Consider the following 72089-nt stretch of genomic DNA (forward strand, 5'->3'; position numbering starts at 1 on the left):
AGAAGACATCCTCCCACATATGTAGTTTCATGATTCTTATATTTGCCAAGCACTACAAGAAAAAGTACCTACTATGATAGTCCCATGTGTGATGGTTTTTGGTCTAGAAACATGATAGATTTATTTTCTGTCATGACTTTATGACATATTTGTGATAGAAATATCATTTTCAAGAAATTATGACAGATTGATGATAGAATATCGTCTATCAAGAAACTATGGTAGAATGGTGATAAATTATTTAGTTGTCAAGAATACATGTATGTTTTTTTATGTTGATTTTAATTTTATACATTTGACTTTATTTTTAAAAATATTTTATTACTCCGAAAAAGTGAAATTATGTCATATCTGTCACAACAATTAATTTAAATTATAATTAAAAATTTTATAAAAAATATTTTGTAAAGAGGGGAAACATTTTGTGAGGAGGGAGCCGAAAATTTGTCTAAGTCTTGAGAAATCTCAAAACACAATACACTAGTAGCAAACCCTCGAAGCTTGGCCATAGGAAACTAATGACACCCAAACACTCGCCGTTCAGCGCGATTCTCATTGATTGACATTATCATTGCTATTTTCGACACTATTTGTGTCTACCATTATCACTCAAATCATCTCTCTTTGTTGCGGCGAAATAAGTCTCAATCGAAACCCAAATTAGAATGAGAACAACAACCACAACATTTTCGTTGACTGAAAGAAACCCAATCTCTTGCCCTGAAAGAAGACCCAAATCATTGTTGACGAAGTTGAAACTATAGCCTTCAATGTCAATTAAAACTTCACACCCTATGGTGAGTCATTGTTGTATTTACATGTATTTAATTTTGACTATTTATTCTACTTTTATGTAAAGTAGTAAATAATTTCTAAGAAATTGAACATTTTTGCATGTATTAGATATATTTTGGTAATTAATTTACTAAATAATTTCCAAGGAAGATACTTTGTAAAAATAGTTTGAGTTCTATTTTGAGTTGTAATCATGCATTACATAATGTTATTATCGTATATGGTAATGGAATTACGTGATAAGAATTTACATAAACAATTTTGAGTGAACCATGTAGCATATTGTAGCCTTGTAGTTATAGCCGATACAAAATATATGTTCATGTGTCTCTATTTGATTTTTTTTGTTCTAGGTAATTTTGATATTAAAGGTTCAATAAGTTGAGTGAGTGTTCGTGCATGAATTTAGACGATAATCTGCAAGTTATATATCTTTGTGTTCTGATAACTGATTGTTTAAATATTAGCTTGAATTAACTATGACAAAGGCTAATGAGGGATTCTTAGCAAATGATTATGTTATATAAAATTGAAGGATCCTTACCTCTCATAGTCGTGTACCTATGCATGTAGTGCTGTTATTTTAACTATTGTTGTCTTCAGTCATAACAATAGCTTGTCAACTATAAATAGCTGTGATTGCTGCATAAATTTGACAGTTCAGTGTTCTTGAATTGTAGAAGGCTTTGTATTAAGGTACTTGAAACTTTTCTTTGTGTTTGCTTTCATTTTTGTTTAACTGATGTATATTATTTGAAGTTGTAGTTTATCTAGGTGTTGTAGGTTTTCTAATGCTATTGATGTCAATGTGTAAGTGTACGTAACAAGTAATATAATGATAAATATTCAAAATAGTCTCCATAGGGATTGTTGATATGACAATTGCTACAACAATTTTATCTGTGCAATTTTTATTCTAAATTAGAATTAAAACAAATTATTAAACTAATGAAACAATTAAAATAAAAACGCAATAAGAAAAATGCAATAAAGTAAAATATCATTGCAAATATAAGAATGTAACCAAGGGGAATGTAGTAGTTGAGTGATTAAACTCACTTAATGGTTTTTAACTAGTTTTCTAGTTTTTGGATCTGTTGCTACAACATCTGCTACAGAACTGGGCAGAATCCTCATGTATCTTCAATTGTCGCATGTTGGATGTCTTATATCTAAATGCAACTTAACAGTGACTAATTATTATGTTAACATCAGATTATAGCATAACACGTTTTAGATTCTAATTACCCTACAAGATGAATCCATATATCTAGTTCATCACTAATATTAGATTAAGTATGACCCTTTTCGAATCAAGTTAAACCTAACTCAGGAAACTCAATCTAAAATCAAGTATTGCTCTAATATGTTCCACTAAGACAAGCATTTTTTAGGCTCTTTCTTAGCTAGTATCAGTAAATGGGTGGTCAGTCGAGATAGTAAATTGAAATAAGTATTATGAAAATAATGTGCTATACCAAACATGCAGCAACACATAATATCAATAAATTTAACCATCGAGTTTGTTTATCACTCAACCATAAGTAAATTTAGTTCATAATTTGCGATAAAACAAAAAACGAAATAGTTTTAGCCATCAAACAATTCATCATAATGAGATAAAAACAAGAGAACAAGAAATAAGAGTGAGATCCACTTGATGTCCTTCTAGAATCTTTTGTTGTTGTCCTCAATTTTCTCTCTTGATCTTTGTTTTCTCTTGTTTTGTTTCTCTATTCTTTTTCTCTAATGTCGGCCTCCTCTTTCTTTGTGTTTGTGCTCCTTTTATAGCTTAGAATTAGGGCAACCAGAAGTCTAGGGTGCACATCTTCCATTTTAGAAAACTCTAGATCGCAAACTTCAAAGTATCTCGTGCGAAATCTTCTCTGTCAATGCTCGAGGATTGCTACAGCAACAACTTCAGCATCTGAACTGTTCCAGACTTGTTACAATTCTTCTCTAACCAAATTCTTTTTTTATCTTTACAACCCTATTGCAGTTGTATTCCTTTCTTCAAATTTAAGCTTCTGGTCACCTACGATTATGAATATGATCTAAGCACATAATTTATTCTAAATCAAATAAAACTTATTAAAAGTAAACTAAAATGAATGTTTATTCAAAACATTACTAAAATGCAATAAAAACATGTCATTTGCTCTTTAAGTAATCATAATTTAGTTTAAAAGTGCGATGATAACTCTTATTTCATAGAGTTATCACCAAGTTTAGTATTTTATCAACTGATCATTCAAAATATATTTCAGTAATAAATACTATTGCTGGATTTGCACTTGGAATGGATACAACATTAGATTATTGTGTTCAATTAGTAAGTTCCATTTTTTATCTTTTATTATTTGACTTTTTGTTTTTGAAGTTATTATAACTTGCTTAAAATTTACATATCTTAAAATTTATAATTACGATTATGTATAATCAATTTGTTGTGGGCCACGACATATTTGTTATATTTATATTATAATAGGAGGATGAACTTTTGAAAAGTATGAATTTTCGTTTATTAGTTTTCTTGGTTGCTGTATTTGTAATTTTGAAATTTATTTCTGAACCATGACCATACTTTTCTATTATGTTGTTTCTTTATTATAAAATAAAAACTATATGGGCCAAACTGTGTTTAACTTGTATGCCATCATGTAGGTTCAACATTGTTTATTTCATATTGGTGCTTTGACATTAGACAATCACTCTAAATATGTTTTGTTCTTTGTTTCTTTCATGAATATGTTAGGAACATTAATTATTAAGCCAAAAATGGATAGGTCTTGGATTCACAGTAATCAATTGTCACCAGAATATGAAAATGGTATCGGATAATTTATAAATTTTGCTACAAAAAATGCTGGAGGCAATAGTGTCATTAAGTGTAATGCCTTATTTGTGGAAATTTATCGTTTGAAACACTTACAATTGTAAAAGATCATTTATATATACATGGTTTTGATGTGAAATATGACAGTTGGTTTTGGCATAGGGAGGAGATTCGTAAAGTCCTTCTCCCCAAAAAGAAAAATATTTTGAGCCATAAAATATATAGTTTGACAATGGTAATGAGTTAGAAATTGGTTAATGATGCTTATAAGGGTTGTAGTAGGGACCCTAAGGCACTTAAAGAGCTATTAGAACAAGCTGAGAAATCTTTATACCTAGGATGCACAAGATTTACTAAGTTAGGTTTTTTAGTGAACTTGTTTAATGTGAAAGGTAAATTTGGATGGTTTGACAGTAGCTTTATTGCATTGTTGGGTGTTTTAGCCAATTGCTTGCCTAAAAATAATGAAATTCTAATCTCTATGTATGAGGCCAAAAAAAATAATGTCAACTTTGGGCTTGGAATATGTTAAAATTCATGTTTGCCTAAATGATCGCATACTCTAAAGAAAAGAGTGTGAATGACTTTATGAATGTCCTATATGTGGGTTATGTAGATGGAAGAAAAAGGATGGTATTGTAGACCACTATACGAAAAGGGTTCTTGCAAAGGTTTTATGGTATTTTGCGCCTAGGTTTAGGTGCATGTTTCAGTCATTAGAATCTACCAGGGATTTCACTTGGCATGCACATAAAAGGGTGGTTGATGATAAACTCTGACATCTGACTGACTCACCATCTTGGAAGTTAGTAAATGAGAAATGGCCAACCTTTGCGTCCAATCCTATAAACATTCATTTAACTCTATCAGCTGAGGGAATCAATCTGTAGATATGGCTACTGGCTAATAATTCCTATAACTTATAATCTTCCACCATGGTTGTGCATGAAAAGAAAATTCATGATGTTATCCCTCTTGATTTCTAGTCCTCAACAACTGGGTAATGACATTTATGTGTATTTGCAACCTCTTATTGAAGATTTGCAAACTTTATGTGATGTTGGGGTGGAGGCATATGATGCCTACAGAAATGAGTACTTTAATTTGTGGGATATTTTACTATGGATAATAAATTACTTTCTGGCATATGGAAATTTAATAGGATGCACCATTAAAAGGTATTATGACAGTCCATATTGTGGTGTAGAAATACCAAAATGTGGACTTAAACACAGTGGTAAAAATGCATACTTATGGCATCGACTTTAGCTTTTTCGTGGTCATGAATTTAAGTTCTAAGAAAAAGCCTTAAACAATAGTGTTTATAGTGATCCCCCCCTGAAATTGTTAAGCAGAGATGAAATTTTTCAGTTGAATGAGTGTATTAATAATAAATGGGGGGAAAAGTAATATCCAAAAGCGAAAAAGTGAAAAAAAAAATGATGATATCATATGGTGGAAGAAGAAATTCATATTTTATAATTTAGAGTATTGGAAGCACTTACTTGTGCGACATCAATTAACTATTATACACATTAAAAAGAATGTGTGTGAGAGCATGTATAATACACTGCTGCATATTCCTGAAAAGTCTAAAGATAGACTGAAGCGAGGATGGATCTCATGGAAATGAAAATTAGGGGCAAATAAGCACCACAATTTAAGAGAAATTACAATCTTACATGGCTTCCTCCTGCTTGTTACACCTTAACTAAGGAGGAAAAATAAATGTTTTGTACAGCTTTGAAAAGTATCAAGGTTGCTATTTGATACTCTTCAAATATCATGAATCTTGTGTTAAAAAAAGACTTTAAACTCCAGGGTCTTAAATCCCACGATTGTCTTGTTCTTATGCAGCAACTTTTGTCAATTGCCATAGGGTGTGTGTTGCCAATACTTGTCAAAGAAGCTACCATCAGGTTATGTTTCTTTTTAATTCATTGTTTGTAACTGTGGTTGATGTGACAATGCTAGACGAATTGGAGAAGAACCTTGTAGAGACTTTATGTTTACTTGACAAATGTTTCCCCCCCCCCCCCCTCTTTTTTTTGGCATAATGGTCTATCTCACTATTCACTTAGTGAGTAAAGTTTGAAGATGTCGCCTTGTGTATCTTCGATGGTTGTATCTTTTGGACGCGATACATGAAAACTTTAAAAGGTTGTGTTTGAAATCATCATTGTATAGAGGGTTGCATAGCAAAAAGTTATATTGCGGAAGAAACATAAGAATTTTGTGTAGAATGCATGGAAAACATGCCCACAATTGGGATTCCACCTGGACATGTGCAAAATTTAGAAATTAACAAGCCTATGAGTGGTGGACAAATAGTAGAAGTTGATCGAACTTCATTAGATCAAGCACACTTGTATGTTTTGCATAACACTAAAGAGGTTTAGCCTTACATAAGGTGGTCTTATCTAACTTGTGTTATTTAACTTTATCGATATCAAGTTTTGGCAGTCTAGGAACTTGAAAAATATTTATTTGTAACTAATTTTTAGTGAGCATATGGGTTGGTTGCAACTTTTCCATCCATGAAAAAATGAGAAGTGGTTGCAAGATGAACACAATCGAACATTTACGGATTGGCTAACAGATAAGTTTTTTAAGGAACTGAAGTATAATTAATTTAATTTTTCCTTTCAATTTTAGTTTGTGCTTGTTAACATTGTATTCATGTCTATTAATAATAGGCAACCATGTTGATAGAGAATAATCATGATGTTAAATAATTTTAGGAATAGAAGTAGTTGCAAGATGGTCCTTTAGTAATTTTTTACTCGTATTAATTTTCTTTCTTATCTTAATTTATTGAAATTACTACCTTAATATTCTTTCTTTTTTTATAGCTACCATTGGGTATTGGTTATCTTTGATGTGTGAAAAATGAAGTTTATTATCTCAATTCTTATGGGGCAGATCCTGATGATTATTTAAAGAACTCATTAAATTGTATGTTTGTTTTCTTTGATTACCATTGTCAATGTAAAATTACTATTACATAGTTCACATATACTTTTTTACAGTTTTTTTTCAGCTCTATGTCAATGTTTATAGCACAAGAACGTAAGGAGAAATGGAATTATAATAAGATGGTTAGATCTGTAAAAGTATGACCTATTACCTCAACTATAATTATATAATAGTATGCTTAATTGTTATTATAATGAACAATGCAATTGCTGATTGTGAATACGTACCATAGCTAGTAAGTTCAGTCGTGTGTGGATTTTATATCATGAGATTCATAAAAGACATGAATAATGACTTTCCTTTAGTAATGAACAATGTAAGTTCCTTGATTATAATTTAATCTATCAAAAAAATAAGTCTTATGTCAAAGTATCACTAGATAATTTTAATTTTTTATAAACACCTCAATGGGAAGACAACATATTCTAATGCTAAATTAGATAAAGTCCATATTGGATGAGCAAATCATGTTTCTGGAGTACTTGCTATTATGTGAGGTAAGCCTTACCTATTAATTTACCAAACTTTGTTCATTGAATACAAATATTGCTAGCTATTATTTTATTGCCTAATATTCTAATCTATATGAGTTGTCGCGAACTTTGAATTTGATGAAGTTATATTTTACTTGTGAAGTTGGCTACCTTCTTACACTTGCGATGTTGGAATATGATAAAGATGGTGGTAATTTTGGAGTTGGCTACCTTTTTTCTTTGATGTAAAAACAAGTCTTGGATATTGATGCAACTTTGCACATTTACCTTCTTCTTAGATTGGTATTTGTTGTATGATTCGCCAAAACAGTTAGAATGGATTTTCTTAGTCTGATCAATGTTGTTGGCTTCCTCTTGTGTTGTTGGAAATGAACTATGTCGTTAGCTTTCTTTGTGTTGCAAGAAATGACTATTGTTGGCTTCCTTGTGCTATTGGAAATAAACTGATCATGGTTACGTTTTAAAGTATAAATAAGCTCTAGTGATCAATAAAATTCATTGAGAAAAATTATCAAAAAAAAAAAAAAAAAAACACTTGTCTTGTAGTTTGTTCTCGCCCAAAGGAGAGCATCTAAGTTTATCTTTTGCAATTGTTATGAAGCTTTTGACTGGGACCTTATCAATCAACATCCGAGCAAAAACTATATAGATAAAGTTTTAAAGAAAGAATATACAGGAAAGGGCAGAAGTAGCCATAATCATCATAACAGAAGCTTAAAATAATTCAGACTCAATTAAACATGAACAAGTTCTCCAAGAAAAAGAAGTAATAGAAAGTAACCAAATTATTGCTCTTTCTTCTATTTTGCATGCACGTAACTATAACCTGGGAACCGGGCGAGGGAGAGAAGCATCCCATTCAGTGACGATGTGATCACGAGTAATCTCTTTGAGTGAGCGGCAACCACTTAGTGCCATTGCTAGCTCAAATTCTTCACGCAGCATCTCGAGTACTCTTCTAACGCCTTTCTCTCCCTCAGCTGCCAATGAGTACACCACTGGTCGTCCAATCTGAAATCAAGACCATAATTATAAAAGCCTTCAGTCTCCATTTGTTTGAACAGAAATGATATTTTTTATTTTATTTTATTTACTTATTTATTTATTTTTTCTGTTAAGGGACATTGGCAGGGCATGATACTTACAAATATACCAGAGGCTCCAAGTGCCAATGCTTTGAAGACATCAGTTCCTCGCCTAACACCACCATCCAAGAACACAGGAATACGCCCCTGAGTAGCTTTCACAACCTGAATTTGTGAAGACGAAGATAAAGTATGAAAACATTTTGAGAAAGGGATAATCTACATTCAACCTCAGTAGAAGTTTCGAGCTAATGAAAAAATAAAAAATAAAAATCAGCTGTAAATCGCTTTGACTTACCTCTTCCAGGGCCATGATAGTGGCAGGGACATAGTCAAGTTGACGAGCTCCATGATTGGATACAATAATCCCAGCTGCTCCAGCTTGAACTGCAATCCGCGCTGCATACCACATGCAACAGAGTTGTATGAGCACTCAATAGACTTTCTGGAGGGCTAGAAATTAAAAGTAGCGGTAATAATAAAAGCCTGGAGAGTTATTTTGCTTACCATCCTCTGCTGTGAGTACACCCTTCACCAGAATTGGCAATTTGGTGATTGTTTGAAGCCACTTCACGTCCTATACATATAACATCACATCGCATTCAAATGAAAAGTCTTGATACAGACACAGAATGTTCTGCATCACAATATTTTACTGTGCATTTATTCATTGAAAATTCATAACATTGTTACGTGGTATCTATTGTATTTCTCAATTACGACCTAATTTTAAAGATAGTGGCTAAAGACCTGTTGCAGATAAAATTCAATGTAAGTCTTAGCCATTGGGTATCATTTGATATACCTTCCAGCTCAGAGAACGATCAATTTGACCAGCAACATAGGCAGCAAGCCCAGAGTCATTTGCCTGCTCGACATCATAAAATAAAATAAGAATTATGGAGAATGAAACTCATTGTTCAAACGTAATAGTTCCCAAATTGCTGTAATTCCCGTTTACCTCGTCCATCTTGCCAAGGTCCAAACCCTGAAAATTCTTTAATGTCAAAAATGGTGGTAGAGTGAATCTGTGAAACAAAAACATGTCAGCAGCAGTTCAGAAATGTAAATTGATTTAGGCAGGTCAAAAGGCATATCAACTGAATCATTTGGATTCAAGTTTTAGAAGTGTAACCTGTTCTTGATGTCAGCTTCTCTGCGACCCAGCCTCGGGGTATCAACTGTTAGAGCAATGGCCTTGAATCCGGCTCTTTCAGCCCTTCTCACAAGCTGAGCAACCACATTCCTGTCCTTGTACACCTGAATAATTTAAATATCAAAATGATCAATCAGAAAAAGCATAGCAGTTATTCTCAGATGAAAAAATATGCTAACTGTTTGATTGAGTAAACCTAATGAATCAAACATGGTAATTGACTTACATAGAGCTGGAAAAAGCGGATGCCAGGTCCTGTTGAAGCAACCTCTTCAACGCTAGAAGTAGACCACGAAGACAATGTCTGAAAATTGAAGCAAAGAGTGGAAGCTTTTACATTAAACCATCCAAAAAATCATTATTACAGCTATAAATTTCGTGCCCCCGGGGGAGGGGGGGGGGGGGGCGGCGGTGGTGGAGAAGGACCTAAAGTTTCATCCCAAATCAGAAACTATGTGTGATAAGCCCTAGTAAGGTAAAACTTGAAACTGGGAAGTGTTATATATGGTGACTACAGAAAACATTTGTGCATGAAGCAGTCATACTGAAAATCCTAAATATGGTATCCAAATGATGCAATTGCAGGCAAGAGAGTGCTAGACACCCAAAACCTCTGCTTTAGTAATTCTGTAGCTTCGTGGATCTCTGGCATCAACTACGATTCTAGTTCATACATTTCCCTCATTACTTAATGCTATCGATATCTATCTACTCAAGCCTGGCTGCTAAGTCTCTTTCAAAAGCTAACAGGAAAGCTTAATCCATGATTAGGAGCATCACAAGAAACTAAATCAGCATTGAAGCAATCTATGCAATTGCTATAAGGTATCCAACTTGAAGACAAGGCATCTGATCGCGCATGATCTAACTAAAATTGGTGATAATTACCCCCCAAAAGGAAAACGAAAATTGTACGAACAAAGCCTGTAGTGTCGTTTTAAGGGTATATATTTTAATTTAAACTTCAAAAAAGGAGGGAAGCCAAACCATAATCGTTCCAGCAGCCGATGCAGCTCTAGCTGTAGCATACTCCCCTGCACGAGTCAAAAGCATATGGTGTTTGTCAGGATGACAATCACTGCCAATATAGCTACCACTTATGCACTTGTAGACTCGTATTATTACTCTACTGCTCTACCTTCTACTGACCCACAAAAATGTATAACGAAACATAACTTTCAATTACTCAATCAATTATTTGAAGCGACTCATCACAAAAGTCTCGATACAAAGCGGATAAGATTACAGAGAAACAATGATTACCTTCAGGATGAGCCATCTTCTGCATGGCTGTTGGGGCAATCATGATTGGCATCGATATCTTGAAGCCCAAGACAGTGGTATTCATGTCTATTTTGCTTACATCAATCAGAATGCGAGGTCGAAACCTATCAATAATAACAGACCTTAGTCATAAAAATACCACGGCCAATCTATATATCCAAAGAACTTGAACACTTTAAAGATTATATATATATATATATGATGAGGTAACAGAGAGCTCACAGGATTCTTGAGAAAGCATTCCTGTTCTCTTGCAAAGTCCACTGGTCCTCTGCACCTGAAGCATAGTAATCAAACACCATCTTTGGCAACTTTTCCTTGGCAATGGCCTCATACTCCATCACATTTGTGATCTCTCCCATCTTGTCAGTTGACTGTTTTCTACTTAAATTAATCTGTGCAGGTCAAATTCAATTAAATTAAAGAAAACAAGAAAAAAAATTAATTATTATGTTAATCCAATGAAATAAGCTCATACATAATAAAGAAGAAGTAAAGTGAAGCATATGTACACACATACCTAAGGTTTACAAAGACAGTGCAGCAAAGTGCATTCAGAGAAACCAGTAGAGAGAAGACGATGATGAACAAAGACTGAGTTATAGAGGGAGATTTAAGAAATAGAAAGCAAAGAGAAAATAAAATAGATATAAGTTTTCATGGAGACAAAACAAGGGGGCTGATTGAATTATAAGACAAGAAAAAAAAAATTAAACAAGAAAATGCAAGTTGGGTGGATGAGCATTTGGAGGTGAGAAATTGAGAACAAATCTTATCAGGGAAAATGGGTGGCTATCATCTGCATATGGTGTGTGTGTTTCATAATTTTTCTTCTTCATTATCATTATCTCTCTTGTTATCAAATTTAAAAATAAATAAATAAATAAAATGGAATTTTAAGACTTGTGTTGTATTTAAATCTGGATAAATCATGCCAAAGAAACAGACAAGACAAGGGCCGTTGCTTTCCCTCTACCCGCCAGTTAAATTGTATGAAGTTGAATTTCGCGACAAATTTGCGAGTCGGGTACTCGGGTTGGCCCGTCCATAACTCCATTTGTTAGCCAATTATGAAGGCTTATCCGTTTATGTAGTTTGTTTTGTCTTTTCACTTTACTTTTTCCTTTCTCAGGTATATCCGAACGGCAAGAGCGGGTTCAAATCTAATAACTCTTGTTGATATAATATATTTTTGTCATATTAAACTTAGGACTTTTATTAAAATTTTAAAAATACCACATACATAGTAGGTCTTGTCGATGGAATGAGTGAAAATAAATATTTTTCTTTTAGCATTTAGGATCCATTTAGTATATAATAAATGTTAGGGATCTCAATAATTAAATACTAATAACATGTGTTACTCATCTATTAGATAATATATTTTATAACTTATAAAATTATTTAACTACTGCATAATGTATGAATGTAATATTGAGGGGCTTGTATCATCACAAACAGAGACTAGGCCATCTCCAATGTGACACCAAAACTAACACCAAACCACTTTTTACACTATTTTTGGTGTAAAATGCTTCTCCAATGCAACACCAAAACCAACATAAAAATGGTGTTATGAATAGTATTGCACCAAATATGGTGCAACACTATTCATTTGGTGTTAGAAAAAAAAGTCTCAAATATCCTTATTACTTTTTTTTTATTTACATATATGTTCTATTTTATATAATATTTTAAGTTATTATTATTATTTTTGTTATTATTTTTATTTCATTTTTAATTTTTAAATATTATACTAATATTTTAAATAAAAAATATTCAACACAAAAATTAATAATAAAAATGAAATGCCAATAACATTAATTACTAGATTACATATTACAAAATTAAAAATACAAAATTAAATTAACACAAATTAAAAAAGCTACTACTATTAGTATAAATTAGAACAATTATTTAATAATCTGGGAGATCATTATTAGATCCTCCAATATCATCAAAATATTGGCCAATATTATAGCAAGTATTTTGAGATACTTGGTCTTGCTGAGATATTCTCTGTAAAATCTTAATTTGTTCATTTTGAAAATATTGACGTAAGCTCGGATCACTTATTGAATTTAAATCTTTAAGTAAAATTTTGTTTTCTTCACAATATCTGACCATCTCCAATTTTTTTTTTCTCATTTTGGGCTCGTATCATTTGAATTTGATAATTTTGTTGCCTATCTTCACTGCTTTTTTTAAGAATTCCATAAAGTCGTCGATTGTCTTCTTTAATAGTATCAATAACTAGTGAATTTTGATCTTCAACTTTCCTTTTTCCTTTTGCCTTCTTTACTCCAATGGGTCGTTGAGTAGAACAATCGTCAACATGCTCATCATTTATATTTAGTGAAAATGATGATAGACCAGGAGATGCTGATGTTGGAGACTCCGGAGCGGAAGAATCTGATTGTAATGACACAAATTTGCTACTTTGCCTTCGAAAGTATGGTGTTGCAATGCTATGATCATCTCCAAATTTTTCAATATCTTTAAGGATAGGCCATACATGATCAAATTTGAACCCTTTTATTGTATTTCTTATCTTGTGCCAGTAACACCTTCGCTCGATTTAGCTACAAAATAATGTAATTAGAATGCTATATATAAAATAAGTGTAAGATAAAAATAATAAAGACGTAATATAAACTTACAATATCTTGTTCGAAAGCACCGCTTGGATTTTGATTTTCAATTTGTCGAACGCATCCCCTCAGTTTGCCAATTGCAACTAGAATACTTTGCATTCGTTTTTGCAAAGATCTTCTTGGTCGAACTTGAGTGGTGAACTCCAATTTAATTATTGTATTCAATTTCAACTCGAGACAAAAATGCATCTCAAGATTGATTTATACCAACAATGGGGTTTTGGGAAATATCAAGATATATATGACATAAGTGTATATCTTCTTCATGGGTGTATGAAGTACTTCTTGGAGTTGGAGTCATTTTATAGAATAAATGGTTGAAGAGATATGTTTGAGTGAAGTGAAGTTTACAATTGTATTTATAGATGAAAAAGAAACATATCTAATGGATGAAAATAAGTGAAATCCATCCAACGGTTAGTATTGAATATGAGCGAATCCTTATCTTTAAATTTTGAATTATTCGTAGATATAATAAGATTGGGTAAAAGTAAATCTATTATAAAAATGATATACTTATGTGTACTAAAGCTCATTCAATTTACATATCTTTGAAAATGAATTCCAATATTGGAAGTTCATCTCAGCACTTATCATATTCTTCATCTTCTTCAAATTCTGATGGTGAAAATGATGATGATGTAAACCTAATAAATGATATTGAGGCGATCAATTCACATGAAAAAGTGATAATTAGCATGACTGCGAACAACAATATTTGCATGGTTCACTATCTCAATCAACTAAACAACAAAGTGATCCATGGTGGCTCAGTTACTGGTCATATAACAATCAACCGCGATCTTGAAATGACTGATCGTAATCTGTTCAACGACTACTTCTCAAAGAACCCAGGTTTCAATGATTCAATGTTTCGCCGTCGATTAAGAATGTCTCGAAGTTTATTCAGTCATATTACTAATGTCGTGCAAGGTCATGACAACTACTTTATGCAGCGAAGGGATGGCGTCGGCAAACTTGGGTTATCTGGTCTTCAAAAAATCACTGTCGTATTTCGGATGTTGGCATATGGCATGCCAGCAGATGCTACTGATGAGTATATTAAATTGGAGAGTCTACAATAATTGAAAGTTTGAAGAGATTCTGTCGTGCAATTGTGGAAGTTTTTGCAGAGCAATATCTTAGATCACCCAACGCTAATGACGTCGCCAGACTACTCCATGTTGGTAAAGAGCATGGTTTTCCAAGAATGTTAGGTAGAATAGATTGCATGCACTGGAAGTGGAAAAATTGTCCAACAGTTTGGGCCAGACAATATGATGGTCCTAGTGGAACCCCAACTATTATTCTAGAGGCTATAGCTGATTATGATCTTTGAATATGGCATGCACATTTTGGTTTGCCTGGTTCAAATAATGACATTAATGTGTTGGAGGCATCCTATCTTTTTTTTCCAACCTCGCTTTAGGTATTACTCCTCCTGCTCATTATGTCATTAAATGGAACAAATATAATATAGGTTATTATTTAGCTGATGGTATCTACCCAAAATGGTCTACTCTTATACAAACTATCCATGATCCACGTGGTCCTAAAAAGAAATTATTTGCCATGAAACAAGAAGCATATCAGAAAGATGTAGAACGTGCAATTGGAGTCCTTAAAACACGTTTTGTAATTGTTGCTGCACCATCACGTTTTTTGAACAAACATGTGTTACATGATATAATGGTTGCTTGCATTATTATGCACAATATGATAATCGAAGATGAGTGATGTTAATGCAACAATTAATGATTGGATGCAAGCGCCAATACCAACCGTTGATATAAGGGTAGATGACAATACTAGATTTCAAGAATTTCTTGCTCAATACAAACAAATTCAGGATAAAGAGGCTCAAATTGCACTCTGAAGTGCACTAATTGATCATTAATGGAATGAATTTAGTAATTCGAATAACTAGAGTATTATTATTGTTATTGTATTTTTCTATATTAATGTAATGTTTAATTTTCATAATGTACTAATTTAGTTAATTAAATGCAAATTTAATAATTTTCTATTTTTTTTGTTAATTGATATTACTTATTACTTAATATCTATATTAATAGTAATATTTATTGTGTTAATTGAATTAATTCTTGAGAATTAAAAGAATAAAAAGAAGAATATTTTTTTGTGTAAAATTTAGTGTAAATGGATTGGAGATGAAATAGTAATTTGATATGAAAAAGGTACATTTTTAGTGTTAGTATTACACCAAAATGGTGTTAAGCATTAGAGATGCCCTAAAGTGAGTGTTGGATTCAAGGCTAGTGTTAAAGATTATAGATTGACTTATTATACTCTTGACTATGTAACCAAAAATATTGATATCTTGGCATAATTATTCAAAGTAACTTCTTAGTCCAGAGTTCCACCCAAGCAAGTGGGGTTGCAGTAGCTATGGAATTTTCTACTAGTGCTTGAACAACTGTTTAAACCAATTGGCTTACCAACCTTGATTGTTACAAAAGGCAATGTTACAACATTGAGCTCGTTGCTGGAGAAGAGAATCCGTATGTATGTTATGTAGCTTACCCATTAGACCTTTTTGAGGAAGGTGCTGGATAGAAAGGATTTTAGTTATAGTTTTCCTTGTGACGATATGGAATAAGCGTTAGATTGTGATATTTCGGCTTGGGACGCATTTTATTTGGCAGTTTTCTGGATGTTAAATACCATTGGGTGGGTTACTTTTTATTGGCATTGGAAACACATCACGTTATGGCAGGGTAACGTTTCACAGTTTAATGAATCTTCCACTTATTTGATGGGATGGTTAAGAGATTATTTTTTACTTAAATTGAGATTAAATATTGGAATGCTTAGCATTACTCGTATGTATAACTTTTTAAATAGATCTTGTACTATAAAGTTTTTATAAGCACAAATTTTGGCTAAAGCGTTTTCACTGTAATTTTTCTCTTTTGTCATATACGAGTTGTTCAAGGTAATGTTAGGAAACAAAAAATGAAATAGAATTAGTAGTAATAAGTACAGATGTATGCTCTTAAATGATATTATATCCCCCACCCAAGGTGCATTTGTTCCCAATCGACTCATTACTGAAAATATTATCATAGGGTATGAGTGCTTGAATAAGATTAGACAAAGTAGGAGCAAAAGAAAAGGTTTAGTAGCTCTGAAATTAGATATCAGTAAAGCATATGACATAGTAAAGTGGAGTTTTGTTATATGTACCATGCAAAAACTGGGCTTTTCTGAAAAATGGGTGAATCTAGTGATGAATTACATTTCGACAGCAAGCTTTTTTGTGTTAATTAATGGAGTGGCAAAAGGTCTCATCCACCCCCAAAGAGGATTGAGACAAGGATGCCCTCTTTCCCCTTACATTTTTATAATGTGTGCAGAAGTATTTTCAAATTTGTTGAAGCATGCAGAAAGTCAGAGCTTGATACACGACCTGAGATTCAGCAGAAATTTGTCAATCACTCACCTCCTTTTTGCTGACGACAGTCTGGTTTTTTCAAAGGCTTCCCCTACTGAGTGCAGAAAGTTTAAGGGAATTTTTGATGGTTATGCAGCCGTCTCTGGACAAGTGTTTAATTATGACAAGTCATCTATGCTTTTCAGCTCCAACACAAACCAAAGTCAAGTGGAGGAAATCAAGAACATATTTGGGCTGAATATTGTCTCTAAGCATGAGAAGTACTTGGGTTTACCATCCATGGTGGGAAGAAAGAAAATCAACTTCTTTAATGAAATTAAGCTGAGAGTGTTAAATAAGCTGTCAAGTTGGCAAACCAGGAGATTTTCTAGTGGAGGGAAGGAAGTCCTTATCAAAGCTGTGGCGCAAGCGGTTCCATCATTTGCAATGAGTGTGTTCAAAATTCCTCAAGGCCTCTGTGATGATATTGAAAGGGCTGTAGCGAGATTTTGGTGGGGATCCTCGGAAACTCAGAGGAGTATACACTGGGCAAGGTGGGAAAAGCTGTGTAGTGCAAAAACAAGAGGTGGGTTGGGTTTTAGAGAATTTTCGAGCTTCAACCAAGCTTTGATTGCGAAACAAGGGTGGAGGGTTCTGCACAATCCAGACTCTTTAATGGCTAAAATTCTCAAAGAAAAATATTTCAAGCACATTGATTTTATGAAGGCTAAACTGGGGTCAAATCCCTCTTTTGTTTGGAGAAGTATTTTATGGGGTAGACAATTGCTTCATGAGGGTTTAAGGTGGAGAGTAGGTAATGGGCATAAAATTTTAGTGTTCAGCAGGAACTGGATGAAGAAAGGTGAGTTTCATAACCCGACATCTATAGCAAGGTTATCTAATGATGCTGTTGTGGCTGATTTCATTGATGAGAAAAACCAATGGAAGCAAGAGATGGTTGCTCAACATTTCCCTAAGGAGATCACAGAGAGAATTATGAAGATTCCCCTTCCAAAAACCCCCCAGGAAGATGTTATGATTGTTGAGTGTTAGAAAATGCATATTTATAAAGGAGAAAACCGTCATTTTACATTTTAAGTCTTACTAACAACCCTTACTTTTATATATTTAACCTTCTTGTGATTTAATTACATGTGTTTTATTTTAATTAAGTATTTTATGTATTTTAGGGGCATTATAGTCATTTCACAATAAAGGAGAGATCAGACGGCAAAACGGACATCACTTTTGAACTCAGGACGGTCGAAAACCTTAGGAGGAGCATAAAAGGAAAAATGGCACTATTCACATGTACGGTACTATTCACGTGTACGGTACTGTATACGTTACTGTTCACGACACTGTTCACATAGACGGATGATGACGTGGCATTGACCGATGATGTGGCATTGACTGATGAGGTGTCACGATCCTGTTGGACTAAAATTCTTATGTACTGTTGATGGTGACGTGGCAGCATATCAGTGGACGAAAAATCTCGCGTACGGTGCATGCATCACACGGGATTATTTTCAACCAAACCGCGTTACTGTTCAAAGTCGGGTCAAACTGTGTTACTGTTCATCCGCGTGGTCAAACCGTGGACTGTTGACTGATGACGTGGCGCAATCCTGAGCGTCCAAACTATTTTTAATCCGATGGCCATGATTTACTCCATGTATCTATAAAAAGGGGGCCTCCCCCCCCTAATTTGATATCTCTGAATCCATTTTTGGGATCCATTTTCTGTAATTCCTTCTCTATCTTGTATTTTCTTCGTATTTTAATAAATTTCTATTTTGCCCCTAGTTCAATTATGAGTGGCTAATTTTCTTTCAAGCTTGGGTTGAAGGTGAAGTCTCAACATGTGTCATGGGCTTAATTTGGTAAATTTATTTTCTCTTCCCCTCTAATTTTTGTGGATGTTTTGACTTCTCGTCGACAAATAATAATAGTCTTGTCTAGATACCGCCTTGGTTACACCGGCTCTCTAGTATAAGGTTATTATTATTTGGCACGATAAGCCCTTAGCACCATATTGATTAGAGCGTGGTTCATGAGGTGTGGATTCCCCCCTCATGATTTAATTGGCATTAATACGAATTATTTAGCCCATGATGCATGTTGATACGGATCCAGATACCCAAGTACGTTATTTCAATAGAATTCTCTTCAATTTCTTCTCACCATTTCAATACCAATTTTAGAATTTATTCTCGCCATTTTAATTTAAGTTGTAGCATATTCCAAATCATTTCCACCACAAATCCAATCACCCATTCACAAAATTAATTCTACACAATTAAAATCCACCTCCTCGTGGGATCGACACTCGTCACCATTGATCTATACTATAATAGATTCGTGCGCTTGCGAGTACATTAAAATTTGCACAACAATGATCTGGAGTTATGATAAGCATGGTGCTTATTCAGTGAAAAGTGGTTATCAGTTAGCAGTCAAGCTCAAATATCCAAACACCCCAGGCTGTTCAGATGCCACCAAATCAAAGTGGGAAGTTATTTGGGCTAATGAGATCCCTGAAAAAATTAAGTTTTTTATGTGGCGAGCTGCCCATAACTTGTTGCCAACCATAGATAACCTCTGGAAGAAAAAAGTGGTGATGGATTCTGTTTGTCGGAGATGCCATAGTAACAGGGAAGATGTCTTTCATGCATTGGTGGGATGCAGAGCTGCTAGGAAGGTGTGGAAGTTGACAGAATTTTATGAGGATATAAAGATATTGGCTCATCAGGATATGTTGTGTGTTCTTCAAGAATTAGCCGAGAAGAGGAAAAAAGATGATTGGGGGCTGATAATTGCAACTTGTTGGGCTATCTGGTATGCAAGAAATAGAGTGGTAAATGAAGGTAAGCAAGAAGATCCCCAAATAACAGCAGCCCGGGCTGCAGCAACTGTAGAGTCGTACTTGAGAATTAAGTGAAATATAAGTGTGCAACCCAAGAGGGGGGGTGAATTGGAATTTTAAAAATTATCCTAGCAAAATCCACACAACAAGCAATCTAATGTCTTAATAAAAATTGAAAGCAATAAGTTCAATCAAAGTACAATAATTAAATAGCAAGGGAAGAGAAAGCAAACTCAAGGATTTTTACGTGGTTCGGCAATCCCTGCCTACGTCCACGCCTCTAAGCACACCGGGCTTGAGGATTTCACTATCCAAGCCTTTCCAAGGCTTCAAACGATTACAATTGACTTCAAGGTGTCAATGAACCTTTACAACAAGAGATTATATCTCCAATCTCTTCACCCCAAGTGTTTCTCACACTTATACTCTCACAATTTGATGTGAAATGAAAAATACAACAATCAATCTCTCTTTAAGAGTGGATATACAAATTGAAGAACAAAGATGATATAATGAATGATGATTCACGAAGTTGAAGCTCTGTTGTGTGCACTTGTTCTTGCTTGCTTAGATTTTCAAAAATGAATTAGTTTTGAGTTTATATAGTTTGAACTCAAAAACTAGCCGTTACTAGCCATTATGCACATTCTGGGCGTATCCGGTTTGCCGTTTATGGAATCTGGTATCCGGCTTACCGGATTCCAAATCCGGTAAGCCATTTTCGTTCTGGATGTATTCTGCCCCGAATCCGGTTTTTCAGTTTTTATAACCGGTAAGCCGCTTGCTACAGTAACCTGCACAGTGCACTATTTTCTGAAATTACAGTTTACCCCCAAAGCTTTATAAAACTATACTACGACCTAAAAAGTTATGAAACTTTACAAATAGGTCCAATTTCAGAATTTATAAGTAATGCTTTGTTTATCCCAAAACTTTTTGAAATTATGATATAGCCAAAAATGCTATGACACTTTTCAAATAAGTCCTTCACCAAAATTTCAAGCAATACTTGTTTATTTCAAAGTTTTCAAAATTCTTTCAATTAAACCATAAACTTTGAAAAACAACCAATTTCATAAAATTATTTTTCCATTAAATATGAAAAATTTATAATGTGAAAATAATGATTTATTTAAAAAGAATAAAAATAATCAATTTCATAAAATCATTTTTCCATTAAATATAAAACATTTGTAATGTAAAAATAATGATTTATTTAGAATATATTTTTCAATAATTTGAGCTTAAAAGATTAATCATTCTTAATCTTGTTTGTTATCATCAAAATCAATATTATGAGAACATATATGTTAACATTAAGTGTCCAAATGTCCAAGTTGTTCCAAGTCAGCACAACAATAATCAACAGGTGTGGAATCCCCCTCCAATTGGTTGGTATAAAGTGAACGTGGATGCAACAATTCAAATGGCAAATTTGAAGGCTGGGCTAGGTGTAGTGATTAGAGATTCAAGCGGGAAAATTTTGGCGCAACAGTTCAGAGCACTGGATTTAGAGGAGATGTGGTTTGTATGGAAGCGGAAGCTGTGTTGTTTGGAATTCAAGTTGCCTGCCAAGTAAAATGTGATCCAATCATTATAGAGTCAGATTCTTTAGAAGTGGTGGAGCTATCACTGCAAAGGAAGAGCAGCATGGCAGAAATTTGCTGGGCAGTGGAAGAGATACAAGCATGTCTAAAGAACCAGAGCAGAGCATCAATTCAATTCATTCCTAAAAACTGTAATGTAGTAGTTCCCTCATTGGCAAAAATAACCTTAGATTTTAAAAGCCTTGTAGTTTGGCTGGAGGACTTTCCAGTTTAAATCATGTTGTTACTGTCAAAGTTTGTTTAATTAGAAAGCTTTACTTTCTCTTCAAAAAAAAAAAAAGTATAGATGTATGCAAACTGATATTTTAATATTCCTTTTTTTAAAATTATATATATATAGTACTGACTTGATCTAAAATTCTGAATTTTATTAAAATTCAAAAAAACTATTAAATCATATATATATATATATATAATTTAATATCTTTTTCGAACTTTAACAAGTCTTGAATTAGGAACATTTATATATCTGACCATCGTTAACTTCGCTCTGTTCTATTAACGAAGAAATCCTCGCGTCCTAATGGTACGACAACACTTGTTGGGCCTATGAAATTTTATATTTTAAAAAATTGATGGTGTACTGTAGGAGCGACTGAGCATACCACCTGGGCAGATCTTACAAAAGCTTGACTAATTTCTCTTGATCCTCTCTCTTCTCTCTTATTCATAGGCCCAAAGTGCAAAGGCATTTACATCCAGAGTGGCCCGTGGGCCGAAAAGTGAACGCGGCTTATGCATTTCAGTTAAAAAGGCTGTTCATATTTTTTATTTAAAATTTTAATAGTTAGACGAGACAGCGAAGATAACAGTGAGACCGAGAGCGAGCTAGTAAAGTGTGTAAAGACTAAAGAGCAGACAGCAGAGGGCTGAAATTAGAAAAAATAATAAAAAAATAATTATATATTAAGACAGAAGAATTAATTAGAGAATTGCGAGGGATTAGAGTTAAGTAAAGCGGAAGCGGAAGCGGGAGCGGCAATGGCGGATCGGGAGAGAAGAATGTTTAGAGAACAAGTGTTAACTTACGCATACATTCTCCTCTACATCGCTCTCTCTAGTGGTCAGATCTTCTTCAACAAGGTCAATTCCTGCATTATCTGTTAATTCATTGATTTTTTTCCAACAATAATATTCGTCATTATTTTGTTTGTGATTGCTTTTATTAATGTCATCTTAGATTCTCGACTAAATTGAAAACTGATTTTTGTTCTAGTACTACTGTCCTTTCTAGTTGAGCAACCATATTTTAGTTAGAGTGGTCAAGTCACTGAAATTTATTTGGCTAGTTTGACTGTGATTGAGGCCCTGTTTGGTATTAGGATCGGGCAGCTATAACTTAAAAATTACAGGACTAAAAGTGTTTGATAAATACTTTTAGTGTACGATGAAAACTAACTGATCTGGTTTGGAAGTTAAGTTGATTTGACTCACCACTTGTACGATGAAAATCCTCTAATATTTTTACTATTTTCATCAAAATTATTATTTAAAAGTCATATTTACTATGCAGTATTAATTTTTATTTCATAATTACACTGTAATCTATAGCATCTCAATACTAAATAGAGCCTTAAGCTTCATTTGTTATTGCAGTGCTGTGAATTTTAAGCTCTAGCTGCTGAGAAACGGAAGTTGATAACATTTGGTAAATACTAATAATTTTGGTTAAATAGTCGGACTTATATAGCTTTTTCACCAATAAACCGTTGAGGTAAATTGCGTTAGCTTCTAAACCTCTGTTGCAAGTGTTTACTAAACACTTTATGGCTATTAAGTGTGGCTTAAAAAGCTACAGCTGCTAGGAAATAATACTGAATGGAAGTCTTTGTGCATAACATTTTGTGATATTGTGGTCCATCACTGACAAGTCTTGAACCATTTGTTTCTTGATAGTTTGCTACTTACACAAAAAATGTAATAATGGGGGGAAGCGTTTTCAAATGCTCTTAGTTGGAACTGATGGGTTGCAAGGCTTAAAATATTAGCTGCAAGTTCTATCTTTTTTTTTTCTCATTTTTAAAGCCCTGATGTCTCATTTAACATATTTTATCTCCTGAAATAAGTAAGACCTTTTTGTTACAATTTAGTTGATGTCCATCTTATTAGAGTTTAACTTTGAGTGATTCTTTCCTGCATATTCACATATTTTATGGGTGTATGTACAATTTGACCGCATTGGTCCCATCCTCTTCCAAAATGCAGTGGGTATTGTCATCAAAGGAAATAAACTTTCCTTTTCCTCTTGGATTGACGCTGCTTCACATGGTGTTTTCCTCTGTATTATGTTTTTTGCTCACCAAGGTTTTCAAGGTATCTAGCTTGCTATATATTATGCCAGTGTCTGAGTTTTTAGTAGTCAACTATTTTGTGCAACTCTTGAATGTATGTTATTTGTTTTTCCTAATAGGTCATGAAGGTTGAGGACGGAATGACAATGGAAATGTAAGCATGATGTTTGAATTTGCAAAGTTGTGGTTACTGAAAGCTCTTGATGGCTGATTTATGAGTCTTTTTTTATGGTAACAGCTGCAAATGTTGTATTGGAAACTTAGAAGATATGATCATAGATTCTTTCCGGAAATGAAGTTAGATAATGTTCCCTAGTGGTGTCCACTGATTCAGATCTGTATTAGTTCTATAAAATTGAATTTTAAATATAATTGTAAATTTGAATGCGTATGAATGTAGGGTAACCCAGAAGATGTTAGTTTGATTTCACATTAAAACAATCAAGATGAAGAGCTGGCCTAACTTTAATTAAACTTTATATATGCAGATACACGACATCAGTTATCCCTATTGGTGCAATGTTTGCAATGACCTTATGGCTCGGAAACACTGCCTACCTCTATATTTCAGTTGCATTTGCACAAATGTTGAAGGCAATCAGTAAGTAGTTACCATTCCTGTTTCTTGTTCAGCTCATGGATATTCATGATGATCTTAGATTTTTTGTGAAGTTCTAGGTAGCATAAATTTTTCTATGCACTCTAACGAGAGATTTTGTTGTCCCCCAATTTATTGAATGATAGTTAATGTTCTTGTTTCTTGTTCCTCTCATGGATGTTCATGCTGATCTTAAATTTTTTGTGAAGTTCTAGGTAGCATAAATTTTCCAGGCATTCTAATTAGAGAATTTTCGTTGTCATCCAATTTCTTGAATGATATTTGCAGTGCCAGTAGCTGTTTTCATTCTTGGAGTAGCTGCTGGACTTGAGGTAATGAGCTGCAGAATGCTATTGATAATGTCAGTGATAAGTTTTGGAGTTGTAGTGGCTTCTTACGGGGAAATAAATATAAACTGGATTGGAGTTGTTTACCAAATGGGTGGCGTCGTTGGTGAAGCTTTAAGACTTATATTCATGGAGATTCTGGTTAAGAGGAAGGGTCTCAAATTAAACCCTATTTCTGTCATGTATTACGTCAGTCCCTGCAGGCATGTTTCAATTTATATAATTTGATTAATTTCTTTAGCTTCAAGCCATCGCTTAGTTAAATATTTGTTTTCTTATGCATCCAGAAAACTTATGCATGTGGCAACCATATATTAATTTATTTTGCAGTGCTCTTTGTCTCTTTATACCGTGGATCTTTCTGGAGAAACCAAAGATGGATGCACTGGAAACATGGCACTTTCCACCGCTTATGCTAACACTGAACTGCCTCTGCACATTTGCTCTCAACTTATCAGTTTTCCTTGTGATCTCACATACAAGTGCTCTGACTATCCGTGTTGCTGGAGTGGTTAAGGATTGGGTGGTTGTCTTATTTTCTGCCCTTCTTTTTGCGGATACAAAGCTGACAATTATTAATCTTTTTGGCTATGGCATTGGTAAGTACATGAACATCTGTGTTTTCGAGTCTGTATATGAGTTTTAATCTTATTGCAACCTTCATATCTTTGTTTGATGGCTCCAGCAGCAGAGGCATCAATTTTCCTATGGTAGAGAATATAATATTTAAGATGATAGTCAACATCTGCTTACAATTTGGGATCTGGTTTTGTGGTGGATTCATATGCAATCTTGGGAGGGGACAGTTATCAACTTTTAAATTAGACCTTGGAGATAGACAATAAAATGGGACATGTTGACTTGTTTGTGAGGATGTTGGCCTTGCTAGTTATATTTGTAGCATCCGCCATGCACCGCTGCCTGGATCAGAAATTCTTTTGTGTGGTAAAACTGTACATCTATGCTTTAGATTGTCTAAACATTAGACCAATTTTTTGCAGATTGGATCCTGCAAAGTACATTTTCTATTGTTGAAATTGTTTATAACATTAAGATCTGGAATATTTTGAAATTTCATTTTTGGTTAGATGCTTGAAAATTATTTGTTCCGGGTAATAACGCTAAGTAGTTGACAATTGTAGTATTAGCTCCAAAGGAGTGTGGTGCTGGCCCTAGGGGAGGAGTGTTGGGGGGGTTTCTGTGGAGTTGTTTTCTGTCTGTGAGTTGCAATCTTATGCTTTGGGTAGTCTGATGCACCCAAACTTGTGTCCTTTGTACCAGGACTATTTGAATGAGATGTAAAGAAAATGTTGAGCAAGTTAAGGGCTGCTTTCTGAAAAAGCAATTCTAAAATCTTGGTAAATGTTTCTGTTTTTCTCTATTCATCTGTTTTCTTATTTGTTCCATATGCAGCTATTGCTGGTGTGGCTGCTTATAATAATCACAAGTTAAAAAAGGAAGCTTCTCGAGCTATTTCTGATGACTCACAACAAACACAACTGACAGCAACAACTACATCATCTACTTCTGAAAGATAGTTTTCAGCCAACAGTAATCTGTGAAGACTTGTTTGAGGTAATAATTTCTAGCAACTGATCTTCTCTTTGAAATATTAGCTATCTCTTTCTGTAGAACTGTTCTTATTTCTACGTTTTTATTCTGTTCTTTCTTTATTGTAGGAAACATCGACGTGTTTGTAGTTCTTGATAACTCTTTCGGTGAAGCATCAATTTGTAATAACGTGTATTTGTCTTGATGGTTGCGGCTGCTCCTTCATTATGGTATTTTTTTATTATTGCCGGTTTGGAGCTGAATCAACTCCTGCAGATGAGAAAGTGGTGTGTAAAGATGTAAAACTCCACCACTGTATCACCCTGAAAAGAAACACTTGCAACAGATGTTGAAGGCTATTTTTCTGAAAAGATTGATAGGTATTTCATACTCTCATTTTCCCTTTTAGCAATTTTCTTTAAAATGTTCAGTACCATATGGTTGGTATATAAGACTATGACAATACACCAAGTTTTGTAGTTCGAATTCTATGTACTTTGGGAAGCCTGCACTGCAGTTTACAAACCTTTTTTGCCTGTTGAAGCTCAGTTGTAAAATTCGAGTCAGAATCGATGTTAAAGCTCCGAGGAAGGAGCTGATTTTAATTGGCTCTAATATATGTTAATCACTCGGCTTAAATTACATGAAAAAGAGGGAAGTTGGTGACCATATATCCCAATTTTATCTTGTGAGGTTGATGAAGAAATTGACAATGGATACAACAATGCCCGCAAAATTCATTGCTAGTTTTTATAAAATGGTAGAATTAATTAGATAAATTAATTTTAATTAGGAAGGTTACCTAACTACTGCTATACCTTGGTCTTTCGTAAGCAGAAATTAGGTTAGACTCTTTGCAAATTTTGGATTTTGCTTATTGTCAAAATGACCTTGTTGAATGCAGAAACAGATTGCAGATTTGCCATTATGAAATCCGTTCCCACAAAAAATTTAACTAAATCCACCTCAGACTGTAGTGAGTTTCTTTTTTCTTTTAAAATAAAAAAAAATCTGCCCACCATGAGCTTTAATAATTACCATATGCACTTACAACACACAATTACCAAACGCACTTACAATTCATAGTAGATTTTTTGTGGGTCTTTTTATTTAAAATCACAAATATTGAAAAATACCTTTAACAATATATAAAAACTTAAATTATATAATTTAAAATATAAATTTATAACAATAATCTACAAAATCCATGTAAATAACAACTTAAAATTTCAACATTAAAACAAATACATAAAATATATTAATCTAATATAAAATATTTTTATTGTAAGCAAATTATTATCACTAATATCAATGTCTTGCTCCATCTTTTAATCGATATTCAGGTATTGTCAACAATATTAGCAAGTAAATTTTGTACAGCTATTGTTAACAATAATTAAGCAAATAAAAACTTAACTTTAGTAAGCAATTATTAGGTTCAAGTCATTAAAACAAAACAAAAAATATATCAATTAAAATAAAATATCAATAATATTAAACTTGAAATTATAAGATTTCTACTTATTAAAAGCTTATTGTGTGTGTGTGTGTGTATGTTGTAGGTAGATAGGTTAGGTTTAGAAATTATAAACTTTTACGGTTGAATTTTTTAAATATGGTTTTTATGATTAAAATTAAAAACATAAATAATTAAAATAAATAATGCGGGTTGGTGGATATCTGCACAAGTATTTGAAGAATTTTTTCTCAATATTAAATTTACCGGCAACCCACAACAGGTTTAAGTTTGAAACATTAAACCCACTCGCAACCTACAAAATTACTTTAGTAGGTGAGTTTTTATAGGCAGGTTTGGACGAGTTTACTAATTCGTAGGTAATTTTGCATCTCTAAATGTGATCTTTTGACATTGACATTCAATAAAACTTAATGTACAAATTATTAAAGTGTACTTTTTCGATTAACCTTGGGGTATATACAAAATTTATCAGGGGACCTAAATGATAAAAGAAATTATATGTGACAAAATTGTTATTCCCTCGCAAATGTGAGGGCAGCGATTTGAGCCCCTGCGATGCATATAGGAGCTTATTTTCTTCCTTACTTATATTATATAATTAAGTGAAGACAATTTTCTCCCTTTCAAAATGTGCATGAAGTGGACACTTCTCGAATATTAAAAGATAAAAATATAGGCAGTGTTATATAAAAATTAATACAAACTAGTCCCAATAATTATCTAATTATAAATATCAGTTGTAAATTTCATATAATATGAGTTGTAATCTGAACATTAATCTCATGTAATTAAAAAAAAATATATTCTCACTTAAGAATTCTTGAAATTTGTCTTGCATGATCTATGTTTGTTGATAAAAATTAGGACAAGATTTGCGTTTTTCACTGTATGATTTCAAACCTTTCTTTACAGAAATCAATTGCGACCCAAACATGCATATATTAAAATAAGAAAATAAAAGTTTAAAAAAAATTTAAGACATGACAAAGGTATGTCTTCTTTTATCCATACAGCCCTTCAAATCATTTTCCGCAAAGATATCCTAAAATGTGATTTTGTTTAAAAAGATAAAATTACCATTTTAGCAAAGTATTTGAAAATATTTTTTAAAAATAAAATTATATTAAGACCTTGACAACACTATCTTTGAGTACAGTATTCTATAGCCTAGACTAAAAATACCATCACATGATGAGAGTTTGTTTCTGACCATTTAATCATGTAAGGTATAGTACCCCATATATCATATGCTCAAACTCTCAAGACTACGATTACTATTTTATAAAGCAATTTAAAATAAATTATCATTAATTTGTTTATGGTTTTATCTCTTTTTTTTTAATTATTATTATTTTAAATTTTTATAAAATTAAAAAATTAAAATTGAATAAAAAAGGAAAAAAATAAGTCGAACAGACAGTAGATGAAAGGAAAGGGGGGAAATAATCAAAAATAAAATAAAAAATGAACCTTCTCAAATTCAAGAGAAGGGAATTGGGGGTTTGCTTTGCTACCTCCTCCTCCTCCTCCTCCTCCTTCTTCTTCTTCTTTTTCACTCTCTAATGAATTAAAATTTCCCCGATTTCTCTTTTAGAAATAATGAATTAAATTCATTATTATTATTATTATTTTTATCAATATTATCAATTTCCTAAAATTCAAGTCCAATTCATCTCGAGTTAGTTAGTTAGAATTCGAGAGAGCGATGCGATCTTCTTCATCTTCATCATATTCTTCTCACCGATGAATTTGAAGCGGCAAGCCTCGGTCGTCTCCGTTGATGGGACTTGCTCACGAATTGCAAATGAGTTGGCAGCCGAGTCTACTCAGTGAGAAACGCAAACGCGGCGGCCCTCCTTTAGGCTTACGTAATCTCGGCAACTCTTGTTATCTCAACAGCGTCCTTCAGTGCCTCACCTACACTCCTCCCCTCGCCAATTTCTGCCTCAAGCTCCAACACTCCTCTCTCTGCAAACAGCTTACAGGTTAGATTAATTTTCTTTTTGGTATTTAATTTCTCTTTTATTTTTTTTGTTTTGTAATTTTTTAGACCTAATTTTTTGAAAAATATATGATTATCACAGGTGATTCGGCTTTGGACGCGGAGAGAAAGCGCGAGTGTCCGTTTTGTATCCTGGAGAAGAGAATTGTGCGGTCGCTGAGCGTGGACCTCACGCTTGATGCGCCGGCGAAGATCCAGAGCTGTTTGAGGATTTTTGCCGAGCATTTTAAGTGCGGACGTCAGGAGGACGCGCACGAGTTCTTGCGGTACGTGATTGATGCTTGCCACAACACGTGTTTGCGGCTCAAGAAGCTGAGGAGGAAAGGAGGCAGCGGCGGCGGCGGAGGTGGAGAGACCATTAATGGTGGTAGTTCTGTAGTTAAGGAGATCTTTGGAGGCGCGTTGCAGAGTCAGGTTAAGTGTTTGGCTTGTGGTGCTGAGTCGAATAAGGTTGATGAGATTATGGATATTAGTCTTGATATTTTGAATAGTTGTTCGCTTAAAGAAGCTATGCTAAAGTTTTTTCAACCTGAGGTTTTGGATGGCAATAATAAGTACAAATGTGATAAGTAAGTTCACTAATTCCATTGTAATACTTATTTTTATTTTATTTTGGTGTCATTTGAATGAAAGACTTATGCTTGTTTAGTTGTAAGAAATTGGTGTCAGCAAGGAAGCAAATGTCGATCCTGCAGTCGCCAAATATACTTGTAATCCAGCTCAAGGTGCGCATACATATATTTAGCTGCGGATTAGTTGTTAATGATTTTAGTTGCTGATTTACATTCTTGTTTTTTCATTTTTAGTGATGGGTTATTTTGTTCTGGCAGAGATTTGAGGGAATATTTGGTGGGAAAATTGATAAGGCCATTGCTTTTGAAGAAGTTTTGGTTCTTTCGAGCTTCATGTGCAAAGCAAGCCAGGTGAGTTGAGCTTGACACTGTGAAGTTAGTCATACTGTGGTCATGAAAGGTTTGATTAAATAAGTGCCTACACAATTGAATGAATTTTCAGCAATACAGTTTAGTGATGTGTACACCCAGATGTATATAGTTTTGGATTAAGATGGTACTGCCTCATATAGAAAGTTCAGTCTAATAGAGTTATGATAGATTTCTGCGCAAGTCCATTTATCCTTTTATAGTCATAGCTGTAAAGTGAGTAATTTGCTCGATAATTCAAGTAAGATATTATGTAGACTACAAATTTATTACTTCCTTAGCCTCATATTTATCAGGTAATTTCAACTTGTATGGGAAGTTAAGATAGAGATGGTCAACAGATTTTTGAGTGATTGATTAGGCATGAAGAAATGATAGGATGCTTACATGTCAAAGTATTTAGCAAGTTTCAAAATCAGATGGACTGTGGATGGTTATGTACAGAGTTTGTTTCTCATTTCTGTAATTTTGTCTGTAGTGTTTGTGCTTTCTCACTCACTCTCTTTTCAAATCAAGTTTCTAGTTGTTCATCTTTAATATGATGCTCTCTGTCCCTCTTTCTTTTAACTTATGGAAATTCTGTTGCCTGCTTGTGAAGATGAATCATCTGCGTTGGAACCATTGGAAGTGCTCTTTTGTTGTCGTTGTACCATATTATAAGTTGTTTCCTTTCCATATAGAATTGTTATTTCCTCCATCTATTTGCAATGCAGGATCCTCAGCCAGAGTATAAACTTTTTGGTACCATTGTGCATTCGGGCTTTTCTCCTGATTCTGGGCATTATTATGCCTATATCAAGGTCAAACTTCGTGCACTGCTCATTTTATTTATTAGTGAGTTTCAGTAATACAACTGTCTCATCATTTTGTTGATATTGGTTCTTTGTTTGCGTACAGGATGCTATTGGCCGATGGTATTGCTGTAATGATTCATATGTTTCTGTCTCGACTCTGCAAGAGGTTCTGTCAGAGAAGGTATATATACTCTTCTTCATTCGTGCTAACCAAAGACCAGTGTCAGCCAATGGCACTTTTGCTTCCAACGGTGTTAAATCTCACGAAAATGGAAAGGAGGCTTATAAAGGTGTGAAGGGTACTGTTCCATTGAAAGCAGTGGCTACAAAGCCTAGTGCTGAACAATCGTCTCGGAAGACTCCCTCTACCATCTCTAAGGTTGAGAAAGTGCCTTCTAACCCACGTCTGAAATTCAGCATTTCTGGAAGCTCTGGTTGTAAGGGCGTTCCTCCAACTAGTAATGGAAAGGTCAATGTTCATAAGAGTCAGAGCGTGAAAATGAATGGGGTTGTGAAAGACTCAGTTCCTAAGGAGAAAAGTGGAAAAGATCCATTTATAAACACAAATGGTTCTTACAAGAGTAAAAGAGTTGATCTTGTTGGTAGAGGGAATGACCTTGCATCAGTTTCAACAAGTGAAAATGGGGATACGCAAAGTGTTGGTTTGAATCCAGTAAAACCAGATCCCCATGAAGGTAATTGCACGAGCAGCAGGACAACAGCTGGAAGAGTGCCAGATCCTGCCAAACTGCTTAATGGTAGTGTTAAATTTGACACTGACATCTCTGGGTCCAAAAGAAAATCACAGGAGTCTTGCATTTTGTTGGCGCAGGATTCTGAATCTCTTGCAAAGCTTCAAGAACTGGAAGAAGTGTATGTGCTGTCACTTAAATTATTCTGCACTTTTCTGGTTAATGTAAATTTAAATTATTCTGCACTTTTCTGGTTAATGTAAATTTATACTGTTTACATTTCTTTCTGTTATCCTTGATTCTGCATTTTGTTTTCTCTTGGTTGATTTCTGTTCACGTAATTCTCTGCTTCCAATTCTCTCAGTCACATGCATACCACCTCTTGCGATGTGATTCCTACCAGTTAGGATTACGAATTGGTTAGCTTGAGTATGTTTTCGTCACCTGTGTGAATATCTGGTCCACACTTGTAATTTTTCTGTTTTTAATCGGTATACAGATTCTGTTTTCTTTAACAAGAACTGTGGGATTTGAATCTTGTGAAACTTTTATCTCAGTGTATTTAAGGCTAGATATAGTGGGTGGGTGTTTTGAGATCAGCTTAACCATTGTTCATGACGAATATCATTTCTGTCCCAAAAGAAATATATTTTGAAATCCCGCTAAGTCCACTTATTGTGGAAAAATTGTTTTATATGATCACATGTTTTGATAATTGTTGTCTAAGATAATACATGTTTGCTACTCTGTCTAGAAATGATTTAATGGTAATATTTGTATATTGATTACACTAGGATTTCATTTAGTTCTCTTATAGTGCTACCTGTGAACCCAATCCAAGATCTTTTTCCATTTCCTTAATAAAATTATTGCTTTTCATTTTTTCTTATGCGTGCATCTCTTGTTTATGGGGTCTGATGTTTCTCCTTCAGCATGAGATATAATTATCCATAGATAACTTACGTTTTAAGTTAGTCAGTTTGTTGTCTCGCTGGTTTTAATACTTCTGTTTGTTTGTTTGTTCCGGAATTTCAGTCTGAAGAAAGAGGCTTCTTCAGTCTTGCAATCATGTGGTTGGTCTGAAAAGGTTCTCAGTTATATGCGTTCAAGAAAGAGGCAATGTGCACATGAGGTGGGAATCACTCCAGGAGATATTGATTTAAAGTAAGTCATTTTCTTGATATTTTTATTGTGTTATAAGGTTCAAAGGGATAATTTCCATTAGAAGGCTTCTGTAGATTTCTTTAGACCAGAAAGGTTAACTTTTACTACCTAGGGGGCTAATCTTTTTTTGGTTTGGGGGGGGGGGGGGGGGGTGGGGGGGAAGCAGTGTTGAGATTCAAAAAGGATAGTCTAAGGGGGTTATTGAGTCAATACTTACAACATAGGTTGATTCTAAAGGCTGATATGTTTTATCCCTGTGGGAGGGGGTCACACAGTTAGAGCCAACAAGGAGGTGCTTAAAGCCTTGGGGATCCTGTTGCTGCAACTGTAGTAATTGAGTGTTTGTTGCTCCTGTTCCGCCTTATTCTTCTTTTTTCTGTTTATACCAACTTGTGATATTTCTTCATGCTGGAATGTTATGGCTGAAAACTGGGTTATTTGCTTTGTGTCCGGCTGAGATGGGCATGAGTATCATCGTATATTTCCCATCCTGCTGTGGCTCAGTTTAAACTCAATTCATGTCGTTGTGGGCATTCTAGTTTTGTGCTGGAATGCTGTTTCACCAAAGATATTAGTTCTCATACAAACTAATCAGTTAAGCTTTCAACATATGATATTATGCAAATTATGAACCCAAAGCTTTGACTTTTAAACTGCTTAAAATTTTTCTTTCAATATTTATTCAACTAACATTTTTGAGTACATTAATTGACTTTATCCTAGCTGTGTAGATTTTAAATTCTCATTATATAAATAGTTGATGAGTAGTCTGGATATGATAGTAATTGACATTTTGGCTGCAATTTTGTTTATAGATCTGGCTGATGGCTTTTACCTAGTTTATGGACACAAATCCTCTCTTCTTTTCTGGAAACCCATCTTCTGGTTTTGATGAAAAGTGTTTTCATCCAGGCTCACTGGTTTAATGGGAAAATTATTGATAAGCTTAGCAATTGGGTACTCATGATCTAAGATGTTTATATCTAGCAAATGATATGTCAGTGAGTTCTTTTTTTTTTTTTTGGCAAAAAACCTTTCGAATATTGGTTAAGACTTAATCAAACAATGAGTTCAATATGATTTTGAAATATTGGTTTTAAATCATGGTATGACTCTTTTTTATTTTGTTATATGTAATCATCTTTAACCGCAAAAAGTTGAAAACCATGGTTCTACAGAGAGATTTCGTTTTGCAATGCTGGTTCGGTTATGAATAGATGTTATGGATGAGCTAAATGAGAAAAATGATTTTCTAACCTGTTGTTATTGTCATAAATTGCAAAATCTCAACAATTATTAAAACAATTCCTCTACATTCCGATGTTGATTTTGGCGGTGTCAAATAGCTTTCACCTTAGCATAGATTAGATTTTGGCGGTGTCAAATAACTTCAATGAATTATTTTAGCTTTCTTTTTATTGGACCTACAAATGCCTTTTTGCCTTAACCAATGCGAAAGGGAGTTGTTGAAGAAAATATTCTGGAAAGTATACCCTTTTCTATTTTCTGAATTGGTTTTATGTTGGCATCTTCTTAATACTGGAATTGCATTTATGTATATTCTGTATTCATCCTTTTGTTGTACCGAATGAGCTTGAATGTCTTCTTTGTGTTCTGACTGCTGACTAGTGGTGCCCACCAGTCATATCCCTACATTTATAGGATGTGATTGGGCATTTGAATAGAGTAGAAAATGACAGTGCATTTATGAACAGTGAGTTTAGTTTCCTTAGATCATACTGATTGCCTATAAGTGGGTATGAACGAAGTAGAACTACAATTTGTTTTCCTTATTTATTTATCTATATTACTTGTCTTATATTTTTTATTGCTCTATAATTTTATTCCTATTCCAGCATAAGATAATTCATTGTAGTATGTTAGCAGTTAGGTGAATGTCATGAAGTTTTCTCTGCCTTCCATTGAAGTATGTTAGTAGTTAGGTGAATATCATTAAGTTTTCTCTGCCTTCCATTCTCAATGGCCTCTTGTCCCATATGGGAAGATTTGGAATAGAGATAGTTGACAAGTAAAAATAGAGTAGAGATGAAGTCTATTGGGGTTGATGTTTTGTTAGACCAATGAAAACTTATGTTAGACGCAAATATAAAGAGGCAGGGGCAATTTAGTAATTTTAGGGGCGGGGACAGTTTAGTGATTTTATTAATTAGGGTTCAGGTATAAATAAGATATTATGGAGTCATTTAGGGTTTATGTTGAGTTTTGTCTGGTATTAGGAACCATTAGGAGTTTTGGGAGAGATTGACCTACTTCTCGAATTGTAGGTCAGGATTGATTGTTTGTTTTCTTTTGATTTAATCAATAAAAGTCAGCCCTAAGTCCTATCATGTTTAAGAGGAGATATTAGGTTTTTGGTCTTGGATACTTTGAGAATAGAAAGAAGATAGTAGGCAATATTCCATAGTAGTACTTGTAGATTGAAGAATTATTGAACGGCAACATTTCAAGTAAAATATTCTGGCTTTAGATTGAAGGCAAAAAGTATGTCCCTTTTGACCCAAATAAAATATTTTAAACTAATCATTAAGTTCGAACTTGTAATAAGATTTATGAACTTGTATTTTTGCTAAATTTACATACAGTCCCTTGATTTATCTACTATCTAGTCCTTTCTTTTATTTATTTATTATGAGACACTTGTTGTAATCTTTTACCTGCACCAATTAGAAACTCTGTTGAGCCTTTTTTTAATGCAGGAAATTGTTGATCAGAGATGCAAAGTCAACCTTTCTTTCACAAATACCTAATTCGTTGAAAGATGACCTTGTCAAACATCTCAGATCATTTAGTGACGGAAAGCGAGAATTTCCAGGTGCATGATTCACTCCATTGTTATATAAGGTAGCAGTAAAACTTATAATTTTATTATTTTCCAATGGGATTTTGGTGATAATTCAGAATTTTCTGATTGCATTACCTTAAATTTTTTTTTTTTGGGTTATTGATGATTTTGCAGTTACCTGAGATATGTTTGCCGGCGGAGCTTAGGGTAAAAAATACGTGATGTACAGACTCTCTTACTAATTGTTGTTGGTCGGGAGAAAAAGTTGTAGCAACTGAGATCTTCTTGAGACCATAGTTGTGGGGTAGGTTATGTTCTCTCTATCCTAGCAAGTGCTGACAGTGACCAGAGATTGTTATACTGTCGTATAATTGTTCTGCTTTGAGCAAGAATGTTTAGATGCTGTTGAGATAATGAGATGAGCTAAAACATTGTTGAAAAGTCTTCTTTCCTTGAGGCTGTGAAGTTGGTTTTGTCAGAGAACCAAGTAGCAGGATTCTTACGCTTTTTGTATGATAATTTTCCCATAGCAATCCTCATTTAATGGATGCCTACAATTTTTCCATCTAAATGTAGCTGGATAGTAGTTTTTGGATATGCATTTATGTACTGTAAGTAAGATTTATACTTCAGTATGACAAAGGTAATTTCGGAACCCTCTTTGTTTAGTGACTTCACTTACAGCAAGTGCAAGCTGATTTGAGCTGTTGTTTCCAAATCATTTTAATGGTCTTTTGTGGACTAATGATGTCACCATCCGAGTTGTTTGGTTTTATCCAACAACTACAATTAGATTGTCGTCCCAAGTTTATTTAATTGTAATCTTGTAACAATCATTGGTTTACGCACACAATCATGGAGAGTGAAGTTTTACTGGATTAATTTAGAAGCCCATCAGCAACGACGATTAGAATAGCCTCGGCAGAAACGGGAGTTGGGTACGAGTCAAAGAAGTGGATTCGAGCAACAATAGCAATTTGATATATATTTATATTTTTTCCCCTTTTGGATACGAATGGCAATTTGATTCTAAGGACGAATCCTGTTAATAAAACAGATCCAGTTTTTATCCAAGTGGGGCAGACCCAGATGTGAATTAAGCATTTTATAATTTAGCATGCGAGTCGGACTATTGGGTACCCTCCAAAACCTTTTTGAAACCTCTTTTTTAAAATTATATTCTATTCTCATTTATAAATCTTTCAACATCCAATAACTTTTTCACTCTCCCAGTCTTAAAATTTGTATTTTTCTGTTCAAATTTTTTTTATTGTTTAGTTTCTAAACCAAAAAAAGTAAAGATAAAAGAAAAATTAAGAAAAATCTTACGCTGAGAAAATAATGAATATTTTAAAAGTGTGATACAATTTTATTATGCCTATAAACTTTGGGTGCAACAATTAGTTTGAGAATCCTTAAAAAATTATTTGCAGTGAGATAAAATTTTATTTATTTTGTTCTTCCATAGTGTTGTATCGTAATCTTGCTGCTATGTTTTTTACAGTAAGTTTGTTTTGGATTTGATAATTACTTTTTAAATTTGGATTGGATTTATAATACAAAAAGAAAATTCATTTTGTGCAAGTAAAATATCTTGAAGAGAGAAAAAATATAAGCGGTGTTAATTCTATTTGTATTTAAATGAGATTTGTAATATTATATGGTTTTATGAGATTAACTAAGGGGTGTCAATTGTCCTAGCTCTTTAACTCTTTAGTATGTAAATGAAGTTTGGAATCATAAATCTCTTTTGGTGCCTTTCGACCCTTATTAATGGCATGTTTTAGAGTAAAGATATCCAAAGGGCTGTGTCACGGCCCACATGTGTCGTGCCCATCCTAATGAAAGGCAGTCAACTCGACCCACAGCACCGACACTCGGGCCATGGGCCATGATCTGGGAATAGCCAATTTAAGCTATCAATTTAGAATAAAAAAACAAAAAGTCACTTTGACAAGAATTAAACTTTGGTCTCATACTTAGCATATCGTCTGCAAACAACATTATTTCACCATTATTTTAATTTGAATATTTTATTTAAAATTTTGACGTAAATTTTAAAATATTAATTCCATACAATTCAATAGTAGATGAATTTAATGGTGGATAAATTAATATCGATGACAGGTACACACATGTTGTTCCACGTGGTCCCCACTTCAAACAAAGTCACCATCCTATCTCTTTTAACTTCTCATGGCAATTAGGTTGTCTTATGGGCCTATTATTGAGTTAGACCAGCGAGGACATTTCTCTTTTCTTGTTGGTGAGACTTCATTAGACGCTCATGGCCTTCTAGTATGGTCCCCGCTACAAACAACTCGAGGGAGGGTCTCTGATGAGTAGGGGTGGGCATTATTTAATTTGGTTTGGTTCAGTCTTAGAACCGAACTAAACTGAAATCAAATGGTTCATGAATTTATAAACTAAATGTGAACTAAATTATAGAACTGAACTAAATTAATTTGGTTTGGTTCGGTTTGGTTCGGTTCCGTTTGATTTTATCCTATATATTCATTATTCAATAAAAAACAAATATAATAATACACTATTAATACAACAATAATCTTGAGTCTATAAATTAGCAAACAATAAACAACATAATAAAATCTAACAATAGTAAATTAACATAATAAATTCTAAAAACAATCTAGAAATCTATAAATAATAACCAATATAATAAAATCTATAAATAATAAATTAAAATAATAAAGTTCAACAATAAAATAAAGCGTATGCTATGACAATATAATATCATGTATTAACTAACAAATAGAAAATTAAAAAAAAAATTCTAAATTATTTTTTAATTTTAATTTTAATTTTTTCTTAAACCATTTGGTTCGGTTTTGAACCAAACCAAATAAAAAACCAAATGGTTCAGAATTTCTGAACCATTTGGTTTTTTACTCCAAACCAAACTGAACTAAGTTACCATAATACGGTTCGATTAAGTTCAGTTCGATTCGGTTCAGACTGAACCAAACCAAATGCCCACCCCTACTGATGAGGTATGGTAACTGCTACCGGTCCCTTCATATTTTTAGCTTACTTTTGCATTATTTCATTGGTGCTTAAGACATTTCAGAATGGCTTGGTGGATATTTAAACCTTTTGTTTATGAACCAAATGAGTTTCCACGTGGCAACATATCATTTGGCCCTCACCAAATTACCCACCAACAACGATTCTTTGCCTAAATGGCAAACGGTGAATGCTAATGCGGGTGTGAAAAACAATGAAGTTAAGAATGATTGTAATATTTTTGTTATTTTTAGCATTGTATTATGTGTTTTGGGAATAATAATTACATTACATAGTTAATATAAATGAAGGCATTTTGTCTTGTTGCAAGGAGAACAATGCGTACGAAAGAAAGCCGACTATATCTTTCTTCTACAGTACTTTTTTATCTGAAAAGAGTACAAGAATGAAAGTCTTTTGAAGCCATTATGGCTTGAATTTTGGCCACTCACAAGTTGGGTGTTTCTATCCCTTCATTCGGGTTTCATCCACTGTCTTTTACATAACCTTTTCTCAATCAATCTTCTTTGTTGCCTTAAAAGTTGCCCGATAATAGTTCTATAAGATCTCATTTTTTCAAGTCCGTCAAGCGGGTGGGATCTTGCTGCAAAAGTTGCTACCCGTAGGAAATAATGGATACAGAGGAATTAATTAGAAAATGCCAAGCAATTGTTTTAAAAGAAGAAGAGGAGGACACAGTAAAGCTGATGGAAAGAATGAAGGCTACGGGGGAAAAAATCGCTGCAAATTGTTTGATTGGAAAGATCAAGCTGACTAGAGGAGTAAACAGGGAGGGTTTGAAGACCACAATGCAACAGGCATGGAGGACAGTTAGAGAAGTAAAAATTGAGAGCATGGGGGGACAATGTGCTTCTATTCAAATTTGCCAATGAAGTAGAAAGGAGAAGAATTCTAAAGGGAGGCCCTTGGCACTTTGATAGGGCTCTCTTGGTACTGGCTAAACCAAGTGGCATAGGAGATATCAAAAAACAATCCTTCACACACACATCCTTTTGGGTCCAAATTCATAATATCCCAATAATGTGCATGGTAAGAGAGACCATAAAAATGCTGGGGGAAAGGATAGGCATAGTAGAAGATATTGAAGCAGACGAAGCAGGAGAACGCCTAGGTCAATTTGCTAGGGTCAGAATATCCGTCAACATAACACAACCTTTAAAAAAGGTAGTGTATTTGCAACAAGAGGGGGAAAAGATACCAATGCCAGTTCTATATGAAAAATTACCAGACTTCTGTTTCTGTTGTGCCCATATCGGTCATCAATTTAGAGAGTGCCTCAAATATAAAGGACAACCTAAAGAGGAGCTGCCATATGGAGCTTGGATGAGAGCCATCTCACAAGCAGAAAGGGTGAAGCTGAACCGAAACAGGGAGAGAAGAAATTGGGAACAATTTTAGAAGAAAACAGGAGATGAAGAAGCCAATACACAAAAATCTTTCCAGTTTCAACACGATCCAATAAGTGCAAACGGGTCACTCACAAACAAAACAGGCATCGAAATGGGAGATAGAGATGGATCGATGAGTAAAACCCATGAGCCAGCAATTGGGGATAATCCATTAATGCAGCGTGCTGAGGTGATGGAAAGCCTGCAACCAAGTGGGAAGAGTAGAAGCGAAGAAACAAATCAGCTGCAGAGCATGTCAGTTGACAAAGACGGCTGCACCAGGAATGAAAATGAAAGGGTGGGAAGTAAAATGTGGGGGAAACTGAAATTGCGAAGGCAAATGAAAAAATCCCAAACAAAGACCATGCCAAAACGGATGAGGAGAAAATGGACAATGGGCCGAAAAAACTGCAGCTGAAGCCTAAACCAAGGAAATGGAAGCTTCGAGTGAGAGTTCAAAAAATGGAAAAAGGGGGCAGCAGTGAACCAAAAAGCTTAAAAAGGCCTAGCACCGAAATCTTGAGGCCCAGCCCCGAAAATAAGAAAAAACGATTGTTAAGTCCTCTTACACAATTCAGTAACCGAAATCAGTTTAGTTCCTCTCCAATAAATCGACAGCTGAAGTTAGTTGATGAAGAACAAGTTGAAAGGGAAGATGAAGCTGCAATGGGGGAAAATATATTGGCGGGAGCTGGTAGCCAGCCCTGCCAGCAGCCATGAGAGTCTTAAGCTGGAACGTTTGAGGTCTGGGGACGCCTCGAACGCAGCTAGCAATAAAGAAAGTTCTCCACCTGCACCAACCCCAAATTTTCTTTTGCTGTGAAACAAAGATGACGACTAGGCAGGTTGATGCGACATGTGGAAGTTTTAATTTTGATAATCAATTTGTAGTTGATAGAAACGGTATGGGAGGTGAACTAGCTTTATTTTGGAGCTCGGATATTGATGTCACGATAAAATCTTATAGCTCTTACCATATAGATGCCATTGTGCAAAACCAAAGTGGCAAGATATGAAGATGCACTGGGATCTACGGCCATGCTGAGGCAAGTCAGAAACATCACACATGGGCATTGCTGAAAAGGTTAGCAGAGCTCTACTCCTATACCTGGTGTTGCTTAGGTGATTTTAATGAAATTCTCTATTCTCATGAGAAGCTGGGGGGAAATGATCGTAGCAGTAACATGATGTTAGAGTTTAGAGAGTCCATTCGAGCTTGTAATTTGATGGATATGGGTTTTAAGGGGAACAAATACACGTGGTCCAATAGGGGATATGGGGTTAACTTTATAGAGGAAAGGCTCGATAGAGTGTTTTACAGCAAAGATTGGAGCAGCACCTTTCAAAATCTCCCAGCCATAAGCTTAGTGAATTGGGTTTCGGACCATTGCCCAATTATGTTTGAAGTAAAAGATTGTTGCAATAAGCTAAACTACAAGAAAAATTCCTTCCCCGTGACCATTACAAAGATATGTGGAGTTCGTATGAAGCCTGCAGCAACATCGTAAGGAGTGAGTGGGAAAGCTTTGGTGGAAGAAGCTGGGAAAGTCCAGTGCAGAATTTTCAGAGGGTTGCGAAAAGGTCTTTAGCTCACCTCAAAATTTAGAGCAAGGAGGAATTTGAAGGTAGAAAAAAGAAGCAGAACGAGTTGATAGATCGGCTGAAAATGGCAAAACAGAAGCCTCCGCAAGCGATAGATGAGGAAGAAATCAGGAAGCTTGAAGACCAAATTAGTAACATGCTGATCGATGAAAAAGTCTATTAGAAGCAGAGATCGCGTGCAGATTGGCTAAAAGAAGGGGACAAAAATACAAAGTTCTTTCACTCCAAAGCATCCGCTAGGAGAAGGAAGAACAAGATTTGGGGGGTTGAAGATGATCGAGGGAATTGGGTTAATGATCCAGAAGGAATTTAAGGGGAATTTTGTGGGTATTTCCAGCAGCTATTCACTTCCTCCAAACCAAGTCAGACTCAGATTTCAGAAGCTCTCAAAGGCTTGCTGCCAAAAGTTTCCCAAGAAATGAATACCCACTTAGAGGAGCCTTTCACTCCGGAAGATATCACAAGGGCTCTCTCCGAAATGTGCCCGACAAAAGCCCCGGGGCCAGACTGCCTGCTGCTTTCTTCCAAAAGCATTGGCAAATATTTGGCAAAGGTTTGACAAAAACATGTCTGCACATTCTAAATGAGCAAGGTACCTTAGACTCTCTAAATCATACTTTTATTGCTCTTATCCCCAAGGTTAAGAAGCCTAGGAAAGTAATGGAATTTAGACCCATTAGTCTATGTAATGTGGTGTATAGAATTGTAGCTAAGGCAATAGCAAATAGGCTAAAGTCGATACTTAACCATATTATCTCACCAAATCAGAGTGCATTCATCCCCAATAGGCTTATTATGGACAATGTTATTATTGGTTATAAATGCCTTCATAAGATTAGACATAGTAAGGGTCATAGGAATGGCTTGGTGGCTTTAAAGCTTGACATAAGCAAAGCTTATGATAGAGTTGAATGGGATTTTCTGGAACAAACCATGTCAAATTTGGGTTTCTCAGCCAAATGGATAAGCTTGATCATGAGCTGCATTACCACGGCTTGTTTCTCTGTTCTTATTAATGGGAATCCAGTGGGCTTAATAAAGCCGAAAAAGGGGCTTAGGCAAGGATGCCCCCTATCCCCATATCTTTTTATTTTGTGTGCAGAAGCTTTCTCAAATTTGCTGCATCAAGCTGAAAGGGAGCAGAAAATCAGAGGCCTGAAATTGGCACAAGACATCACAATAACTCACTTGCTCTTTGCCGATGATAGCTTAGTCTTCAGCAAAGCATCTGTAGCAGATTGCAAGCACTTAAAAGGGATTTTTGACTGTTATGCAAAGGCTTCGGGGCAGATTTTTAACTTCGAAAAATCCTCTATGTTTTTCAACGGCAAGGTTACAAGCGAGCAAATGTCAGCAATAAAAAGTATTTTTCAGCTGAAGGTGGTGCCCAAATATGAGAAGTACTTAGGCTTACCTCCCATGTTAGGCAGGAATAAGATGAGTTTTTTTAAGGAGGTTAAGCTTAAAGTGACCAGCAAGATCTTGAGTTGGCATCACAAGCTTTTTTCAAGTGGAGGAAAAGAAATACTCATCAAAGCAGTAGCTCAGGCAGTTCCAGCTTACGCCATGAGTGTTTTCAAGCTTCCCAAAGGCTTATGTGAAGACATCCAAAAAGAAATTGTAAGATTCTTGTGGGGTGCCAAGAAGGACAAGCATGGAATTCACTGGGCTCGGTGGGGCAGCATAAGCAAAGCAAAAAACAGAGGAGGGTTGGGGTTCAGGGAACTCTCTAGTTTCAACCAAGCTTTGGTGGCCAAGCAAGGATGGAGATTAGTTCGATATCCTAACTCCTTAATGGCAAGGGTAATGAAAGCCAGATACTACAAGAACTCTACATTCTGGAATGCAAAAGTAGGATCTAATCCCTCCTTCATTTGGAGAAGCATCTTGTGGGGAAGTCAAGTAATTAAAAAAGGGGTGAGATGAAGAATAGGAGATGGGAAGAATGTTCTTGCTTACAAAGACAACTGGATCCCAAGACCAGCCACTTTCCAGCCAATTTCCCCAAAAACTCTCCCCCCTGAGACTACAGTAGCTGAATTAATCGATTCGGAAAACAGGTGGCGAGTAGACAAGCTAGAGCAACACTTTATGAAAGAATATATTGAAGCTATTCTTAAAATTCTGCTGCCCAGTGGGAAAGAAGAAGATGAAGTGTTATGGCATTTTGACAAAAAAAGGGAGTACTCGGTTAAAAGTGGGTATCAGCTTGCTCTTAATCTAAACTTTCCCAATGAGCCTGAAAGCTCAAACAGCAGCTCTAGGCTCTGGAAAATCCCCTGGATGCTTGATTTACCCGAGAAAGTTAAAATATTTATGTGGAGAGCCCTGAAAAATATCCTACCAACGGCTGAAAATCTATGGAAGAGAAAGAGCTTGCAAGAACCGATCTGTCAAAGATGCAAGCTGCAAGTAGAAACAGTAAGAGATGCTCTGATAGAGTGCAAAACAGCAAGGAAGACTTGGGATTTAGCTCCGTTAACAGCTCAACTTTCAAAGGATCACAACCAAGATTTTTTCAATGCTATCCAAGAGATGTGTTCCAGATCTTTAAAAGCAGAGGCAGAGCTGATGGTAGTTTACTGCTGGGTGATATGGTCAGCAAGAAATAAATTCATTTTCGAAGGAAAGAAATCTAACTCAAGAATATTAGCAGCAAAAGCTGAATCAGTTTTAAAGGCCTACCAAAGAGTGAGCAAGCCAGGAACTATTCATGTGACTAAGAATAGAGGAGTTGATCAGCAGAAATGGAAGCCTCCCCCAAAAAATGTTCTGAAGCTTAATGTTGATGCAGCCGTGAATAGCAAAGACCAGAAGACAGGCCTGGGAGCAATTATCCGAGATGCAGAGGGAAAGATTCTAGCTGTAGGAATCAAGCAAGCACAGTTCAGGGAGAGAGTCAGCTTAGCAGAGGCAGAAGCAATCCTTTGGGGTCTGCAGGTGGCTAAACAAGTTTCTCATCTAGCTTGATAGTAGAATCTGATTGTAAAGAAGTGGCAGAGCTTCTAAACAACACTAAGGGCAGTAGAACAGAAATTCACTGGATATTATCTGATATTCATAGGGAAAGTAAGGAATTCCAGCAAGTCCAATTTTCTTTTATCCCTAGAACCTGTAATGCTTATGCCCATGCCTTAGCAAAGTTTGCTCTAAGGAATTCTTCCACTGATGTCTGGGTTGATACATTTCCAGCTGAAGTGCAGAATGTAATGAATTGTGTTGTTTCCTAAGGTATGAAAGGTTTACTTTCTTTTAAAAAAAAAAAAGGAGAACAATGTGTACGAGGTTTTCTTTCAACTGAAATAAATGAGTATTACTATACTAAGGATCTTATTAAAACTCAACATGATCTTACTGAAAATTTGACAGAATGTCCTCTATAATTTTCACTTTTTGAACCCGTAAAGTTTTGTATAAACCACGTTCAATGTATTATAATATTCAACATGGAAATACATCAAAACCGCAGTCATTGATTAAAAAAAAATTGTTACCACAAATAAATTAGAATTAACAGTAAAACAATAGTCATTAATCCAGCTTGGTGCAGCTAAAACATAAATCTTCGGTACATCAATTCACTTCAAAACTTAAAATTAAAAATTTGAATAGGTACAACTAACTTCATTCTCATATTCTTCAAAAATCACCTCAAAACTTCTTTTCACACCCTTTGCATATTCTTCACTGACGTCATATATTGATCCCGCGGAATTAAGTATGTCATAATGCATAATCTAAGTTAATTCCTATTGAAATTCTTGAAACTTGAGATTAGTGTACAACTCTTGAACTTGCTCCTCTATCTCAAATCTTGTAACTCACGAAACCTTTTTGTTGAAATATTCGGCATATGCTTGCCATTCTTTTTCAAATTTACACCGCGATGCATTTTCAAATTGGTCCACAAATTGCTTCTATGTTGTGTTTGACTTAAGCTACTCATCTAAGAATGCATTCATACAAGGGATGGCAATTTAACCTGGACCTGGATGAACTTGGATAATCAGAGCTGGGTTCAATGTGTATCGAAGTAAAATAAATATGGTATCCGAATTCAGTTTTATTGATCCCGACATATTCAAGTTCGGGTTTGGATTTGGACAAATCTGTAAATCTGAAACCCGAACCCGAATATCTTATTTTATTTTATTTTAATTATTTCTATAATATAATAGGAAAAAAAATCAGCCCATGCCCTAATTCATACTTCCACAGCCACAGCCACCAAACCAAAGCCATTCTTTTCCTCTCTTCAACTCTTCTCTTTCATTGAATCTTCATCATCCTCACACTTTCACAACCGCCCTAGCCAAGGCAAAGCCATTATTTTCCTCTCTCTTCAACTCTTCTCTTCATCAAGTCACTATCATCACTCGTCATCGCTTTGCCACTTTCGCTGTGTTTCATGTTCATCACCATCGCCAGTTGTTGCTTGTCCATCTATTTCATGGGTTTTGGTTGCTGTTTGTTCACCTTCGCGATTGTGATTATGGTTGTGATTCCAATTTTGAATTTTTTTTTGGAAATGGTTTATTGTTATTACAATTATTGTTGTTGTTGTTATAATGATAAAAAGAATTATTAATTAACTAATACATTAATGTTAATAATAATATTTATTATTAACAATCATTATTAATAATATTTATTATTAACATAACAATTTTTTGAATAATAATAATCACAATAATTAAAATATAAAATAATAATCACAATAATTAAAATATAAGATAATAATTATAATAATAGCTAATTAAGGACTTTTTAATAATTTGATATAATCTAACTCATTTCGATTCCAAAACAAAGTAAACACATCAATGGGAATCGAGTTTATTCCGATTCCTATTCTTACAGCTTAAGTCAACATCTTATTCTGATTTTATTTCCTCATTCTGATTCTAACTCATTTCGATTCCATTCCATTTCGATTCCCATTTAGTAAATGCACCATAAAAGTATTAAAATCCTTGAATAACGGAAATTAAATTAATTTTAGAGTTTGAGTAAAGCGTTATACATCAACATGTAAAGCAAGGTCCAAGTGTACTAAAAGGCAATCCAATGCTCAAGTCAAAGAGTTTGAAGTAGAATCTAGAATTAGGCTTTTGATTTTTGTTTTTTTTAAGTTTTGAAAGGAGATTAGGAAAAAGTCCTTTTCTCAGTCTTTATGGTTATTGTTTATGGACCGAAGAGTGTGATATTGGCAAGGGATATAATTTTAGATCTAAATATTCACCATTATTATTTTTTTAAATTTTAGATCGTTAGCGCTAGGGGTGGGCATATCGGATTTCGGTTCGGGTTGTTCGGGTTTCAATTTGGGTTTCAACCCGATCAGGTTGGAGAATTGAACCCAATCGGGTTGAAAATGCAAACCCGAACCAAACCGAACCGAATTTAATTTGGTTCAGTTCGGTTTGGGTTGATAATTCGGGTTAATTCGGGTTAGAGCGGGTTGGAACAATTTAATATACAAATTCTACCAAAAATCACTTAAAATCCAAAAATCTCAAATCCAAACAACCTTACCAACATTTCAACAAGTCATTTTAAAGTTAATAAAACATAAAACATTTAGTCAAAGAGATTTTTTTTTTGTTTAACACACACACACACACACACACACACACACATATATTTTAAAAGCCAAAACTTAAAAAAATAAATCAACCCGTTCGGGTTAAAATTCGGTTCGGGTTCAACCCAAACCGAATTTTAACCCAAATGGGTTGATAGTTTAAATTCGTTCAGGTTGCACAGGTTAACCCAAACCGAACCGAACCCGAAATTTATTTCGGGTTCGGTTTGGATCGGGTTAACCCAATCCGAACACCCACCCCTAGTTAGCGCTTTGCCATTTTGGCATGTGATTTCTTTAATAATCATGTGTTGCTCATTTGTTTAGATTTATTATCATATCTATTAAGATTATCTAGGGTTACGTAAGTAATCACCTGCCTTCCGTGTGATATTATAATGCTATCCGTCTTCTCTATGTCTAGGGATGACAAATATTCAATTATGGATGGATAATATCCATCCAAATACAAATCCATAATTATCCATGATGGATATATCCATATCCATATCTAGTATTTAATATTGGATATGAATATGAATTTTATCCATATAGATATGGATATCCATGGATATTTAATTTTTATTATATAAAAAATAATAATAAAATAATATAGAATAGTTAAAACCAGTATTAGATTCCAATATCAAATAAAAAATAAAATAAACTTAACAAATATAAAAACTATGAATTAACAAAAAGAAATTATAATATAAAATTACAAATTAATTTCAAATTAAATACAAAAAGTTCATTCTTCTAACGCATCATTAATCTCCAATCTTCTAATGCATCATTAATCTCTAACCAGATCATCATCATTAATCTGCAAATTAAAACAAAGCATTAAACAACTAAATAATTGTATTATTTAGGACCATGATCATTCATAATTGAGTTGAACATCACAATAAGCATCAAGCACATATCAAAAAAAAGAAAAATAAACACTATTCAGAACATGGTTGTGTCTCCTCTTCATCATCATTATCAGTCAGTTCTCCATTTATTTCTTCCCCATTCATCACCTTATCTTTAGGAATCTCACCTAATTTAAAAAAAAAACTTGTAAAATATAAAGAAAACAATTACTATCAAAATCAAATAAGTGCAGAAGTGAGCTGAATTTGATACCTTTTAATTGAGCCCATATCCAATTTTGAGTACACATTAAGGCCTTTACTATACTCAGATGAAGCCTACTACGATGTGGGCTTAAAAATCGACCTCCCGCACTAAAAGCAGACTCAGAAGCAACTGTAGAGACCAGAATAGCCAGCAAATCTCTAGCAATCTCAGACAATATAGGATATCTACTTCTATTCACCTTCCACCACATTAAAATATCGAAGTCTGGAGTAGTCTTATCATCTTCTTCCAAGTAAGTATCTAACTCAGACTTAACTTGTTTACAAATATGTTGGCTTTTGAATGCATTACATTTTTTCACATCCCACATGCCCATCACAACCGAACTAGAACTAGAATTACAAACAATACTAGACTCACCAAATCCTTCAGCCAAATTCACTCCAACCATACTCTTTTTTATTTTATATATATATTCTAAATATAAGTTAGAACAGAGAGTACATATTCTATCAATATGAGTTGATGCATCACTACCATAAATTTGAGGAAAGAAATAATCCACTAGAACCATTTTGAATCTAGGATCCAATACAACAACAATAGCCATCACACCATGGATTTCATCCCAATATTTTCCAAACTTTTCTAACATACTTTTCGCCATATTTTTTTATCACATCACATGAAGAATTAAGCCAAGCATTCAATGATAATCTAATTTCACAAATTATTGGAAAAAATAAGTTAGCTGTTGGGTATTTATATAGTGACAGAAAACATCTCAGTCATGGTATAGAAGAGTTTCGAATGCTCACATACTACTCTTGCCAACTCCCACTCTACTTCAATAGGCAAGTGCTTATATTGGTTATCACGATGTTTCAAACGAGTAAAAACATCTTTATAAATCAAAGCAACTTCAAGTATCAAATATGTTGAATTGCACCTAGTTTTACAATTAAGCACTAAACTCTTAGAACAATTCAACTTCAATTGGCGGTTAGCCGTATCTTCAAACAACTCTATCCTTTTAGGTGATGATGTCCAGTAATTAACACTGATTCTAACCTTTTCAATCCCATCAGCTATCACATCTAACCCATCTTTAACAATTAAATTTAAAATGTGAGCACAACATCTCATATGTAGGGATGGCAAAAATCCCCACGGGGACGGGTACCCTCGGGGATTTTCCTCATTCGGGGAGGGTATGAGAATAATTTCATACCCAATTTCTTATTCGGGAAAGGGACAGGAAATTTTTTTTATCCAATTTCTTATTCGGGGAGGGGACGAGGATTAGGTGGAATCCCCATCCCCTACCAATTTCCCCATTTCAATTTTTAATTTTAATTTTATTTTTTAAAATTACTAGTAAATAAATAATAAAATTTGAATTATAAAATTATAAATATTGGTAAAAATAACAAATATCAAAATATTTATATTATTAAACTTTTAGGTCTAATTAACTAATTAAATTCCTAAATTTTTATTTAAGACATTAAAAAAATTGGATAAATTTTATTAGCCCAAAAATTTTGTTTTAATTTTAATATTCATTAAATGTTTTAAACTTAAATCTATTTTTTATTTATTTTTAGATGTTATAATTACCCACAGCGAATCACAATTTTAATATTTAATTTAATCTAATATAATATCATTTAATCTAATATTTGCTCTTGATTTACTCCGACTTAACTATTGTGTTGTAAAGGGAATAGTCCACAGTTTATAAAGTACCACGCCACCATTGAAAAAAGTTAATTTTGAATGTAAATTCAATTTTATTTGTAACAATTTTTGTATTAGACTATTAATTTATTCACGGTAGTTTGTAAAAGAAATTTATATCCCTTACATGCTGTGTTACTTACTAATTTAATGTATGTGACTTTTGTAATGGATATTAATGTAATATATATTTCAAACTTTACTTTTATTTGAATTTTTTATTTTAATATGATTAACTCAAAATCGAAAACAAAAAAATATATTAGTTATTTGGGGATTGAGGATCCTTGGGGATCCCCTGTTATTATTCGAGGAGGTGATGGAGATTCTCTCAAGTAATTATGACGGGGACGGAGACATACACAAAATATAGGGGATGGGTACGGGGAGATTGGTCCCCTTCCCTCCCCTCCCCATTGCCATCCCTACTCATATGCAACAATTTTCCATTTAATAATAATGAACCAGAAGGAAACTTAGCCAACAAAAGTGGAATCATAGCATCATTAGTGGAACAATTATCAATCGTTATTGTATATAACCTTCGATCTACATTCCAATCCAATAGACACTTAGCCAACTCATTAGAAAGTGCTTCAGCAGTGTGTGGAGAAGGCACATATATAAACCTAGACAATTCAACAAAAGAATAAAACAAAATTACAAATGAAAATAAATAAAATAAAGTACATATAATAAAAATATAAATAAAATTTATTAAACTTTTAAAGTGGCACCTTAAGATTCGATTTTGTAGAGTCCATGAATTGTCAATAAAATACGCCGTCACGACCATGTACCCATTTTTTTTTATTGCTAGATGTCCACATACCCGTAGTAATGGAAATTTTACTAGTAATATCCTCCAGCAAGGCCATTGTCTTAGCCTTTTCAAAATCAAACAACTTAAAAACTTCTCTCTTAACAGTGTTCCTACAAATTTTACCAAGCAAAGGTTGAACAAAACTCATCAAATCCCTAAAACCTTCATACTCAACAAATCTCAAAGGAAGCTCATGCATGATTATCATTCTTACTATTTTCTGTCTAGCAAGTGCTTTATCAAATGCAGTGGGATCAAATGCTGAAATTGTTGAAGTTTCAGCAACTTTTTTCTTATAGACCTTAGATGCTTGGCTAGGGCTAGAAGCTGGAGTTGGAGCTGATTCTTGTATCCGTTTGGGACACCTATCAATATGGTTTAGCAAATGCGAAGTTCCACTCGATCGTTGTCCAGCAAAACCTTTGCCACAATGATTACACACTGCCTTCATTTCTCTATTAATTGTTCTCCTTGTGAAATGGTCCTAAATTCTAGATGTTTGTCTCAATGAGCTTCTAGGTTGTCTTTCCGAGTCTCGTTTTGTACCTCCACTAATTGAATGAGTTTGTGGGTTTTCAACATTAACATTACTTGAGGTTTGAGGGTTTAATTGAACAACAGGATCGGGATCAAGATCAGACATAATTAACCTGAAAAAAAGACATCACAGAGCAGTCACTAACAAGCCACTTCCTTTTAATAACTGTATAATGACTAATAATTTTTTATGACAGCCTTGTTGTATAATTAATAACTGTATAACACTATCATTATGTTTTATGCATATATGTGCCACTAGCAAGCAATATAATGACTAATAATTTTTTATTTTCATTATTGTCAATCATACAGACTGAACATGAAAATAAAAACAGCTGAGGACAGAAGCCACCAGAATCCTGCCAGCAAAATTTCTCTTTTGATTTGCACTCACAATATCCATTGCTGAAAGCAAAACAAATCATTACAAAATAGCATTTTTAATTTGAAGAAGCAAGCTTCGCAGATGCAAGGTGATCACAATTCACAATCGTGTTTTGTTATTCATACATTCGAATGTATGGTACTAAAATCATATAGCAAATACAATATTCAAAAATAAATCCCACCTTGAAAATATGCAGGGGTATGTGCTGCCCTGTGCTATTTGTTTTAACCCGCGAAAAGCATTCAATGAAGATGAACTACAATCTGTATCAATAAAACCAAAGATGTGTCACATTGTGTGAAATTTATTTGTAAAGCAGAAAAGAAAAAAAATAATAATCAACGTCACACAAAGATCAGAGCTATCATATTTCAGTTTTAAAACTATACCCAGATGATCATAACATATAAGAACAATAGATAAATGAAATAATCAAATCAAATACTAAAAGCCATGAAAGTAAATAAATAGCATACCAAAAGAAATACACATCAAGAAATTAACATTAACATTACCATCAAGAGAAAGCCACCAACAAACAGTAATGACCTTCCAAGCCATTTAAGAGCATATGACTAGTTGATAGTAAGCTAATTCCCAAACCGTGCAATGACTATTGTCTCTGTAATCCTACCCCAATCAGTCAACTTGAGTCCTACATGAACATCAATATGCCCCCCACAAGACATAAAGTACCATTCCATTAGGTAGACAACATAGAATTTTCAGCTATGAAAACTTGACACCTCTAGCAGTGGCTGATAGTAGTTAAAGAATAAAGAACTAGAGATAGCCAACTTATTGAGACTCAAGTTTGCATGTGAAAGAAAACACATTTTATTTTAATTACTTGTCAACTTCAATTGCTGATGCCTGTGACTATATTGTTCAGGTTAATCAACAACTTTACGCACGGATCATCCACTCGAATCTTTCAATGCCAAATTGGGTATGGCTGCTAGAACTGCACTGCACTTAGTCCCAACCCAGTAACTTAATTTTTTTATTGATCAGGCTTCAAATATTATATAATTAAGCTCCCATTCATTGTTTGTTTAATTATTGAATTTTGTTTCCTAGTTAATGATGGGACAATACACAATATATGCCAAATAGCACAAAAGTGGGAGAAATATGAGCAGGCTTTCTCAATTCGCATTTGCAAACTTTCTAATTTCTCGTACCCATTTATCTTTTCTCCAATTTCCATGATACAACCTGTTGCCAATCGATTGCAGAATAGAAACAAGAACCTACGGCCTCTAACAAAATGAATCGAGTGCAAATGAAGAAAAAGAGAGAGAGTTACATACACGCAATGACAGAGAGAAAAGAGAAGAGAAGCGACGAGCGGCCGACGACCGACGAGCGGCCGACGAGCGACAAGCGGCTGGTGAACGGTGACAATCTTAGGTCTGCAAAATGATAACATATGACATTTGTTTTTATTTTTTCATTTTTTTCATTTTAGTTGTACGATACAGATTTTTTAAACCTAAAATCGGGTAAATGAATTGGATACTTAATCGGATATCTTTTAAAATATTTATATCCATATTCAAAAATATTTTGGATGAATATTATCCAATCTAATTGAATTGGATATATGAATATCCAATTTGGATGGACTAATTTGCCATCTCTATCTATGTCTTAAGTTTGCATCCTTTTTATTTTATAGTTAAACCGATTTTGAATATTTCTTGAGACATTTGGCACTGTGGTTGTATTTTTTGGCACTTATAGCCACCAACACCATCAATGCCTAGTATTTGGAAAGCAATCTCAATTGCCCATTTTATTGCTTTGTCTTGGTATATAATGAATCCAATGGGAGAAGAACTAGAGATGCATGATATCTATGTTCGAAATAATCAGATAAATAAAATCCTTACATGAATCAGCTTGCACACTAACAAAATAAACAATCCATGATGGTTAATTCTGTGAAAGAGAGCAAATGACATGTCATACTTATTTATAAAATATATGGTGTCAAACATACTAATGTTACCAAAATTTTTGAAAGATACCATACTTACCTGACCAAAATACATTCCTCAATGGACTCAGCTTATCCAAATCCATGCTAAAGGAAAATCCATCACATTTTACTTGCATTTTTTAAAAAATAATTTTGAATTGCCAAAGTATCCCAATCTCCAAGCTATAACCGTCTTACTTTGTCAACCTAATTTTTATAATTTTTTTTCATAAAAGAGACATTATTGTACCCGCCAACTTCAACAACTATAGAATTACAAATTTGGGCAAGTATGATTCCTGCACGATCATAAATGTCACGTTGATTCTTTATTGCTACATTGATATTCTAATTACGTGGGAAATACTTAGCTTTTCCAGGACTTAATTCATGGTTATGTTCAATAATTATAGTTCGAATAACTAATTTTCCCTTTCATTTAGACATTCTCTAATTTTTACATTACAACCATTTTTCACATTATATTGCGACTTTAAGACATTAGTAGATTTACTTTAAAACTTGCCCTTATGCCCACAAACAAATATCATATATCTCAAAATCCCTTCAACCTTCCTTCCACTACTTCACACCTTCACTTGAATCCCCTCTTCTTTACCATAGACTTTATAATAAGATATCATCACTGTCAAATTCCATCCCAGGTCATATTGCAAGAACCTACTGCCTCTTTTGTCTAGTTTTCTCACACCTATACCTTTTAGGGTTTTTTTATTATACATTTTTTTTTGTTTTTCTCTCGACCAATAAATAATTTAGTAATCAAGAGCTGCGGAAGCCAACAAAAAGACTCCTCAAAACTCTTAGAATTCAACCAGAGTTTCTATGTCCTTATTGAATTCTATCTAAAAGAAACTACTAGATATTCTTTATGTTGGGTTGACCTAACCAATCATGGCGCCAATTCAATCAACCGTGATCTTTAATTTAATTGATAAAATCACAATTCCACAATCACCATGATGTGTGTTTTTTCATGCTTATTACTTTAATTTATAATTCCTATATGAAAGCTAAGTCGTCCTATATTTTAAAGCGATATCTAGAATTTCTATCCCTTTTATAATATTAAAGTTAGCTTTAAACTCCTGCTCTTGGTACATTAATTTCTCGATTAAAGAAAATAATCATCATGTAGTGGATCATTGGCGATAAGCTCAGTTACAAGATGACAATTTTTCAATCAAATTGATAAATAATTAAATGTGCCTTGTTTATTAGTAACCTTGCAATGCCTACTCATTTTTTCTTATGTTATTTAGAGTGAAATGATAATTTTCCATCTCATTTTTTTTTTTCATTTCTTTCATTCTTTTACTCTTTTTGTTTGTGGTTGGTTTTGTAATGCATTTACCATACTTGAGAGTAACTTTTCACTAACATCTTATTGTTATAACGATCGAGTGCTTTCATTTATGCTGGTATCCCCCCTAAAAAAAAGTTTTGGAAGGAAATGAGTGATCAAAACAATGAAAAAGAGAAAAAAAATTAAAAAAATCAAAATGAATCACATTTTCTCTCTTTCTCTTATTAAAAATTATTTTCGCCCGATGATAGGCAACAAAGTCAACCCCAAGAATAAAAAGAATATTAAGCCTAATATCATCAAGAAATGAATAAATCAATATTAATGAATCTTGCAATTAATTAATAGTTTCTCCAAAAGGAAGGAGTTTCGATACTGATGGCATTGCCATGCTTGTTACTGTCGTAAACAAACTCAACTGTCTTGGGATCCCTAAGTTCTGTGCAACGAGGGCACTCCACCAACCTAACTTGGCATTTATCTCCATCATGAACATTCACGATTGTTATTTTATAATTGCCTTCCTTGTCAGAGTAGTGGCATCCGTAGTTTATGGTGCTCCCATCTGTAGCTTGTTTGCAAATTAACCCACGATACCCTCTACATTATATATACAACAACAACAACAATAAGCACGGACGATGTTAAAGTGTGGGCACCACAAGAATGGTATATATATCATATTTGTAAAGAAAAAAAGGAGGAAAAACAAGTACAAGATTCATTATGATTTTGTTTTCTTCCTAATATATATATATATATATATATATAGTAGTTTTTTTATCTAGGATTTTAAAGTGTGGAGAAGTTCAGAAAATTTTTAAAATCGTACAGTTTTAAAGCATTAAAATCATAAGATTTTAAAGCTTTCCTAAACTTTCCTACACTTTAAAATATAGTCGCATCTTCAATTTTGTTCTCATTAATAATTACCTTCGACTACATAAAACTTAAAGTCACCATTTATGGTTTGGTTGCAAGTCAACATGCCTTTAACCGTGACACTGTTAAGTTTATAGGCAGTGGTGATGCTGGTGAGGGAGGTGAAATAGATTAGAGCCGCCACAACATAAACCTTCAATGACTCTGCGATTTTTTATTATTTAATTAATTATTGTATTCCTTATGTCTTGCGGTTAAAGTGCTAGAACAAGAAAACTATTGGTGAAAACCATCACCTATAACCTAGGAACATTCATGTCATATTACTAAGAATTAATAACAAATTATATAGAAGCGTACCTGAATTCATAACGCCAAATTACTATCTGGAGTAGTGTGGTTAACCTTCCACATCTACACCTTTTCTTAGAGAATTCTTTGGTTTTCTCTGGGCTCTCTCTTTGATGATGAGATGTCAGAAAAGAGTAGAAAGATACGTGTGACCTGGGAACCATAACCACTTATATAGACAACTTTTTTCTATTGTCATTTGGTATTCCTAATTCTGCCTATCATAGAATTAAAATATCGTTAGGTCTCTATAGATTAAAGGCTCACATCCTATTAGATGCATTAAAGCCTATAATACCGAAAACATTAATAGATCACTTTTAATTGAGCTTAATCTTACATGACAGTCTGCAACATATAATTATTCACATATAAGCCCAACATTGGATTAAAGATCCAACAATGCTAGATTAAAAAAATCCAACAACTCCCACTTGAGCTATATGTGTAATCTTATAATTATACTTTGCAAAAATAACCATATGAGCTCAACCTTACTGTCATTCCCGAAATGTATCTATAATCAATCCGATTCATCAATCATACCAACATAGGATCAAAGCGGCCTTCGTTACAACTGTCGTAACTCGACCCATTAATAGTCACTAAGCCAATACAACTAAATGACATGGATCATGATGTAGATGTGTATAATTTCATGAAAATTTCATGTAATGTGATCTTAACATGCCTATTTCCAACTGGTTCACCTTAAACTTCAGTGAGATCAAACCACACCAAAATCAAAGTGTGAATAAACCAAAACTTTTTTATGCAGAAAATAACCTGAAATATCTATAAACTGAAATAACTGAAAAATGTTTATATTACAAGAGCATCTAAAATCACAAGCTCCCACTAAAATTGAATATCCTTTAGTGATACGACACTCATACGAGCAACATACTCATGAAACATTTTGGGTGGTAATCCCTTAGTAAGCAAATTGGCAATCATAGAGTTTGTGCCGATGTGCTCAGTAGACAACTGTCCACTTTGAACTCTTTCTTTAACAATTAGAAACTTGATGTCTATATACTTGGACTTGGTAAAGCTCCTGTTGTTATTAGAATATAGCACTGTTGATTTATTATCATAAAATAATTTAAGTAGTCTATCAACACCATATAAAATACGCAATCTTGTAACAAAATTTTGCAACCATATTTTTAGATTGGGTGCCTCATAACATGCTATGAACTCTACTATCATTGTAGAAGAGGCTATAAGAGATTGTTTAACATTCTTCCAGAAGACTGCACCCTCAACTAGTAGATAGATGTAACCTGAAGTAGATTTCATACTATCTTGGCATCCAGCAAAATCAGAGTCAGTATACCTAACAATCTCAAGCTGATTTGACCTCCAATTTGTAAGCATATGGTATTTTGTTCTTTGTAAGTATCGTAAGACCAGGTTGCCTACTTTCTAATGGTCTACTCCTAGATTACTTAAATATCTGCCCAACATTCCAGTAACATACACAATATCCAGTCGTGTAAAAATTTGAGTATACATTAGACTTCATACTGCTGACGCATAAAAAATTTTCTGCATTTCTTTTTCCTCAAAATCATTCTTAGGGCACTGATTGAGACTAAAATTGTCTCCTTTAGCAACAAGGGTATCGCCTGGTTTGCAATCTTGTATGCCATATCTTTTAAGAACCGTTTCAATACCCTAGGAGTGATTCGATTTATCTATATGCTTAATAAAAAAGAAGCATCACCAAAATATTTCATCTCAAAATTCTTAACTAGAAATCTCTTAGTGTCGTGCAATAAGCCTATATCATTGCTGGCAAGCAAAATATTATTGACATATAGAACCAAAAAAATATACTTGGTAACACATAACTTATGGTATATGCAATCATTGACCAAATTCATCTCGAAATCGAATGAGATGATCACTTGATAAAACTTGAAATCTCATTGTCGAGATGCTTACTTGAACCTATAGGTGGTATATGCAATCATCGACCAAAGTTTTTCGGTTGCAATATATAAATCGTCTCATCAATGTTGCCAGTGAGAAACGTCATCTTTACATCGATATGATGTAACTCAAGATTGAAATGCGCCACTAATGCCATTTTAATCCGAAAAGAGTCTTTTGATGAAATCGAAGAGAAAGTTTCTTTATAATCGATACCTTCTTTCTGCGTAAAGCGATTTGTGGCTAAATGCACCTTGTACTTCTCCACATTACCTTTCGAATCCCTTTTGGTCTTAAATAGCCATTTGCAACCAAAAAGTTACACTCTTTTTACTAATAGGATAAGATCCCATACGTCATTGTCCTTCATGGACTTCTTCTCCTCATTCATGGCATCAATCCACTTCTGAGAGTTGGAACTTTCCATGGCTTGATGGGTTTTTGGAGAAATACAATGTAGTCATTTGGCACCGCATTTCTCCTTTTTATAGTGGATCTTCTTAACGGCACAGGTTCTTGAGGTGGTAGAGTTTGTTCTTCTGAAACAACTTCTTGTATGAGGGTTTTTCAACATTGTCTTGATCTATTGTGTCTTGAACAAAGTTAGGAATGAGACCTTGATCAAATAACACCTATAAAAATATCAATATATTCCTCTTCAAAGAAAAAGTTCCTGACTATATATCCCCTCACATATCCGACATCCTCAAAGAGCCGAGCATTCCTGAATCAAAAATCGACTTAGTTGTGGGATCATAAAACTTGTGCCCCTTGAATTGTTCTGAGTATCCAATAAAATAATAACTCAATGTCCTTGAGTCCAATTTCTTCCCATTATACCTGTAAGGCCTTGCCTCAGCTGGACATCTCCAAACATGCAAGTGTTTTAGACTAGGCTTCTTACTCGTCCAAAAATCATAAGGGGTTTTGGCAATTGCTTTAGTTGGAACTCTATTAAGGATATACATTGTATTCTTAGGTGTTTTTCCCCAGAGTAATTCTGGAAAGGTAGAATGACAAATCGTACTCCTCACTATGTCTTTAAGCGTCATGTTTTGTCTTTCAGCAACACCATTCATAATAGGCGAAACTAAAGTAGTGTATTGTGGGATGATACATCATTCCTCTAGGAATTTGGCAAATGATCCTAGATGTTGTTCACCTGAACCATCATATATACCATAGTATTCACCACCACGATCAGATTTGACGCTTTTGATTCTTTTGCCAAGTTAGTTCTCAACTTTGGTCTTAAATTTTTTGATCGTATCCAAGGACTGTGACTTTTCGTGGAGGAGATATATTTAGCAATATCTAGAAAAATTATCTATGAACGTCATAAAGTATTGTTGACCATTCTAAATAGCCGCAAGAAATGGCCCACGAACGTCCGTATGTATGAGTTCTAAGACATTCAAAGTCTTGTTGGCTTCAAATGTCCTTTCATTGGTTTGTTTTTCCTTGATACAGTTAACACCGACATTGAAATTTGTGAAATCTAAGAGGTCGAGAATTTCATCTGACACAAGTCTCTATATTCTCCGTCTGCAGATATAACCCAATCTATTGTGCCATAACACAATAGAATTCTCATTGGTTAATTTTCTTTTTAAACCTCATGTACTTAATTGCAAGGATTCATTAAGTATAGCAATTGTATCAAGTATATAAAGATTATCATCGCTTTACAAAGAACTAGAACTAGCCAGTTTTGAATCATGAAATAAACTGAATTTTCCATTTAAAAAAAAAGAAATTCTAGATTTGTCCAAAGAAGAAATAGAAATCAAATTTTTTCTAAAAGACGGAACAACAAATGTTTCATCAAGATCCAAATGAATCAAGTCTTTAACAATAATCTAAATTTTTCCAATTGCTTATACTTCAACTGTCTTACCATTGCCCATATAGATGTATTGATAACTCTATGAAATGAGAGTTATCATGATATTTTTAGACTTAAACTAATATTACTTAGAGAGTAAATGATATGTTTTTATTGCATTTTTAGTTACATTTTGCAAGAGCATCTGTTTAAGTTTTTTTTCATAAATTGATTTTGTTTTAGATCACTTTGTGCTATGGTTATGTGCGTAATTGTAGGTGATCAAAAAGCTCAAGTTTTAAGGATGGAATGCTGTACAATAGACTTACAGAGATGACAAAGAAATTAGCTGCAGATGAGCTAACACAAGTCTGAATCAGAAGAGATACTGTAGCCATTACTGCAGCAATCGGGGAGCAATTGCAAACATGATTACGCCCATGATTAACTGACAAAACAACAACATGTTGCACAAAAAGATATACGATCCGAGGTTTCCAAAAAAGAAACACGTGGCTACATACTTTTTATTGTCTTAATTCCAAGATATAAAAAAATACGTAAAAAAAAAGAGAAGAGTCGTCACTCAAGAAAAATAATAGAGAAAACAAAAGAAAAAAGAGAATAAGAGAGAGTTGAGGCATGAAGCAAAAGATTCTAGAAGAAAAAGAAGGAGAGATCGTAAAGACTTAGAGGAACTCAATTCTTTATCTTTATTTTCTTATTTTCATCACTCTATGGGAATATATTTGATGGCAAAAACGAGTATTGTTATTGTTTTATCGCATATCATGAACTAAAGTTTGATATAATTGGGTGTTAAACAAGTTTAATGGTTAATTGATTTTTATATGTGTGTTGCTCAAAATCTGCTGTAGCATTTTGTCTTGATTTTACTTATTGCAAATCTCTATTTCATTTGACCAGATATTTAGTGGATACTAGTTAAAAAGGAGCTTAAAAAATATCTGACTTAGTGGAACAAATTAAGACAATACATGGTTTTAAATTGAGTTTCCCAAGTTGAGTTAATCTCGATTTGAATAGGGCCATACTTAATCTAAGATTAGTGAAGAACTAAACATAGAGATTCACCTTATAAGGCAATTAGAACTGAAACGCATAATGCTATATCTAATGTTAGCATGATAACTAGTCATTGTTAGGTTTCATTTAGATATAAGATATCCAACATATGACGGCTGAGGATGCATGAGAGATTCTGTCCAGTGCTGTAGTAGATGTTGTAGTAACAGAATCAGAATTAGAAAAATAATCAACACTATTAAGTGAGTTTAATCACTCAACTACTCCTTTCCCATTGAGTTTATCTTTGTGTTTGCCTTGAGATTTTTCCTTATTGCTTTTTTGGTTATTGCATTTTTTTGATTTTATTTTGTTAGGTTATTAATTCTGTTAATTATTTATTTTAATTAGATTGAATTTGCCTTGTGAAGATTGTTGTAGCAAGTCATATAATATCAATTCATGTGGAGACGATCTGAATACTCATCATGATATTACTTGTTGTGTACACTTGCATATTGACATTTATAGTAATAATAACTAACATGTATCTTTCAACATCATTGGGTTTTTGACAACTCAAGCAACCTGTATAGACGCACTTATGTGAGTGGTTGCACCAAAATCTATCAACCACGTGTGTCTAGGTACCGAAGTTAAATTAACCTTAGAACAAACCAAACTAAGAAGCATACTTTTCTTAGCATGCCATCGGTGATAATAGTGCAGTGCTTCTTCTTAAGCCCTTCAGCTCTATAGAAGAAACAACCAGTACCTTCATAATCACCTGATTTTTTTTGTTGTTTTTTTGAGGTGCTGTATCTACAGCGTCCTTGTCCTTCTTCCTTTTCTTGCTCTTAAAGGTAGAGGTTAGGTGAGCACTTTCTATCTTATCTTTTTTCAACATATCCTCTTCTTAAACACAACGTGGTATAAGCTCATTTGGAGACCAAGTCTCTTTCTAACAATTATAGCTTACCTTAAACTGGTTAAACTGTGTTGGTAAGGCTATTAAAACCAAATGCACTAGCAAGTCCTTGGAGAGTTCAAACTTAAGTGCTCTCAACATAGAAGCAAGGTGAGACATCTCCATAATATACCCCCCTGATATTGCCTTTACCTGTATACCTCATTGAAATTAGGCTTGTCAAGAGCGTACCAATTTCAGCCTTTTCGTTCTTAAAAACCTATGTTCAATCTGTGTAAGAAACTTCTTAGCTGCAGTTGCTTTTTCAGTAGTTGAGCCCCTGAAGGCTTCTAGAATGACTTTCTTCATGATCATGATACACATGCAATTTGATCTCTCCCACCTGTCTATTTCCTTTTTATCATCAGGGATACTCTCATTCGTAAGAGGTTGAAGGGAATCAACCCTTAACGCAAGATCAAGATCCATGACTGCGAGAACTATTGAGAGGTTTTCTAGCCATAAAGTGAGGATGCCCTCACTAGAGAATGATTACATACACACACCAATGCAGGTTTCCGCACTTTATTAAAATACAGAAACTTTATTATAGAGCACTGTTAATTAATATAGTAATAATAGAATGATAATATAGAATATTCTCCATCTATCTATAAATAATATAAGAAAATCATTTTTTAGAAATTGTTCATTCTTGGGAAGAGGAAGAACCAGATAGAGCAAAGTAAAGATATATAAAGATTGATCTAAAATAGTTTGTTTTCTTGTTTTCTATATACATGAATTATGTGCAGTACAAATGGACAATTATCAAAATTGTATCAATAACAATAACTCTCTAAACTCATAATGTTGAGTGCTCACTCACAATATTGGCTTGACACCATTGGACTCCTTGAATCACGCACACTGATTTCTCTTTTGTTCTTTCCTTAATCAGTCCTTTGTAAACCCTTTAGCTAAGGCAAGTATACTACCGTATTTGTCTCAACTTGCCATATTTGTCTCAAATGGTGACCTTGATTTTTGCTAATTTATTTAATGCTTTAGTTGCTCATCACAAAGACCTTCCCTTTCCATGTAGTCTTTCCAAGATGGGTAAATTACTATAGGAACGGTTACTAGATGATGACTATAGTCTATATATATATTTTGAAAAAAATAGAGATGGAGTTGTTTGCTTACTAAGAAAATATCGCGGAACTTTCCAAAATTCTTTTTATTTGAGATCATAACAAAATGTTACGATTACATTCTATACACACTGTTTAAGCATTATAACTGTAACTAATTTACAGCTAACTAAAATGGTTAACATGAGCTAAGTATGAACATAGTGTTTGTAACAGATTTCACAACTTAAGTTGAGATGGCAATTGCACTGTCACTTTACTTATTATTATTTTATATCATGTGCTTGTTACTCTTTCTCAGTTTAAGCTTCTTCTTTTTCTTTTATGTACAATGAGCTTCCTTAACAGTCCCCTTTAAACTCTAGAGACAAAGATGAACATTGAGTTTGACTCTTAAATAGTTAAACTGTATGAATGAAAGAGGCTTGATCATTATGTCTGCAATTTGTTCTATGCCTGGTATATAGTGAATGTTGAGCTCTCTTGCAAGGACTTTGTTGTGGATAAAATGCATATCTATTTCAATATGTATTATCCTTGAATGGTAAATAGGATTCTTAGCTAATTCAGTTGCACTGACATTATCAAACCAAGTTTTGGGCCTCTTTGTGCAATTTATTTCAATTTTAGTGAATAAATTGTAGCCAAATTAATTCTACACTAGCTAATGCTAAGGCTCGACATTCACTTTCTACCCTTGATCTAGTTATGACAGACTACTTCTTAGAAGACCAAGATATCAAATCATTACCTAGATAGATGCAATATGCACCAACTGATTGCTTATCATCCAAACTACATGCCTAATCAGCATTTTGTAAAACCAGTAAGCTTTAAGCTGCCTTGTTTGATGAACTTCAAAGTATAGTTTTTAGTAGCTTTCAAGTATTTTAAAACTTTTTACAAGCCATGAGATGTTGTAGCATATGTGCAGAGACATATTAGCTGAGTTTATTCATAGCAAATGCAATTTCAGGCCATGCTAAAATCAAATACTGTATTCCCCAAACAATACTCATATAGTTGGTTGGATCTTCAAGGAAATAACCAAGTTCTCCCTGTGTAACTTTCTATAACTTCAAACCTGTGCTCATAAGAGTGTCAATGCCTTTACAGTCAAGCATTTTAACCTTAGCTAGTAAGTATTTAAAGTACTTTCTTTTGTGATATGTATATACAATCTGTATCATACAAAACTTCAATCCTAAGAAAGTAAGATAATATCTCAAGATCCTTCAAAGCAAACACTATACTGATTTTGGCTATAAAACCTTTTAATTCTGTAGTACTTGGTCTCTTATAAACATGTCATGAACATAGATAAACACAAGAGTCATAGAGGTTTGACTTCTTCTAAAAAACAGAGATGTGTATGAACTAGTATTGATGAATCCCCAATGCAGCAAGGAGCTTTTGAGCTTATCATACCAAGCTCTAGGAGCTTGCTTGAGGCTATATAAAGATTTATGAAACTTACACACATAATCAGGCTATTTGCTGTTAGTGAAACCTTCTAGTTGAGACATGTAGACTTCTTTTGTCAGTTCTCCATTGAGAAAGTCATTGTTGACATCAACTTACCTTATGCTTCACTTATTTATTATAGCTAGGCTTAAAACTCCCCTGACAGGGACTGGATTTACCATTAGATTGAAAGTTTCAAAGTAGTTCACCCATACTATTTGTTGAAAACATTTAGCAATTAGTCTAGTTTTATACTTGGCCACACTCCCACAATATTGTATTTGACTCTATAAACCCACTTATTGCCAATAAGCTTATAGTCAGCCTTTCTTAGAACCTAAGACCAGGTGCCATTATTGATTAAAGCATTAGACTCATTTTGCATTGCTTGCACCCGTCTAAAATCATTCAAAGCTTCCTGAACTATTTCTGGTTCTTTGTGAGTTAGAACAGTGTTACAGACTTTAGGTTTAAAAATATTTTCTTTGCTTCTGGTTGTCATAGAATGAATGTTAGAATATATTTAAGATATAGGTTGAGGTGGGGATGAATTATTGGAAATTAATGGCTGAGTTTAAATAGGAGTAGAAGATGGCTGGTATGTGTTTGATAAGACTAGTGTAATTTTGATAGGATTAGAATGAGAAGATGGCTAGTGTATGTTTAAAGATAAAAGTATAGGAGAGATTTGTTAGGAATATTGGTTAGCTGCTAATGGTGGAGGATGAACTGAGTAAGAGAACCATTGCTATCAGAACTTGAAGAGTTATGATGATCAGTGTTGCTCTTAGAGAATGAATTTATTACAGGTAATGTAAAGAGATGATATACTTGTTGAGGAGAAAATGAATATGAGGTAAAAGAAATAGGTTGAATTGAACTGTGAAAAAGAAAATAATAGCATATGGAAATGTAAGCTCATAAAAAACGACATGTCTTACTACATATAACTGACTAGAAGGATGTAAATACTTATATCCTTTACGTGATGGACTGTAACAAAGAAAAATGCATTTACTGAAGTGACAGTCAAATTTGTACTTGTTATAGTCTCTCAAATAGAGATAAAAGGCACAACGAAAACATTTGAACATGTCATAATCGTATTTGAAGATTTTCTCATATAGGGTTAAAAGTTTTAGAACAATAAAAGGCAGTCTATTGATGAGTTATATAACTGTATCGAAATTATCCCGCCAAAATTTGAAAGGTAACTATGATTGAGCTAATAGAGTAAGTCTTAATTCAATAAGATGATTGTGTTTCCTCTCAAACAATCCATTTTGATGATGTGTGTATGGACAAGAGTATTTGAATATGATACCAGATTGATTCAAGAAATCAATCAAAGACCGATATTCTCCCCCAATCAAATTATAGCATCTTAATGCCTCCAAGGGCGTGGTCGGGTTGGTTGCAGTGCAGTTGTAACCTTTACAAAAACCCGAATTCGATTCTTAAGGGTGGTAAGGGGGTAAAAACAATATATTTGGGTTTGCCCACCCTCTCTATACCTTTAAAAAAAGAAAAAAAGGGATATTATCATTTTCCCACCAAAGTTACTCTGACACATCATGTCAGTACCACAGTTTGGTAAAAACATCATTTTACCACTAAATGTTTAAATTGTTAGCATTTTCCCACTATTCTGTTAAAACTCAGTTAATATTTAACAAAAAATGCATAAAAAGTCAATTTTACCCATGGAGCGTAAAAGGCGACTTTATCCTTTAAAAGGAAAGAACAATAAAAGACGATTTAATTACAAAATTACTCTCAAAAGACGACAAGATAATTTTACCCTTTAAAAAAGAAGAACAACAAAAGACGATTTAATTACAAAATTACTCTCAAAAGACGACAAGATAATTTTACCCTTTAAAAAAGAAGAACAACAAAAGACGATTTAATTATAAAATTACCCCCAAAAGACGACACTGCTGCGAGAGTGAGAGAGATATGGGTCAGTGACAGTGAGCGAGAGAGGGCGGAGATGGAACAAGAAACAAGAGAGGGGGGGTTGATTTCGATTTCTATGGCTTCCATGTCCAAATTACTTGTTTTTTTACAATTGCAAAACACAACGTTTTGGCTTCGCATGAGATGTCCAAAATGCCCTTATGATGTCAGCATAATTTTTATTTAGTTAACAGAATGGTGGGAAAATGCTAACAGTTTAAACGTTTTGTGGTAAAATGATAGTTTTACCAAACTGTGGTACTGACATGATGTGTCAGAATAACTTTGGTGAGAAAATGATAATATCCAAAAAAATTATAGTATCTTAATAGTTGTGTTGAACTGATTTTCAACTTGCAATTTAAAGAGCTTAAATACGTCTAGAGTTTCTAATTTGAGTTTCAAAGGGTAGATCCAGGTTTATCTACTGAAGTCATTAACAAAACTGATGTAATAATGAAAACCATCTCTAGAACAGACAGATGAGGGACCCTATAGGTTTGTATGAACAAGTTTTAAAATCTAAGAAGTTTTAGTTGGAGTTGATGAGAAATCAAGTTTATGACCTTTGTCCATTTGACATACTTAACAGGTATATTGAAATGCTTGTTGTATTAGAGTTTCAAAGAATTGAACAGGCTTAACATTTTTGAGATTTTATTTTAAAATGTGCAACAATTAGTTATGAAACAAAGCAATTTTATTCACTAATGTTTTATATAAAGTAAAATAGTAGATAGATAACAAGACTTCAGGCCTGCATTTTAAATCCAGTAGTCAATTTAAAACTAAGAAAATTAATTGTGAGGAAAATAAATTATTTGAAATTGATTTAAAAATAAGCTAAGGCTACATGATCCACTCTCAGTATTTAAACTATAATTTTAATACTCTCTCATTTTTAGCCTCACTTTACCACTTAATTATTATATCATTTAATTCTCAACAACTATGTGTGTGGATAAATATAAAATAAAGTACCTAATATGCCACAATTAATGTGTCGATATTATGTCAAAATACCATAAAATCCAGTGAGATTTATAAATTAACATGATATAAAAATAGCCAGAAAAGAATAAAATAACTTAAAACTCACTTGAGAAAGTAATTAATTTTATAATTTGAAACTTTGAGCTTCACCTTTCACCTCAACTTAGTAAAATTAGCCACCCATATTGGAGGAAAACACAACACTCTTTTTATTTAATAAACTTTTGAAATATATTACAAGGAAACTGATACAAAAGAAAAGAAGAAAAGAAAAGAAAGAAGTCCTCAGCTGAACTCTCTCTCGGCTTTTGAAAAATCAACTCTACTAGCTTCTGGCTCTCGGCTGCTTGCATTTCCTTACCTTTTATAGGCAAAGAATGCATTATCTTTATTTATTTATTATTATTATTATAATATATATATATATATATATATATATCAGAAGGAAATAGGATCGAAGGATGGATGTGCTTTCAAAATAATTCTTTATGGATTGCTTTGATTAAAATGAAATGGAATTGCTTTGCTTTGTATGGAACATGGCTAGTCAAAATTTTAAACTTGATATGGTACGTAGCGTTGTTATCTGAGAGATGGTTCCGGCTTAGTTATTTTAAAGCCGATTTTTAATAACCCTTTGGACCAGTAGCCCGCACTCTCGAGTATTCCAGTTGATATACCAAATCTCTTTTACTTTACCAGATAATAATTAAGTTCTTTAAACGCGGTTGTCAGATTTTAAACAATTTACCAATTCTTTATTAAATTCTTTAGCAAGCCTAGCAACACATACAACTAAAGGCTTGGGTACAAACACAGTACCAGATCCGGTTCCCGGAAATGGTGCTCTGAAGGAATGGAGGGAGAAGAGAAGATTTTACAACTGAGGATCGAGATCTGGTCTCTTTGCCTCAGAGGAACGTACAATTATATGGCAGATCTGATACAGATCAGTCTGCAGAGCATGCATAGAAAGCTTTAAAAGACTGAAATTTTAAATGCTTTAAATGTAAATTGCGGAAATTTAAATGTTACATAAAATTAAATTGCAGAAATTTAAATTGCTAAAATTTAAAGTGCGGAAATGAAATTGCTTTAAATAAAATTACAAATGCTTTAATAAAACTGGAATGAAATGCTTACATCGGTTGGTTTTCTTTGTAGAGAAGAAAGGGAAATAATGGGAAATTAATCTGAAGACAGGAGAAATTCCTTTTTGTCTTCGGATTCCAAATTCCTATTCCCGGAGAGAGAGAGAGAGAGAATTTTAGAGAGAATGGAGAGAATTTTAGAGAGAAGGGAGAGAAGAAGAGAGAGAAGTTCTAAACTTAGAAATGAAAAACTTAAGGAGTCTGAGTCTTCCTCTCAGTTTTTATACAAAGATCTTTAAACTGTTCACTGTAGCGGGATTTTAAGTGCACAGTAAGCTCTGGAAATCCGCACTATTCACTGTAGCGGAGTTTTAAGTGCACAGTAACATTTGGATCGTATCTTTGAATAGTTGATTCTTTGTACAAAAATTGAAATACGATACGGGTGAAGAGACATGTGCGCTCTCACTTGTGTCCAGAGGACCACCCGAATATACAGAATTTTTTTTTAAAGTAAATAACTAAATAGTTATTTACAATGCTTTAAAGGAGAAAAAATTCCAAAACAATCATCTTCATTTTCGTCTCCAAGAGAAATGAATGGTTCTTCATCTTTATCTTCATCTTCGTCTTCAGAGGTGTCAGCCACTGATGACTTTGACCGGGAGGCGAGGAGCTGTTCCATGGCTTTGAAGTATTCTTCTTCTATTTTGGCACCTGCCAATAGTGATTGGGCTTTGGACTTTTGGGTTAAAAAGGTTTGTTGGGCTTTTGAATGTGTTATAGTGGGTTGAAGAAGGCCTTTGGCAGAGAGCCAATCTCGGACCAAATTTTCAGTCAATTTTGACTGTTCGTCAAATTTGGACCACCATTTTACTTTAAAGGTTCTTTGAAGGATGAGTTGGGAATCTTGGGTATGAAGCCGAAGGTTCCACATCCATACCCATGGAAGGAAGAAATTTGTACAGAAACAGAGAAATGGGGGAAACTTTTTCTCGGATTCAGAAGGAGTATAGTGGGCTTTGAAGAGATTTAAACAATGGGTGGCATTCGGGGTTAAAATTTGTGGTATTGGGCCAAAAGTATTCCACCAATGATGGAACCAGTTTGGAAGGCTTTGAACGGTTATTTTTGGGTTAAAGAAAAATAACCAAGAATGGGATTTTTCGGGATTTTGGATAAAAAAGGTGTTATACCAGGCTTGTTGGTAATCCCAGTAGGAATAAGTCCGACAATGAGGTAATCGTGTTTGAAAATTTAAAGGGAAAGTTTTAAAATTATGGAGTAGGTCACCCCATTGGTTTGGGCTCAAAACGTTTAAAATAGTAGCCGTGGAATAGGCTGGTTCTGAATGAGATTCACTGAGAAAGAAATGTTTGAACTTAACTGAATCAGTGATTTCTAAAATGCTTTGATAGTAGGACTGTGGTTTTGTTAAATCCCATGGTTTAAAAAACCAGCCCTTAGGGAAAAACTTTGAAATTGCTTGGAAAGGATCAGCATGGTAAAATCCATCTTCTAAAGAAATAATATTTTGAAAATGGGTTTTATCAAACCAATCGGAGGTTTTCTTTGAAGGTGATGGTTGGGAAAGCACAATTTGGGAAGAAGAGCTTTCACCAGAGACAATCACATTTTGAGAAGAGGGTTTTGAAATTTCTTTGGAGATAGGGTTTTCTTTTTCTTCTTTTGAGAAAATCTGGCTTTGGGAAAGGTTTTGTAAGGCAAGCATAAGCTCAGGGGACTTTGTAATGGAACTCATCCATTGTTTTACTTGGTCATCAGAAGAAGTGGTTTTGTAATGGGCACCATATTCTTCAACCATTTCTATCCAAGATTTAATAGGCATGGCTGAGGAAAGTAATTTGTCTTTAGAAGGGGTAGCTTGGGGTTCTTTAGAGGTTGCTCTAGATTCAGAATCTTTAAGAACATCTTTACCTTTGTCTTTCTTCTTTGGCGGCATTATCTGTTTTGAAGAAATTCCCGAGTTAGAAAATCAGGAATAAAATTTGTATCACCTTTAATATATTCAATATCAAAATAAAAAACACTTAAAATGGCTTGCCATCGTACAAAAATCTGTTTTGATGCAATATTTTGAACATCTTTCTCCAAAACATGTTTTGCAGCTTTGCAATCAATTCTAAGTAGAAATTTTTGATTTAATAAATCACTTTGAAATTTTGTAATGCATAAAACAATGGAAAGGATTTCTTTTTTGATAGTAGAATAATTTCTCTGGCAATCATTCCAATGTGCAGAAACATATTGTACTATCTGTTCTTTATCATTTTCTTTTTGCTTTAATATGCCTCCATAACCTAAATCAGATGCATCAGTTTCAACAATTTTAGGTAATGTAGGATTAGCAAGATATAAACATGGGATGCTTTTCACAGAATTCTTTATAAGCTTTACAACCTTGGTATGTTCATCTGTCCAAGGAACATGTTTTTTCTTTAATCTATCATGCAAGGGTTTAGACATCCTATTAATGTTAGGACAGAAATCAAGAACATAATTTAAACTTTCAAGAAATCTTTGTAATTGGGTTTTGTCAAGAATTTTATCAGGAAATTTATCAGCAAACAAAAGAGATCTCTCGATTGGAGTGATTGTTCCTTTAGAAATATGATGACCAAGGAATCTGACTTTTGTTTGCAATAAAGAAACTTTAGAACTGGAAATTGCCAATCCAGTCTTTCTGGTGGCAAAATAAAAAGTCTTTAAATGTTTGAAATGTTGATCGATAGAATTTGAAAATATCAATACATCGTCAATGTAAACAATGCAAAAATCAGAATAAGGATTATAAATATCATTCATAATTCTTTGAAATTCTGAGGGTGCATTCTTTAAACCAAAGGGCATAACAGTCCACTCATACTGTCCAAATGGAACAGTAAAAGCAGTTTTGTAACGGTCATTAGGATGAATTTGAATTTGCCAAAAACCAGATTTCATGTCGAATTTTGAAAAAATAAGAGCAGAACATAGTTTTTGGAGTAAATCCTTTTTATTAGGTATTGGATACCTAATCCATTTTAGAGCGTTATTAAGAGGTTTGTAGTTTATAACTAATCTAGGAGTGCCTCTTTCAATTTCAGAATTTTTATTAACATAAAAAGCGGCACAAGACCATGGGGACCTTGACTTAACAATGAGTCCTTTTGACT

The 72089-nt window shown here is 33.9% G+C and overlaps 3 protein-coding genes and 1 pseudogene across 6 annotated transcripts; 3 read left to right on the forward strand and 1 right to left on the reverse strand.

Annotated features, from left to right (window-relative positions):
- Window positions 1–7717: 7717 nt before the first annotated feature.
- Window positions 7718–11506, reverse strand: LOC102617863 (glycolate oxidase 1). The gene is made up of 12 exons (XM_006477904.4): window positions 11147–11506; window positions 10849–11021; window positions 10606–10730; window positions 10330–10376; window positions 9569–9646; window positions 9322–9446; window positions 9148–9214; window positions 8992–9054; window positions 8694–8763; window positions 8485–8585; window positions 8247–8351; window positions 7718–8112 (listed from the first exon to the last, which is right to left on the reverse strand). Exons 2-12 carry the CDS (start codon window positions 10986–10988, stop codon window positions 7921–7923), a joined length of 1113 nt encoding a protein of 370 aa, XP_006477967.2. The 5' UTR covers window positions 10989–11021; window positions 11147–11506; the 3' UTR covers window positions 7718–7920.
- A 2472-nt stretch (window positions 11507–13978) lies between these two features.
- On the forward strand, window positions 13979–15156 carry LOC127898584 (uncharacterized; annotated as a pseudogene).
- Window positions 15157–21960: 6804 nt separating this feature from the next.
- Window positions 21961–26480, forward strand: LOC102618147 (probable sugar phosphate/phosphate translocator At3g14410). Of its 2 annotated transcripts, XM_006477905.4 has the most exons (8): window positions 21962–22233; window positions 23356–23463; window positions 23561–23595; window positions 23930–24042; window positions 24328–24589; window positions 24717–24985; window positions 25800–25961; window positions 26066–26480. In XM_006477905.4, the coding sequence occupies exons 1-7, from the start codon at window positions 22132–22134 to the stop codon at window positions 25922–25924; spliced, it is 1014 nt and encodes a 337-aa protein (XP_006477968.2). In that variant the 5' UTR covers window positions 21962–22131; the 3' UTR covers window positions 25925–25961; window positions 26066–26480. The 2 variants fall into 2 exon arrangements, with proteins under 2 accessions (XP_052294742.1, XP_006477968.2); XM_052438782.1 differs by lacking the exons at window positions 23356–23463; window positions 23561–23595 and having other exon boundaries at window positions 21961–22233.
- A 2366-nt stretch (window positions 26481–28846) lies between these two features.
- LOC102618430 (ubiquitin carboxyl-terminal hydrolase 25) lies at window positions 28847–36468 on the forward strand. Of its 3 annotated transcripts, none has more exons than XM_006477908.3 (9): window positions 28847–29402; window positions 29502–29988; window positions 30069–30144; window positions 30250–30342; window positions 31074–31160; window positions 31258–32027; window positions 32882–33010; window positions 35728–35875; window positions 35988–36468. In XM_006477908.3, exons 1-8 carry the CDS (start codon window positions 29198–29200, stop codon window positions 35849–35851), a joined length of 1971 nt encoding a protein of 656 aa, XP_006477971.2. In that variant the 5' UTR covers window positions 28847–29197; the 3' UTR covers window positions 35852–35875; window positions 35988–36468. The 3 variants fall into 3 exon arrangements, with proteins under 3 accessions (XP_006477971.2, XP_006477970.2, XP_006477969.2); XM_006477907.3 differs by having other exon boundaries at window positions 35728–35843; XM_006477906.3 differs by having other exon boundaries at window positions 28848–29402; window positions 35728–35872.
- Window positions 36469–72089: the final 35621 nt, after the last annotated feature.

The sequence above is a fragment of the Citrus sinensis genome, chromosome 3 (genome assembly GCF_022201045.2).
Source record: "Citrus sinensis cultivar Valencia sweet orange chromosome 3, DVS_A1.0, whole genome shotgun sequence".
NCBI lineage: Eukaryota > Viridiplantae > Streptophyta > Magnoliopsida > Sapindales > Rutaceae > Citrus > Citrus sinensis.

What these genes read in the sequence shown, in the direction of transcription:
- LOC102617863 (XM_006477904.4), bottom strand. Translation starts at nt 10,988, where the DNA reads ATGGGAGAGATCACAAATGTGATGGAGTATGAGGCCATTGCCAAGGAA. An exon ending in GAAGATGGCTCATCCTGAAG is followed by an intron (nt 10,377 to 10,605) that starts GTAATCATTGTT and finishes TGACTCGTGCAG; the next exon opens with GGGAGTATGCTACAGCTAGA. An exon ending in CGGCTGCTGGAACGATTATG is followed by an intron (nt 9,647 to 10,329) that starts GTTTGGCTTCCC and finishes TTCAATTTTCAG; the next exon opens with ACATTGTCTTCGTGGTCTAC.
- LOC102618430 (XM_006477908.3), top strand. Translation starts at nt 29,198, where the DNA reads ATGGGACTTGCTCACGAATTGCAAATGAGTTGGCAGCCGAGTCTACTC. An exon ending in TCTCTGCAAACAGCTTACAG is followed by an intron (nt 29,403 to 29,501) that starts GTTAGATTAATT and finishes TGATTATCACAG; the next exon opens with GTGATTCGGCTTTGGACGCG. An exon ending in AATAAGTACAAATGTGATAA is followed by an intron (nt 29,989 to 30,068) that starts GTAAGTTCACTA and finishes ATGCTTGTTTAG; the next exon opens with TTGTAAGAAATTGGTGTCAG.
- LOC102618147 (XM_006477905.4), top strand. Translation starts at nt 22,132, where the DNA reads ATGGCGGATCGGGAGAGAAGAATGTTTAGAGAACAAGTGTTAACTTAC. An exon ending in TGCTCACCAAGGTTTTCAAG is followed by an intron (nt 23,464 to 23,560) that starts GTATCTAGCTTG and finishes TTTTCCTAATAG; the next exon opens with GTCATGAAGGTTGAGGACGG. An exon ending in GACGGAATGACAATGGAAAT is followed by an intron (nt 23,596 to 23,929) that starts GTAAGCATGATG and finishes TTATATATGCAG; the next exon opens with ATACACGACATCAGTTATCC.